Source organism: Pygocentrus nattereri, chromosome 13 (assembly GCF_015220715.1).
Source record: "Pygocentrus nattereri isolate fPygNat1 chromosome 13, fPygNat1.pri, whole genome shotgun sequence".
NCBI classification, from domain to species: domain Eukaryota; kingdom Metazoa; phylum Chordata; class Actinopteri; order Characiformes; family Serrasalmidae; genus Pygocentrus; species Pygocentrus nattereri.
Genome location: NC_051223.1, coordinates 28,504,794 through 28,576,882, shown reverse-complemented (window position 1 = coordinate 28,576,882; position 72,089 = coordinate 28,504,794). Strand labels below are relative to the sequence as shown.

The following is a 72,089-nucleotide window of genomic DNA, read 5'->3' as shown; positions in this document are numbered from 1 at the left end:
CCCCTACGGTCCACATTTGTGTGTCTTTTGCACCAAAAACAGTTGTAATTTATGTAATACATTTCTATTTTCTCCCCGCGACCCTGACGGGGAGAAAATGGATGGATGGATGGATGGATGGATGGATTTCTATTTTCTGACCACTCTTTATTCCTTAGAAGCGAATGGGCTGTTTATGTTACTGTGCAAGTAAGACTAATGTAGGTATATGATCTCCATTCTGACTGGCTGCCATACATTATGATTAATTCAAATAGCAGTCTGGTGTGAAACATGCCTTATAATTTCAATGTGACTAGGCAGGCTAAACCATCCATCCATCCATCCATTTTCCAAGCCGCTTCTCCGTCAGGGTCGCGGGGGGGAGCTGGAGCCTATCCCAGCAGTCTTCGGGCGGAAGGCAGGATACACCCTGGACAGGTCGCCAGTCCATCGCAGGGCAGACACACAGACACAGACAGTCACTCACACACTCACACCTAGGGACAATTTAGCACACCCAATTGGCCTGACTGCATGTCTTTGGACTGTGGGAGGAAACCGGAGAACCCGGAGGAAACCCACGCAGACACGGGGAGAACATGCAAACTCCACACAGAGAGGACCCCGGTCACCCGGCCGGGGAATCGAACCCAGGCCCTCCTTGCTGTGAGGCGACAGCGCTACCCACCACGCCACCGTGCCGCCCAGGCTAAACCACTGTAGGCTAATTAGGTGGATGTATGTAAATACCCCAGTTGAAATCATGAGGTCACAGTCAATAGTAAAATAAGATTAAGCTGTAAGGATGCTATAAGAAATAGCATGATCAGTCTTTAAAGCTATATGGCCATTATTAGCATGAGTCTGCATTTCATACTGTGTATATGCTGAGACTGATGCATTCCACTATAGGTCAGTAATGAGTGGTATGGACTTATCACATGTCTTATGGTCACATGGGTAAGCGTTGTCTGACTAGAGTCTCCTGATGCTCCGTTCTGCTCAGATATGTGCTGATCTGATAGCCCTTCATCAGCTGCCATCCTCCTGCTGAGTTCATAGAACTTCCCACATTCTTGTAAACACATTATGTAATAATCTACAGTTTGAACCTGAGATCTTGCTGTATTTTGCACAGTTGTTCTGATAGACTGAAACACAGACAGAAAGTGAGGATGGGCAGTGCTCTATCTCGTTGCTATGTAATTTCTGACTGAACTAATGCTAATACCTTGTAAAACAGAGCTCGGTGTCTGATTCATCTGATTCATCATGTCCGTGTTAACTTATCGCTCAGATGTCCTCGCTCACGCTCTCACCATTCCATTTAACTAGGATCTTCTATTTCCACACTCTTCCAAGAATCATACAACAGCAGCATGTGAGTGGTTGCTGCAACACATTTGTCTTTGTTAGATGTGAAGTGGCTGGCTGACCTTCAGGCTATGGGGGGACATGAAAGAAATGAACACAGTATAAAATGTCACATTTTATGTAGTTGAATTTAGGCATGTTCTTGTATTATTCTCATAGCAACATCATCTGTGGATTTTGACATTAATCAGACCATAGTTCTGGTTGTCTTTTGGCTGATTTAGCACTGCCAGCTGACTTCTGGGAAAGACACAGGGAAACGATGGTGCCTCTGCAAGTTTTGGCTCAATAATGGCCTACAGTCAGCCACCTCCTGGCTCACATTTTGCTGCATGCACGGGGACCACTTCAGGCGTAGAGAGCAATGTGATTCTGGGCCAGATCCGGCTGCCAAATCTGGGCCGGAAAAAACAATGGAATCATGCCGGATCCAGGCCTGAATGTATTTGCAAGGTGGGAAGTAACTTTTTACTTAGTGAGTGTAGCTAAGTGTTTTTTGATTACTGATATGTATGTATAATTTACACTTTTTATTTTAATTACTTTCTTGATTAAGAAATTGGTGATTGGTGGCTGTAACCGAGCGTCATTTTAAAGCACGTAAATAACTGACAAAGCAAGCTGGCCAGGCTATTGATTCTTAGGACACTTTACACTGTTCCAGTGCTCCACTACTGCTCTTTACTGGCATTGATTCTTAGGAAACTTTACACTGTTCCAGTGCTCCACTACTGCTCTTTACAGGCATTGATTCTTAGGACACTTTACACTGTTCCAGTGTTCCAGAGTTCCACTCCACCTCTGTTCTATTTATTATTAATTTGTTCTCGAAAGTGCAATCTGTATTATTTCTGTGCAATAAATCTTAGATGTACAATATTATATAACGCTATAAGCTGTCCAAGGAATGTGCAACTACAACTGCTACCTCACCTGCCTATTGTCTATTGACTGTTTTAAAATATATAGTTTTATAGTCCTTTTTTCTTTATATTTAAGGTTTTTTCCCTTAAATCTGCACTTTATATATTTTAGCCTTATGTTTAGATATTTTAGCCTTGTTTAAATTGTTTTATATGTAGGAAGTGCCGTTGGATTGCTGCTCAATTTCGTTGTACACTGTGCAATGACAATAAACGCATCTTATCTTATCTTATATTAACACCCAGAGACCCTCTGTGTTGCCCGCCCCCTCTGTTTACATGAAATGGTTCGGTCCAAACCAGGCGCGAACGGTACTGGCTGGCAGTGAACTGCGAGTGAGGAGAGCTGCTGATCGTCTCAGCTCCTGAAAGAAAAACCGAAACAAACTCAGGAGAGAGAAAAGGAAGTGCGACAGTATGTCAGCCAGTTTTTCACGAAGAAAGTGTGGGTGTAGTCCGTGTAGTGTGTGAGTGGTGGAAATTAAGATTGTTAGTTTGGTCCACAGTGTTTCTTCACAGACAATTCCGAGTGTTTACATTTCTCTGCCTCTTCATTTTTAATGTATTCAGTGCAGACAGACTTTCAGCAGCCTGTTCATACTAGTTGAATCCGTGTCCCTGCCGCTGCCTGGTGCCAGACCCAGCAGATGCAGCTTCAGGCTCTGCAGCCCTGTCTTCTCATTAATGTCCACAGCCATACTAATGAACCAGCCCTGCTGCCAACTGAAGAAAAAGGTGAGCGGTATTGTGCTGAATGACATGTCAGTTGGCATGATTGCAGGAGGACCGTGGGAAGGTTTTATTTTTATTATTATGAAAACGACTAATGATAAAATGAATGTAATTTTCAATGAGAAGAATTTAAACAATGTAGGTTAGCTAGCCTAATTATTCTCCCACAACTCATTTTCAGATATAGCTGTGTTTTACAAACTCTTGTGTGGTGTAGTGTTTCTTTTATGTATTGAAGACACACAAGCATATGCCAGCATATTTGCAAATCAGATTAGTGAGTGTCCATTTTACAGCTTTCCATACACTGAGGGACTACCGTGCTAACGTTAGCTCATTTTGAAGCATCAGGTAAGATGCTGTGGCAACCAGCTAAGTAGCCAAGTTAGCGCTAAGGTTTTACACTGATGTTACCACCACATCAAATGTGATCCATTGTGCTATATATTCAAGGGGCCCAAAATCCTTGGTGGTGCCCCTGGTTACATTTAAGCCTCAGAGAAATACACACACACACACACACACACACACACATTTTCTAAGCCGGTGCTGGAGCCTATCCCAGCGGTGATCGGGCGGAAGGCAGGATACACCCTGGACAGGTCACCAGTCCATCACAGGGCCAGAGAAGTACAGATAAGACTTTTGCATTGGTTTGCCAGGCCTGTAACTAACTTCTCAGTCTGCTAAAGTTAACCACACCTATGGTGGACACTCACTCTGCTTTCAGGAACTGTTTATAAATAATAGATGCTGGAAACAAAATGTATGTTTTCAGTTGTAGCATAGATGTGTAAGTTGCTTGTATAAAAATATTAATCTTGCTCAAACACTTGAAATGATTAAAGCTGCACTATGTAAATTATGTGTATTTGGAGGCCTCTCTTGTGTAATGTTGGTTGAGCTTCAGCCCCCCTTTTCCGAGCAGATGTGATAATTGCGAGTGCATTGAGAGTGAATTCAAAGTGAGGATGTAAGTGAATTATGCGGTGGCTGTTTGTAATGAGAGAACAAAGCCATACCTGATCCAGCAAAGGCAGTGAAACATATTTTCCATTTTTAAAGACACATTAACCAATGTATTTGAGTGTTTTAGCTTTTATTTATTTAGTTGTAGTGATGACAAATGAAAGCTAAAATCTAAATGGCTGATATTTCCTGCTGCGTTATTATTTTCACGTTCCAAACCACATACCAGCACAATAAATAACATGCAAAAATAGCACAGCTACCATAATAAGTGCACTCATTAGTGTAGGAGGAGAAGTATTTGTTGATTAACGATCATTTATTGAGGTACATTATTGTTAGCTTTGTGTTTGCCAACTTTATAAGTCATTCTGTGTTTAAGGCACCTCAGTGCAACTGCAGCACCATGTAAGGTGGAATGGAAAATTTAAACGAGAAGCTGACATGAGCTTAAAATCTATGTATGAGTTTATTATTTAAGAGCTTTGGCAGTTTTGGTAGCCACTTTCATTTAGTTTTTTTTATAAAATATCACAGGAATATTCTGAACTCAGGAGATATACAGGTTATACAGATCCAGTTCACTGGTCTAGTTAATCTTCTCCTTGTAGCCTTTTCTGGAGACATATCTAGTGCGTCAGCATAGATGTAAATCTTTTTAGTGGTCATCCTTTTCTGTTTTGCTTGATTTTATCCACCTGCATCCACATGGATGAGACGAGCTCCATCAGGCGATGCAGTCTTCCTAATGATGTAATGAATACAGTGAGTAGTCATCATATCTTCATCAGTATAATGTTGATTTTGCATTTGAGAGCTAAACATCGAGCCGGAGCCACAAAATCTGACCCAACACTTCTGACTTTACAGGGCGACTCACGGCACCATATTTTAGCATGTTTTTTTTTTCTCATTAATGCTGCTACTTTCAACTTTAACAAATAAAAAAACTTATATAGTATAGTTTTAAGATAAAAACAAAATACAGGTTCTGCTCTGTTCTACCTGTCCTAGTTTTTATGGTTTCATATCAGTTTTATTAGGAGGTTTCTGTTACAATGGGATTCATCAGGACTTCTGTTGAACACCCCTAACTGAGAGTGAATATAGCGAATCGGTCTACAACATAATTTTTTCCTTTGTGTCCTGTAATGTACCTCTTGTTACCTTGACCACACAGACTGACCTTGACGGATGAGCTTGTTTCTGGAGCGTATTGAATTGAAAACGGTTCTGCTCACCAATCCGAGGAATGCTCTCATGGACCCAGGAGCTGCAGCATGACAGGAAGGCTTAGGCTGCCTTCTTCTGTAGAATAAAAAATCTCCTTTTGCCAGGCACATTTATGGAGTCAAGTCACCAATGCATTACAGTTCAAACATTGTACTCATCGTAACAGTTGTACACTTATTGATTTGTTTCAAAGAAGTGATGGCCAGAGAATTGCATTAATCAGCTGCTTTGTCATCAGAACGGCTCTGGCTGGTGCCTGAGTTGACACCATGTGTCAAATCTGGCTGTGACAAGTCAGAACAAATAAGTCTCTCATGTCTCAAAGGCACACTTATCACGGCCTTGTTCAACATCATAAACTAAACCTGACTGCCTGCTTTCTGCAAATCAATCTATTTCTTTTTTTTTTTGTCATGAATGTGAAATCATTAGGAGATTGACTAAATGATGAGCAGGAAGCGACAGTGATTAGGGGGGATGAAATTATAATTTTGCTGTCTTTTATTTCTTGTTAAGAAATCCTGTTAATAGATTTTGTTGTAATCACATGGTTAAGAGGCAAGAAAGAAAAGGCAATTGTTACAAAGACTGACTGAAATAGACAGTGTATGGGTAAAGTGTTCATCATGACAGCTGCTCACAATTGTGCAAAATGGTGATGATTTTCTTTTAATTAGAGGAGTCTATTATATTGCACTAGCAATAAGCATCATGTCAAATAGCTTCTTTTGAAACTTTGAAACTGAGTAACAAAGGTTCAAGGCTTTAATTTTATCGCTGCTTCTTTATTCATAATAGTGACACTATCTTTTGAATGTGACATGATGTGAGTCATTGCTTGCAAGACCCTCCCTTGTCTCACTTTCAAGCCGTCATGTGTTTGGATTGTTTGCTGTGCTATAACAACCTGTAGCACAGTTCTATTGCAATCCTCCTGTTTCAAATCTGATAAAGGTTATTATAGTCTGTAAAAAAAAAAAAAAAGTTTTAAGTGGATTGGGTGGATTTTTTTTAATTGGTTTAATTTGTACAGGTCATCATTTCCGCTATGAAATACTTTGGTTCGCATGCAGTTGTATCCAGGCCAACTAACTGGTTTTAGTTTGTTATTAACAGAAATTATGGGAATAAGTTAATAAAAATGAAGTTCTTTTGAGTACAAAGTTATTTTGTTAAAACTGAAAGCAGACTTAATTGACTACAAACTATTAATTGAGTTTTATTTATTTTAAATCTCTTTTAAATTTTAAATTAAAAATTTTAAAAATAATTTAAATATTTAAATAAATAAAATGTAAATACATTTTATGTATTTTAAATCTCTTTATTATCGTGCACTTTTACAATTAATTAGCTTTTCACCTCTACTTTGTCCTCTACTGTCACTTTAGACAGTACAGAGCTCAGTTCACCTGAGGGACGTTTCTGACAGCTCTTCTCAGTTCTCTCAGGCCCTCAACTGACTCTCCACTCTCTCCATCTTTATTGGGCATGCTTAAAAAAAGATTTTTCTTTAAAGAACATTGTTTGTAAATGGGATGTGTAAGTGTTTCAAAAGAGGTTCTATCCCAGTTTAAAGGTTCTTCCTTAAACCATTACAGGTGCAGCCTAATTTCTTTTTTTTCTGTATTCACTAATTTATATTTTGCGAATCTCTAAAAAGTAGAACTGAGGAACAGGGATGAGCTGGGGTGGCGGTGGAAAAACTTTGTCACTGGAAAAAGAAGGTAGAGATGGATGAATTTATGGGGCATTAGATCGGAAGGATGAAGGGTTTCACACTTTATTCATGTTGCTCGTCTTGTTGAATTGTTTTGCTGTTTATTATCGACCAGAATAGGATGAGTTTCTTGAGGATGAGGAGGAGATTTTGCCACTGTTGCCCTTGGCTTGCTCACTTGGGGCCTAGATTTTCTGCAAAGCTGCTTTGTGACCCTGCCAGTTGTTCTATAAATAAGTCTTGAATTGAATTGGAGGTTATTTGAACTTGCAGGTTGGGTTGGAGTAATGTAGAGCGTCTGAGAGGACCTTGTGACCCATTTCACAAGCGCTGTTCTATGGCACTGCACAAACAATCCTTTCTGGCTCCTTTATTTTTAATAGTGTAATATCTACAGTCAGTATTTTCTGTGTAATATCTACAGTCAAGTTTTCTGACTCCATTCTGTGATACAAATGCAAAGTTGTCCCAAATTGCACACACACAGGTCTGCGTGTGTGTGTTTGTGTGTGTGTATGTGCATGGGAGCGATGCTGTGGGACAGGATTACTGTGGGATTAATGTACATTAAAAAATCCTATCTCCCTGTTTTCATGGTAATCCTTCCATCACTCTAAATCCTGCGGTTTCAGCGGGGGCCTTAGTGGATTCTAATCTCAGAGCAAACGACAAGCCTCAAAAATGCCGCTTTCTCAGGTGACTCAGGTGACATGCATCTCATGTCCTGCCAATCCCAAACCACTGTTTTCCTGCAGAGAGAAATACACCCAACAGACGACAACACTCTTAGGTCACTCCTTCTGCCAAGTCAAGAAATGAAAGTGGATTAAAAACAATGAGATCTTGAATGGGACTAGATTAAGCAATTAGAACATAAAGTATAGTTAAACCATGAGATTAAAGTTCATGGAAAGCAAGGCTACACTCATTTTGACTGCACACCAACTTCTCCACAAACAGTCAAATAGTTCATTCATGTAATTGAGAAATTCTTTGTCCGTATATTTGTGTTAGACTTTTTTTCATCGGGAAACTACACAAGATCAAATGCTCCCTTCGTTTGATAAAAGGGCACTGATGTATTGCCTGAAGGATTCTGACTCACATCCAAGGCTGAGCTTGTCCTGTGACTGTAGCAATCCCCTTGGATTTAATTTTTATATATTTTAAATTCTTTATTGTTTTATAGGGAAAAAAATGCTAATTCAGCACTGTCCTCTCAGACCCTCAGGTTTTCCATCTCCATATCACTAAGAAGAAGAGAAGGACATATTGTGGGCAGTTGTCAGGTAGCAGACTAATTCCCAGTACAAGCTTCATACACAGATCTCCAAAATATTAACTTTATGGTACAAGGGGGAAAAATCCTATTTTTTAATGTAAGTTATTGTAAAGTATTTCTGTTGGTCCGTTGTGAAGGACAAATGCATTTAAATGACAGTGGTGAAGTGCTGTTAATTGCTGCCTATTATAATTTATTCATAGTATTTGAAATGTATTCACAACCGGCTTAATTCATAGGAGGTTCTATGAAATGGTTCTTATGAGTTAATATAATTCATATATTATTTATCAAATTTCACAGTAGAATGAAAAAATTTGGTTTTAAACTTCATTGTCTGTTAGAACCTAGCTGAATCTTTCTAGATGGTGGGCCATTATTTTAGCAGGAACTTATACAATATATGTCATACTTATATATTCATCATTTCTATATTCTGGGAAGCTGCTTTGTGACATCAGTTGTAAAAAGCACTATACAAATAAATTTGATTTGATTTAACGAATATTGTACAAGAAAAACATGTCCAAACAGAATGTTCTCAGTGTGCTTCTCCTGGATCTTTTCAAAGTCAGCATCAGCTGAAACTGAGCTAAATAACTGTTGCCCATTAGAGTGTGCAAAACACATTGCCAAACAGAGCAACATCTGGAAGAGAGCCATGTGTATCCAGGATAATCTAGATTTAACTACTACCCTACCGTTACAGTTAAAAGCATGTTTGTTACCTCCAGCACAAAATAAAACAGCAAGTGTTTAGTTGGATCAACAAATTAAAGGCTGAATAATGAAAATAATTTAATAATGAAAATGTGAAGGATAACATGGTACATTACAGATTACGGGTTGTTAGGTAAAGGTCTGTGCAAAAAAAGCATAAAGAGTTTCAAAATGTTACTGTGTTTTCATGCCACTTTCATTGGCTTTTATATGAAAATGGTAAGAATTTCAGTTTGCATTAGATTATCTGCTGTAAAAAGTGTTCCCTAATTACACAGCCATCACATTTATGTGTACAAATGCCCACATTTGCAAGAATTTGCAAGTGGCAACAGTTTCCTCCATACATATGTAGATAGTCGCAGTGTAAATACCAATAATCTTCTCTTAAGCCCAGGGACTAAACCTGTCGCACAAAAAAGAGAGTGCTGAGGTTTGCCACACTCAGCCAAGGTGTCATTCTTTGCCTTTTGATCATAGTTACATAACATTTACATTTACAGCATTTAGCAGATGCTCTTATCCAGAGCGACTTATAAGAAATGCTTTGTCTTTTAGAGAAAGTATCTTTCCTAGTTACCAATAGGTTAGAGAAAAAGACAGACCTGAGCTCAGATACTGCTAGATACAAGTCACTGAGGATACCCAGAAAAAAGGAACAGAGTTGAACACAGAACTCTGTGCCGTGCAATGCAATACAATGCAATACAGTAAACTACAATACAAAATACAATAAAATATAATATATAAGTGCAGAACAATATATTGCAAACAATACTTAACAAATTAAAATAGTGTTTTAAATTTAAATTCGTTTTTAGGCTTGTGATGTCACTGCCACTGTGATGTCACTGCCACTGTCACTGTTATTTTCTTACCTTTAACTTGTAGCAGCATTTTGTCCCTCAAATAAAATAAGAGCAGCTCACAGCATGCTTCATGCTCGTCTTATTTCAAAACCTTGGTTACTGTTTAAAGTGAAAATCACTGGGTTGGAAAGTTGTTATTGTGCAAATAGAAATGCATTATGTACTTTTTTTAATTAGTTCACCACTTTTGTGACCATTTGTAACGTGATTTCAGTGATTTTAAGCAAATTTCCAAAATGTTCATGAAGGAAAACGTGAATAAACACATTTTTTGAAGATGGCGTAATGCTTGCAACGTTTGCTGTAAGACAAGAGTGTCACTCACCATGCATGGCATATACAGTGAAGGGATTCAAACATCTATAGTCAAATGCAAAAGTTTTGGTGGCCCTGTTAAGTTGTTTTTTGTTGAATAATAAGTACACACCCTCTGCACATTTAATGTATTTATTTATTTATTTATTTTCTAAGCCGCTTCTCCCTCAGGGTCGCAGGGGGATGCTGGAGCCTATCCTAGCAGTCATCGGGCGGAAGGCAGGATACACCCTGGACTGGTCACCAGTTCATCGCAGGGCACATATATGTGAATCGACTGTGACAGTCATAACTTTAGCCAAGGTTAGAGACACTGGGCAGAGTGGGGCAGTGGCCCATTTAAGGAGGGCTGAAGTTGCTGTCCCTCTTCACTGTCCCTGTGCAAATGCCACAGGGACAAACTTCTGAGAGGACATAGTGCCAATCAGGCACTTTTCCTACTTTCACTTGAGTCACATTTGTGTCAGAAGTTGCATGGCGCATAACCTCATCATTTGATGGATAGCATCAAAAACACTGCAGAGTGAGTAGGTGCATCTCTGTGGAGAAAGGGAGGAGCTCTTCTGTGCCATAAGTAAGAGATGAAGATGGCAGTACTGGAGGTTAATCTGCAACAGGAGAATAAGACTAACAGGCTAACAGAATGGCTTCTGTAATGTTGGAGCTGGTCTGGGACGGTGCTGTATTTGACATTGTCATCAGTCTGATGACTGCTCACAAGGGGCACAATGCTTTTACAGCAGTGCTACAGGCCTGTGTTGACCGCGGCTCTGCAGCCATGAATAAACCACATCCATGTGCACCTCCTGGTGCTGGTTAGCTCAGATTTAGGACTGTATTTTTGGTACGTATCTTCTTCATGCATGTTTGTGGCATGCACAGTGAACTATTCCTTACTTTGCTTCTAATGTCAAGGAACCAGACAGACAAGCAACCAGATGGACTGAGATCCAGTATCTACCTTTAAAATTCAATACCAACCACTTGTCAATCTGAACACCCTACCAGGACGCCTTTGCCAAAGTGGAGGATATATAATTCTGTTGCTTCCTACAGCCTTTCATAACTATAAACCTATATGAAAGATGCTCCCACTTATATTCACCAACTGGCAGCACCTTGCCTCAATTTTTTTACCCAAATACCAAAGTACTGTGTTCTCTCTTTGTGAAGTAAGAGCTGGGTGAGAAATTATAGTTCTATGTTGTTCCTGAGCATGGAATATAGTGTATATTAAATGAGAATTTCACAGATTTTTCAAATGTTTTGCATAATTCAGACATTCAGAGTGGTTTGAGGGGAAACTGAGGGTAAAGGAACTGATCAACAAAATTCTTGACAATGGTAATAGGAACCAGGAATTTACTATCATTTACTATCCAAAATGTGAATCCACACTTGTTTTCTGTGCTTTTAAATGTAATGTTAAAAAAGATAAAATATTTAAAACAAAAACGCATTTTTACACACTGCATGGAATTCTCTGCCATAAATTGATGTTTTAGGCCAAAGTATAACAATATAACCAAAATAAATGGATTTATACTGTCATACATACAGCTGACAAGAAGTGTTATCAAAGGTTGTGGTTGTGCGTTTAGAAGACCTTTAGGCAGTTTGGTTCTGAATAGTTCAACTATGAATAGTTAATTTATAGTAGTAGTAAAGCTTGAGGAATATTCTCCATTTTTCATTTGGTGACTTCTTATAGGAGTTTGTTTTAGACTAATACAAGCTAGTTTTGCTTTGAATTTATCCACAGAAAGTCTTAGCTTTTTTTACATCACATTATTCTGTTTATTTGGCTTTATTTACAATCACTAAACACCCTGTTAAATTTCAAAGAAACAAATAGATGTTTTCCCTCAAAAAAAGAAAAACAAAACAACAACAACAAAAAAACAGTTCCTAAGGAGAGCTGCCCAGAACACTAGGGTTGTTTTCAGAGTTGTCACAATATTTCTATTAGACGTTAATCTGCACACAGAATATCCAAGGCTTAAGTAAAGGATGAAGAGGAAAGAGTAGGTTAAAAGGTGTGGACTGACATCTGTGGGCTTTAACTGATTAGACTATGCTTTAAATGCTTTGACACCCACACAATCTGTAAATACAATATGTAAAGAGTAAAGTATAGATGATCAGAAACTTTCTGAAGCTCATTTATTTAGCCTCTCAAGAATTTGCCTCCAGTCTGACTGTCAGCACCACCACAGCTGTTTGATCCAGTACCTGTCCAACTCTGTTTGTTTTATTCCCCAGAGCAACAGAATTCTAACATGAAGCCTGATTTGTGTTTGGTCTATTTCATTTCCTGTTGATCTACCTTATATACAAACCCCCCACACAATTGGAAAGCTCCAGCTGTCTCTAGTAATGTTTCACATTTATAAGTTATAGAGTTCATGAAAATATCAAAACTAAATCCATCAATGGGTTATGTATAGTTTACACTAGTTCACAGTTCACCTTTTCATACACTTGATATTTTATAAATGATAAGAATTTGTAAATGTTAGCATTATAAAATAAACACAGAAATGTAAAAAACACACAAACAATCCATATTTGCTTTTCTTGTACTTCCCTGAGGTCCACTTTTGATATTTGTATTGTTTTATGAACCAAAAACTCATCACTGATTATTTTGTCATGATCATTTCCAACCTCTCTTTGTCTTACAGTCAACAGGCTGTTTTTTGTTACTGAGCTTTTGAAGACTGATGTATGTAAATTACCTCTGTTTTGATTTGCTGCTCTGTATTGTGTCTCTTTTAAAAATAATTCATAGCTGAAAGACTTGTTAGTTCAATGTAGATTGACAAGCTGTATGCTGAATATTTGGATTTTTGTACATGTGTATTTTTTTGGCATTATAAAAAGAAAAATTTGTTTCCATATATGGATAAGGCTTCGAATGGTATATTTTGACACTTTAATAATGTTTTACATCAAACTTTGATATGGACCCTTTAATGCCTTATAAATAATCAATTATACATTTACTTTTTCTTATTTCACTCCCTTTCAGCTTTGGTAGTCAGAGATGAAATTAAAATTCCTCCAAATTTGTTCTTCAGAAAATTTTGAGTCCTTGACTGCCGTCACAGTGCAGTAGCTTGCAATTTCTGTCAGTGGGCCTTTGTGAAATGTACACGCAAGAAACCACATGAATTGTCAGTAGTGAGCTCCATTTAGCTCAGCCATGTAGCAATAATATGACATTTCACCAACATACACTATATTGTCAAAAGTATTCGCTCGTCTGCCTTCACAGGCGTATGAACTTGAGTGAGATCCCATTCTTAATCCATAGGATTGAATATGATGTTGGCCCATCCTTTGCAGTTATAACAGCTTCAACTCTTCTGGGAAGGCTTTCCACAAGAGTTAGGAGTGTGTTTATGGAGTTTTTGACCATTCTTTCAGAAGCGTATTTGTGAGGTCAGACACTGATGTTGGACAAGAAGGCCTGGCTCCCAGTCTCTGCTCTAATTCATACCAAAGCTGTTCTATCGGGTTGGGGTCAGGACTCTGTGCAGTCCAGTCAAGTTCTTCCACACCAATCTCACTCATCCATGTCTTTATGGACCTTGCTTTGTGCAGTGGTGCGCAGTCATTTTGGAACAAGAAGGGCCCATCCTCAAACTGTTCCCACAATGTTGGAAGCATGAAATTGTCCAAAATCTCGTGGTCTGCTGAAGGATTAGGAGTTCCTTTCAATGGAACTAAGGGCCGAGCCCAACTCCTGAAAAACAACCCCACACCATAATCCCCCCTCCACCAAACTTAACACTTGGCACAATGCAGTCAGACAAGTACTGTTCTCCTGGCAACCGCCAAACCCTGACTCATCCATTGGATTGCCAGATGGAGAAACATGATTTGTGACTCCAGAGAACACGTCTCCACTCTAGAGTGCAGTGGCTGTGCTTTACACCACTGCATTTGACACTTTGCATTGTGCTTGGTCATGTAAGACTTGGATACAGCTGCTCGTCTATGGAAACCCATTCGATGGAGCTCTCTATGCTGTTCTTGAGCTAATCTGAAGGCCACATGAAGTTTGGAGGTCTATAGCGACTCTGCAGAAAGTTGGCGACCTCTGCACACTTAAGATTAAGTGACCCTTATTAGTCCCACAATGGGGAAATTTCACCTCTGTATTTAAACCATCCATGAAGTGAAATGCCACATACACTCTAGTGAGCACACACACACTAAGGGGCAGTAAGCACTTGCCCGGATCTGCAGCACCCAATCTGCAGCGCCCGGGGAGCAGTTAGGTGTCTTGCTCAAGGACACCTCAGTCATGTGCTGTCAGCTCTGGGGATCGAACTGGCGACCTTCCGGTCACGAGGCTGGTTCTCTAACCTCCAGCCCATGACTGCCCTATGCGCCTCAGCATCCGCTGACCCCGCTCTGTCATTTTACGTGACCTACCACTTTGTGGCTGAGTTGCTGTCATTCCCTTTGCTGTCATTCCCTTTGCTGGCATTTCACTTCCACTTTGTTATAATACCACTGACAGCTGACTGTTTACTAGCGCACAAGTGGCATCATATCACAGCACCACGCTGGAATTTACTGAGCTCCTGAGAGCGACCCATTCTTTCACAAATGTTTGTAGAAGCAGTCTGTATGCCTAGGTGCTTGGTTTTATACACCTGTGGCCATGGAAGTGATTGGAACACCTGAATTCAAAGATTCGGTTGGGTGAGTGAATACTTTTGTCAATGTAGTGTGCCATAATGGGGTTCTAAGACATTTGTGGTGATAATGGCCAATTCACCAGTTTAAAGGATGAATATTTCAGAGCATGAGCTGACCGAAGTCAAGGTGAATATGAGATGGGATGTGGCCATTCTGTGTCATTTAAATCTAGATTCTGCTCCTGATTTAACCTTACTGTCCCTCTCAGTGTGACAGGCGAGCAGCTGTCTCTGTGGCTATATGCGCGCTTTCAGGCGTGAAAAATTGCCTTTAAATCCAGTGTTATGCGTGCTACATATGAGGTGACAGCTTTGGTAACAGGATTGCTGAGCTCTTTAGTGAGGAGTGCTGAGAGACACACAGCAGAGTGGATTATTAGCAGCGTGAGCAGCAGCAGGGACCAAGCAGGGTGTCTGGCATCCTGGGCAATGCCATGAATGTTTTATAATCACATGAAGGGCACAAAGCTTAACATATGGCTGGGCACCAAGAGTGACAATGTGTCCATCTGTTGAAAACAAGTTTCTGAAAGATTACATCATACGATGCAAGATATATATGATGTAGGATAAGAATAAATGATGTGATCGTTAACATCTGGAACTGGTGACTTAAGCTTGTGCTTTCATTGCTGGGCAAATGCCTCTCTCTACTCTACATCATACCTGGGAGACCAAGAGAAAGAGAGGTATCGCGTTGGCGTGACTTCAGTGTAGGCAGGCATATTCACCAGACACGTTTATCTCAGTGTCTGGGCAGTACAGAGAGAGTCTTTTGGTGACAGAGAACATCTTTTCCACTTTTGTATGAGCTGTTTGTCATTTCATCATCTTTTGATGGAAAACCAAATTATCCTTGCTAATTTTTTAATAAAAGATTTTGATGTAGTACTTAAAAGCTGTTAAAGTTTCTCCAGTTCAGACAGTCCATATTAAAGTCCAATTAAACGTCAAAAACGTTTTGAATCGCCCATTTTAAAACATTTTCCCTTTTTTTTCATGATATCACAGAAAGCAATGCGTACCCATTTATCCGTCTGTGTAGCCTACAGCACATTAGCCTTGCTAATTAGCCTACATTAGCCTACATTAACCCTGGTAGTGTTTTAGTCTGGACTGTTTTCTGTATGAGGTGCAATACATGGCATCCAATCAGAGAGCAACTCATTTTCATATATCATTTCATATAATTTCTTAAGGTCTTAAAGGCATAGTAAAAAAATGCCTGGTTATTTCAAAAGGATAAAGATTTATTTTGTAGTGACCTGTATGTTCCTGTCCTACTGACCAATTTGTTCAAATAATCCTTTTATTCCATTTCATGGCACCATGACCTTAGTCTTCACATGATCTTTGTTATATTGAAAACATGCATTTTTTTTCTCCATGTGAGATCCATTTGAATAGATATATGTATCCCTTCCTTGTATACCTCTTTCTTATTGTATGACCCTATTTCTGAAAAAGTTTAAATGCTGTGCAAAGTAAATAAAAACAGAAGGCCCCTGTCCCAACGTGTTTTTGGCATTAAATTTCAAAGGCACTTATGAATCTTAATGTGGGGGTTATTTACACTTTCAAAGGTTTTTTAACACTTACGCATGCATTAGAAGGTTCTTTAGGGAACCAAAAGTAGTTCTTCCATGGAAAATGTATTTTTGACAGTAACTTGTTATGTATGCCAGTGATCTTCATATAGCTGCTAATCTGTTAGTCAGTACTTTTACCTCATATTTAATTGCCTTAAAGTTCAAATGTTGTATTTTGGAAAAAGTGAAGCTTCTTTTTTATGAAAATGTAAGATATTGTCACTCTGATTCTCTCTTTTTGTCCAAGGGTTAAGGAATTCTCTGAAGCCATACTTTTACTGGTTCCTAACAGGTTGTTCCTGTCAAGGCAGATGGTAATTAGCCTTACTAACTCTTAAGGTCAAACATAAATGTCCAATTAGCAGGTCGGGGCCTCATTTTCTCTTAAACACTTCTTGGCATCTCAGTGCTGTGCCATGTTTTGCTGACTGCTGCTGAACATAGAACAAAGATTGTTCTCTCACCATCCTGTCAGTTGTCAGTTGAATTGTCTGCTTTGTATCTCCTACTGTCCATCAGCACTCGAAGCAGACTTGTTAATTTTTTGATGGTTCATTTTCTTTTAATTCATGGTGATCTCAGCTTAACAAAGCTGAAGAAAATGAGTTTTGTGACCTTACAAGTTCTGGTACCCTTACAAGTACCCTAATCATGACTGTATATTTCTGGTGTGATAAGAACTGACGGCTAACTGGTGTTCTGAACTCATTTAGAAACAAACACGGTTTCTTCCAATTGCATTCCATCTGTTTTTTCTCATGGCTTTATCTACACATTGAGCAACCAGTCTTATGACAACAAAGAAAAAAATCTGAAATGGAGCAAAAGGATAAGTCTCAAGGAAGCATTGAATAGCCTCTCATACACAAACAGCTTATACAATGCTAGATTTCAGAACACATAACTCTATAAATCTCCCTTTATCCAGTTGAAGAAACAAAGCCTTTCTGTGTAAGTGAGCCTTGTCTTGCTCTACTTTCCCCATATTCCCAAGTTTACATCATAAAACCGCCACTGTTCTAAATACCCTGGGGTGACCCAGGATACTTTTTATCTACATCCTACTATCTGCAGTAGCTGTCTGCTGCCTTGGAGAGAGCTCTTTAGTGCCAATAGTAATCGAATTGTAATAATCAAAACTAGAACATTTTGGACTCACAGGGCAACACGGCTTTAATCTTCATCACTCTGAGCACTGAGGGATAAAGAGGTATAAAGTTGATGACACCATGAAGGTATGGGCCAGAGTCGTTGAAGCAAGGCTTAGGCGAGAGGTTCAGATCAGTGAGCAGCAGTTTGGTTTCATGCCCAGAAAGAGTACCACAGATGCAATTTTTGCGTTGAGAGTGTTGGTAGAGAAGTACAGAGAAGGTCAGAAGGAGCTACATTGTGTCTTTGTGGATCTAGAGAACGCATATGATAGGGTGCCAAGACAAGAACTGTGGTACTGTATGAGGAAGTCAGGTGTAGCTGAAAAGTATGTAAGGGTGGTGCAGGACATGTATGAGGATAGTGAGACAGTGGTGAGGTGTGCAGTTGGAGTGACAAATGGTTTCAAGGTGAAGGTAGGGTTACATCAGGGATCAGCTTTGAGCCCCTTCTTGTTTGCAATGGTGATGGACAGGTTGACAGATGAGGTCAGGCATGAGGCTCCATGGGCCATGATGTTTGCAGATGGCATTGTAATCTGTGGTGAGAGTAGAGAGCACATGGAAGAGAACCTGGAGAGGTGGAGGTTTGCACTGGAGAGGAGAGGAATGAAGGTCAGTAGAGATAAGATGGAATACATGTGTGTGAATGAGAGGGAGGCAGGTGGAAAGGTGAAGATGCAAGGAGTAGAGGTCGTAAAGGTGGATGACTTCAAATATCTTGGGTCAACCATCCAGAGCAATGGACAGTGTAGAAAAGAGGTGAAGAAGAGGGTGCAGGCAGGATGGAGTGGGTGGAGACGGATGTCAGGGCTGCTGTGTGACAGAAGGACAGCAGCAAGAGTGAAAGGGAAGGTTTACAAGACAGTAGTGCGTCCTGCTATGATGTATGGTTTGGAGACTGTGGCTCTGTCTAAAAGACAGGAGGCTGAGCTGGAGGTGGCGGAGATGAAGATGCTGAGATTTTCGTTGGGAGTGACAAGGATGGACAAGATTAGAAATGAGCAGATCAGAGGGACAGTGAAGGTGGAGTAGTTTGGAGATAAAGCCAGAGAGGCCAGGTTGAGATGGTTTGGACATGTGTTGAGGAGGAATAGTGGATATATTGGTCAAAGAATGTTGGAGATGGAGCTGCCGGGTAGAAGGAGAAGAGGTAGACCTCAGAGAAGGTTTATGGATGTAGTGAAGGTGGACATGGAGAGGAGGCAATGGATAGGGCAAGATGGAGGCAGATGATCCGCTGTGGCGACCCGTAAAGGGAGCAGCCGAAAGAAGAAGACGACTCTGAGCACTGAGGGAGTGGGTCAGTTAGTTTGCATTACCCTGTTAAACACCATCTGTGTGTACACAACTTTATATTAGATTCACTAGATTGAACAAGGGATAAATAAACCAATGTTAAAAGCTAAAAAAAGCCATTCATTTGCAGTTTTTGTGACACCAACACTGTAAAAGGTGCTTTTCATTGTTTCATCCATTTCCTAATAATTGCTACATACTTGAAAGTAAAAGTGCTGAAAGGTGTTCTTCAGAGCGATGCCATAAAATAACTACTTTTGGTTCCCCAAGAACTTTTCAATGTTTCTAAAAAAAAGGTGTGTCTGGATAAAGTTTACAAACCCTTGACATAATGTAAAGATTCTAAGAAGAACCCTTAAATTGGTGCTTGACCAGTGGCTTAGCATCTGAGTATGCAGGATATGAATTTGCATATGGGCTCGTGTTTTGGGGGATGCTGAATCACTTCTGCTTTGTGTTTGTAATTAATGCTTAATTGCCTCCGCTTCTTATCAAAACATAATTCACCATAATTACGATCATGATTAGCAATCTCCACTATCTGGCTTTATGTTTCAGTGTTTTCTACAAATGAATTCCTATATGAATTTGAAGCTCCACAAACTGTGGAGATTTGTTAAAGATACTACATAGCCTGACAGATCATCGGTCTTCTGTTTCTTCTGTTTCCTCTTATTTGAATTTCAATAAACTCAAAGGGCAACCAAGATACTTACCTTTTTAAGTTAAGGCACTGAATAATTTTACAGTGCACTCATTTCCAAACCTCAACAACAAATAATAAAGAAGGTCAAATTTGTGTGGTAAACCTGCATCAGCGAAAAACACACACACACACACACACACACACACACACCTTAAACAAAGACACTATGTTTGCTCAAAGATAAGCCATTCATTGTTTTGGTGAAGTTTCCACCATCCTGACACTGGCTTTTTTGTGGCTATAATAAAAGCCTGTGCACTTGAATTTTGCTGTAGAAGTTTTGGTATAATATTGGAATGAATTCTAACTGGGTTAGAATTCCCTCTAAACTGGCTTTGATTCTCCATATAAGATGATGATAAAGTTAACTTGACTTCATCGCTGAATGAGATGTTTAATTAAGTGAAATGAACATTTTGAAACACTCTTGTTGGTAAGCTGAAATAAACGTCTCATCACTAAATGTACAGTTATTGGGCTTTTGTGCCGGTTTTCTGTTCATTTCACCTTAAGGGTAATTGTCATGCTAAATTTTGTTATTGAAGGATGTTTTATTTAAGAGTGCATTATGATGCATCAGTATGAATGTGGCATGAGATATCAATATCACACTGTTTACATCCACAGCAGTCTCCTTCCACTGCTGTGTTTTGTTGGATGGCCAGCTGGTTAGAGTCCTGTTGTTTGTCCTTTTTGTACTTTTTGAGCTTTCACCTCTATTTCCAATCACTTGTTGAGGAGCGTGTCACTGCTGTTCATTAAAACTCTGGAGAGAGGGAGGGACAGAGAGAGGGATAGGGGGAGAGAGAGAGAGAGAGAGAGAGAGAGAGAGAGAGACTGAGCATGTGCGGCTCCCTAACATATACTGATATGCATGCAGTGGAGACCCACGCTGGAGGTGGGGGTCTGAATAGCTTAGCCGGCGATAAGCTGAGCTGAACTTGAGTTAGCCTAACTGAGGCAGCACGTAGCCTTGCGCGCGCTCTCACCTGCTCCAGCACACGGACCCACTCACCCCACGCGCATGCTGGCACCGGCTAAACTTCCCACTCACCGGAGCCACGGAGAGGGAGAGAGCGAGCAGGGCACTTTACACACTCCCCCCACGCCCCCCTAACCCCAACTCCAACCCACCACCATCACCATCACGACCACCGCCACTTCTGCTTTCCTCTCTTCCCACTGGAAATGACGAGTGATGCTCCAGTCAGCCTGAGCCGGGCTCTCTGATCATCTCCTGTGCTGAAGTCGCGCCTGCCTGCTTCTCGGCGCCATGAGCACCGCGCTGTCCACGCCGCAGCCGGACAGCAGCAGCACTGCCGGCGCGCCCTGGAACCACAGCGGCGCCAGCGCGTACAAAAGCGCCGCGCTACCCGAGCGCGCAACCTCGGTAAGAAGCGCCATCAGTCTCTCGTACCATACTTGCTTGTCATTGGCTGAGACAGGAGTCGCTGATGATGTCCAGTTTGTTGGTAAAATAGTATTACTGTACGGTTAAACGTGCGTATTCAAACAGACGCTCCATCTCTGATGCCTGATATGGTGGTAATGTTCTAACAACAAACTAGATGACCGTAATGAATGAAGCAATAAAAGATGGTTCTTCAAGAGTTCTTTAGTAAAGGCAGTAGTTCTGTTTAAAACCACGAGTTCAATGTACAACCATTTCCTGTTTGAATGGTTCTTTGCATGCTGAAATAGTTCTTCAGACTGATGTAGAACGTGTAAGGTTCTATAAAGAATGATTCTTCTGTTGTTACAAGCTTGACATTGCAATAATAGAAGAACCCCTTTGGTGCTATATGGATCAGTTTTCAAAAAAAGTTCAGTATAGAACCACAGCTCATTCTCCATCAACCTGAAGAACAATTTCACCATACAAAGATCCATTCAAGCATGAAATGGTTCTACACAGATCTCATGGTTCTAAACAGAACCACTGCCATCACTAAAGAACCCTTTGAAGAACAATTTTTTTTGAGAGTGTCGAATTTTCAGATGTCTTACTTAGTTGTGAATGGGTGATGTGCAAGTTGTTAACCTGATGGTATTAATGTTTTACCATCAGATTAAATAAAAGTGAGTGTAGCATGGATTAGTACAGAGATGCGGTATAGTGAGTTTTGAAATGCAGTCTCAATCTTTGATATTTGGCTGATATAGGAGCTTATAACATACTAATGTTTACCGACAAACTAGATATGAGAAAAGGTGGAATGAACTGAGAAAGGTGAGGCATGTCAGACTTTTAAACGGAGACTCAGTCTGATATGATGGTTATCATTGGCTGATGGGGTGCTAATGAGTTGGTAATAACAGTTTTATTGCTTCCTGATGGACTCTTAGTAGTGCAAAGTGTGCAGTTTGTTAGGGACCCTCCATGTAGGGTGCTTATAAAAAGCCTCCAATCGTATACGAGGCTGTAGAGATGAATCTGCAGCTGCAGAGTGAGTTCAGCTACACTGAGAAAAACCAGTGGTTCATGATTAATGTGTGGCATGTGGTTGCACACAAATGAAATATGATCTAGGAAAACAACCGGTCTATTATTATATGCCTGTTTTCCCAGGAATTCATTATAGATTATATTCTGTATTCATGTGCAAACATTTTAATCATGTAAATTCAAAATGTCATTTTTTTCAGCGTGAAGTGATCAACTTTCTCACAGACATCAGCATCAAATCAAGTACTAATTTCAGTTAAACTGCTTCTTATCTATATTTCTGTGCTGAAATATGTTCAAATGTGCTTTCACATTGGGTTCTGTATCTATTTAAAGAAGATCTGATCCCCTTCATTTCTAAGTTGGCTCTCCACTTGGGTAGGGCAGTAGATAAAGTGCTAAAACTATCCACATTTTAATGCATTGCCATTTTACCATTGTCAAAGCTAATAAAATATACACATTTGTAATATTTTAAATCGCTGTCGATATGCACAAAGGAACAGGCCATCACAACATACTTATTAAAAGTAAACCCTTAATGTTTTTGAATAGTAATTATTACATCATTATACTTATCATGAGCTTTTTCTGATGAATTACATTAAGAAAAGCAACCAAAACTACAATGAAGTCACTGGCTGAGAGAATTGCTGTGCAAAGCTTAAGTCTCACTTGTCTCGCCTGTTATCTTTCATATTTAGGTTATAGTTGTTAGAAGAGAGTGCACTGAAATGAAGCCTGTAGTTTGTGAAAATGCATTCAAGCTTATTCTATGCTAAACCCCTGCATGAAACTGCCTTCTGCCAAATAGTCATTACCATATAGTCTGGAGGAGCTGGAATGTGTTCTTCTGGAGACTAACAGAACTGTAGTGGCCGATTGCCTTGTTGCATTCAAAGCTCATGTGCATATTCTCCATTGAATTTAACCATGGAAGTTGTAGGAAAACCCTTTACTGTGCAGACCAGGCACCTTACATGTAAAAGAGAAAACTTGACAAAGTTTCATTTTTTCATTTGCAAAATCTGTGTTTTACCTGAGTTTAAAAGGTCTAGAATTGTAGAGATTAGCTCTTTGCTCCTTCAACGTAGTGTCAGTTTCTTCACTTACATTTGAGTTCTAACCACAAGAAACAGGTTTCTTAGATGTATGCATGTTCCATGACTTGTGTTTTTGATCACTCTTTTGTGGTGTAGAATAGCTCGTCCCATTACTTGTTCGTTGCACATGCATTGCTTAAGAAGAAGCTCAGTGAAACGTCACCACTTCATTTTGCACGCACTGTCCCTCTTGGTTTATGTCGCTCTCTTGCTCTGGGGTGATTACTGTAATGTGCAAGTGTATGAGTAAGGGTGTCAGACTGAGGTCCAGTCAGCTTAATGTTTCTCGTTTGGCAGGCTGCTGACATGCTGTGCATTGGGTCTTAGAAGTGGTTCCTCAGACATCTTCTGAACTGGAGATGTTAACATGCAGCCCTCAAACAACTATTCCTGTAGTAGTAGTAGTAATAATAATGATAATAATAATAATAATAATAATAATAATAATACACTGAAAGAAGATTTTGTCATTCACCCCCCCAAAAATGTACTTAACATGGCAATCTTGCTTTTAAAATGAAGCAAAGCAAAATAATTGCTCAGATGGGTTAGAACAATGTTCTTTATCAATCAAGGTCCTTTTCCAAGGGTAAGACAAAGGGCAGAACTCACTGAGTGATTTTCTTATGGTTCTAATATCAGCCCGATCACAGTCATTGGTGGATTGCTCGCTAGTATTTCAGTCATGTCAGAGATGTATTCAGAAGCATGGAGTTCTAACTGATGACTCATATAACTCCAATGAAAGAGGCAGAGTGGATATGTAAAATGTAATGCATGGTAACTGAATGCCTCTTCCTCTCTTTCAAGTGACATAATTACAAGGAGCCAAAAATATGGTAATACTGTTTTACCAACAAACTATGTAAGAGGAAGTACGCCATGAATCAAGCCTGGTGGCATAACAAGGGTGCTCACTAGCACTGGGGGCTACAAGGTGACCAGCCTCCATAACATCTTTGTTGGTTTTTGATGCTTATGAAATTTTGCAACCATGTTTCATGAATAGCTAGGATAATAGATTTCAACCATTAGCCTTCCCCAGAGCATTAACTTACATGATTTTTTAAATTCTATTGATAGTCATTTTTGTGCCATTTTTTGCATGGGGCCCTGGATCATGGTTGCATCACTGATCAGGTCAAAGATACAGTGATACAGTTTAGAAAAGAGTTTTCAAACAGTTCACCAAACAGTTCCTTCAGATCTTGGCCAGCAGTGATAACAACAAATTGTTAGGCAATTTTAGGTCCGTTTGATGCTTTCCCTTCATTTTAAACTCGTTCACACATAAGCCTATGATAATTAAAGTGCTAAAGCTGTCCTTAACATTTAGATCACTGCTGAATGATCCAAGTGCCCTTGCAATTAATCGAACTGAACTCACTTTACCTGCAATTACAATTACAGCTTGTTAAATTTGGCAAATTGTAATAGTTGTATACGAAATGGTTGTGAACACCGATACATTTGCTTTCTGACTTAATGCAGCATCAGGTTTCATTACATAATTGCTACTGTGGTTTTCTCATAGCATATGTTTCCAGCCTAGTCAATCCTCTTTGTAGCAATCCTCTGACAAATGTTTTCATGAAAATATTGAACGTGATTTAAATATAAAAGCTGATGTGTGAGGACCATGTATTATTCTAAACCAGGTCTCAGCTAAGATAAACCATGTATGTGGAAGAGAGGCTGAAACAGAGAGAGATCACATTCAGAGGAGATAGATTTAGGAGGCAGGATACAGTGGCCTGTGTAAAGCACATTGTTTTTTCTGGATTGATCTGTCAGTGTCATGGCAGTGCATGGCAATGAGCTGACCACTATTCTCCAGCACCTTAGAATTCTATTCTCTTGTCTCAAAAGAACTAAATGAATGTACTGAATTCCAATAGCAAGTCAAATGAATCAGCCAGTGAACATGGCATTTTAATCTCTGTTTGGTAACACTTGGTTGGATGGATGGTCCGTCATAGATGCTTTGTGGGTGTTTTAACATTCAAAAATCTATTTAATGTAAGTAAACTTGAAGTTGCTAGTGAAGAATTCTATTAAATCCATCCCTAACTATGAACCTAAACCTAACTCTAACCCTAAACTCAGAGCAAACCAAACACTTACTCCTAAATCTGAGCCCAACCTTAATGTTGTTAATAACCAGCTATCAGTATCATCAAAAAGTTTGTTAGTAATTTAAATATCTGTAGATCATCTATAGGGGACCATCCAAATAAAGTGTGACCCTCTATTTAGATAGATACACCATACTGTGCAAATCTCACAGACCATTATTTCATTGAACTTCCAGTCAAAGAGTCCATTCTAGCTTGTACTACTTATTCATTTTTTCAGTGTATTCTTGAGGATATTAGATATAAGATAACCCACATGCATAAAAAGGAGAAAGTAAAATAAGTTAAAAAAAAGAGTTTTCAAAACTATATATATATATATATATATATATATATATATATATATATATATATAATATAGAAATATAGGGTTCCTAACAACCATGCAGGACCTGGAGGCCCAGTAAAACTGTCACCATCAGATAAACTGCCGAAAAGAAGAAAATCAAGGTCCATTCTTGCTTCAGATCTGGAAAAATTCACTGGAAAAAATGGTTTTGTCCATCCTTCCACTGCGAGAGGACAACTCATCAATGTGAGAAGCAGAAAATACAAGACTTAACTGAGGTGTGGATACATATCCCTGCAGATTTCTCCAAAAAAGAGAAAGCAAGACTCTCAAATTCTTTGTTAACATGTATGTCCTGATGCTGAAAAATGAATAACTTGTACTTAATGGGCATTTTAAGTGGAAATTAAATAAAAGACGAGTGGTCTCTTACTTTTGCACAGTACTGTACAATTTCAGTTGCAAAAATTGTGCATCTTTAAAACCGGGAACATTCTTTCAAACCGGAAGTTCTTTCAAATAAAAAGTGTTCAAAGTTTGTCATATGTGGTAATGAAAGTGTAATAACACAGGTGATGGAAATATGAGGGAAATATAACAAAGTGGATTCCACTTGTAGAGCTGCTGTCAGAACAAAATCTCATATCTCCAAATAGGTAACTTTACATGAAAATGACTAAACATTCTGTGCTTATAATGGATTGAATGGATAAATATATTGCATGACAACAATGTTATGCTGCTCCAAGTAGGATGCCACCTAAACTTGACATGTTGTTTTGTACATATGCAGTTATTATTATTTGCGTCAGCTTTTACAATTTGAAGAGTTGCTCTTGTTTGATTGAATTTGAACCTAGAACAAAAGGAAAGTTAAAATGATATTTTGTTTCTAAGAATATAAATTGATTCTGGATCCTGAGATGTAAAACTGAGAACGACTGGGGTTTTGTCTGATAAAAAGGCATTGACTGAGAGGCAACAATGCTGAGATCAATGTGCTTTCTTCAGCCAACCTTAGAAAGTGGACAAGAAAGAATGAACAGCTTCAAGGAAAAAAAAATTGCAGAGTGAAATGTTTCATTTTTGAAAAGCATGATTAGGAAGCCCTCTTTCCTTACTGTGACAGGTAAACGTGTGGAAAAGTCAACACTGCGCTTTTTCTTCCCTCTTTATAAATCTGAAGGTGTTTATTAGGAACTAAACTACAGGCACTAACCAGCTTGTTTACTGTGGAACACAGGTAGCTTTATAAAGGGGTGCAGTGCTTTTAGCATGTTTTATGTTTCACTCTATGACAACAGCACACAAAGAATGATCAATGTAGCGGCCTAAAGCCAGGCCTAATTTATTCTAAACCATGTCTCCAATACGTTTAAGCACTGATGACTTTGCCTTGCCCTTGAAGTCCCCTAGAAATTGGTTTGTCCTTTATTTTTCAAATTTACTTTGATAAACCACATCAGAATGCACATTTATGTTTGACAGCCATGCTTACCATTACTTATCTGTACTGGCGCTGTGCATAAAGGCTGAACCCAAAGAGATATGCACTTGTGATAGGATCTCAGTCTATGCAGTTGCATGAAACAAGACAGATTGTTGTTTTCTCAGCACGCGCTAAGGACAGCCCAGTTCTTCACATGTTGTTGTGGTCAATAAAGCACACATCACCCTAAACAGGTGTACATCTATCATAATCAATGTTTGGTTCTTTTTTGCTGTTGGTTAGGAGTTGTTAGGAGTACAATTATACCAGTTTATATTAGGACTCAGCATGGTGGACAGCTGATTGACCCCCACTAGAGCCCTGCCTAGTTTTTTTAATGTATGATTATGTAACCTCAATCCAGAATAGGCACTAATTCACCTTGCTGCAGACAGAGGGCTCCCCCACCTCTCTGATGCTCTACCATAAAGTACCATGAATGAGTGCTGATGTGTCTGATGTCAAAGTCCTCCAAGCTAATTATCATTTAACCATACCTTAAGCCATGCCTTCTTTCTCTCAAGCCTTATTACTCATTTTTCTAGAGTACTACTGGAAAGAAGACATCAAACATGATGAATATTTTACTTGTGAGATTTCATTATTTTATTCTCTGAACAGCAGGAATCTATAGACCACTAAAAAATACAAGTGCCAAAAAGGGTTACCTGGTGTAATGCCATAGAAGAACCACTTTTGTTTCCCTGGAGAGTCATGCGGCAGCACGACTCGTCTTCAATCTGCTCAAGTTCAGCCACGTCACCCCATTGCTGTGCTCCCTTCACTGGCTTCCTGTAGCTGCGCGCATCAGATTTAAAACCCTAATGCTTGCCTACAGAGCCAAAAATGGACCAGCCCCTACCTACTTGATGGCAATGGTAAAATCTCGAACTGTACCATGAGCCCTTCGAGCTTTGAGTACAGCTCGGCTTGACCCGCCATCCTTCAAGGTGCACGGAAGGCAAGCGTCGAGAATGTTCTCTGTACTGGCACCCAGGTGGTGGAATGAACTCCCACTGGCTGTCCGAACAGCAGAGTCTCTTGCTGTCTTCAAACGCAGACTGAAGACTCATCTCTTTACACAGCACTTAAATGAGCATTGAACTATAAGCTGACCTTATTTTATTTATTGTATTGTATCTTATTGTTATTGTATTGCATTGAATGGCACAGAGTTCTGCGTTCAACTCTTTCTTTTTCTCTCGGTGTCCGCAGTGACATTTTTGTTTCTAGCAGTATCTGAGCTCAGGACTGCCTTTTTCTCTAAGCTATTGGTAACTAGCAAAGATACTTTCTCTAGATTGACAAAGCACTTCTTGTAAGTCGCTCTGGATAAGAGCGTCTGCTAAATGCTGTAAATGTAAATGTAAATTAGAGCCTTTCAACTGATCATTCCTTTAAAATCATTTCTGTAAATGAGATGTTTTAAAATTTTACTTCTGTGAAAGGCCTATTATTCAGTAACTGCATGGAATAAATGTAAAAAAAAGGTTGATGGCTTTTGTAAAAGCTTCCCTCAAATTAGCAGAACATGTGTTTTATGGTCATAATACTAAATCCTTACTCTTCCAATTTACTGGGGAAATACAATTCTACATTCATATGCACTCATTATACATTAAATATATTAATAAATAATGTTAGATATAATGATGTTTTAATAAATAATTAAATGGAAACATATTACTCATAACAGTCGTATTTGCTCTTGAATATTGGAACCAGTGAACATCAATAAATACATAATACACAGTTAAGCCATCATGAAAAGGATCAATTAGATCCTCAACCATCAGTGAACAGATTTATTTAAACATGTGAACAAAAGACTGTTTTATTATGTTTGAAGGCTTCTGTTAATACTAACAGGTTCTGTTGATATTCGGTAATGATTTTGAAAGAGTTCAGTTTCCAGTGACCTCAGATGAAGGCATTGCATTCCGCAGGTCTTGAACAATTCTCAATCCACATTTACCAGAGACAAGATGAAGTCCACCTTAACCTGAGACCGAGACATGACTGAAACCAGCCTTGAGACCTAGAATGGACTCAAGTGCTTCAACACTAATGTGACCTAACAAAGTCAATAATTCATAGAATTTAATAGTTTGTGGCATAAACTACTGTTTTGAACAAGAAAACGCACAAATAGGAATCCAAACATTAGTCACGTTGTATCACTACTGTAAACAATAATGAAAAAAATCATAGTATTTCCAAACATGAAAAGCCTTGTGTACCTTTTATGCAATGATAGGAAAAACCTGTTGCACCAACTTTGCATGCTGACATATTTTACTCTGGCCCAACATTTAACAAGCATGTGGCTGATTTAAATGAGTTTGAGGGGACATTGCCTAAATTCCCAGAATGGATCATTGGTGAGACAGTTCAGCAGGGTTAAAACAATAAACTAAGTGATTAAAAACTCACTTTATAGCCATGTGGTTTAACCAAATTGAAACATTTCTTCAGATTTGTGCTCAGGTAAACGCAACCAACATGGATCAGAGCAAACATTAACTTTTCGGATTAAATAAAATGAATGATTAAAACAATGATAATAAATGAAAATAAAGATTCACTTTGACAACACGATATGCTAACTGTGTGGCCAGTTGAGAACGCTTTCTCAAATCATGGGTTTTGGCGTTGCTTGTATATAGGAGTCCATAATCAAAGACATATAACAGTCAGCAGTGACGTTTGAGAATGCTCATATGAATACATTTGCTCTTCACTTTTAAATTCTTGACCTTTCTATTTGTTTGAAAGGCTACACAGCTTCCTTTGAAAGCACATATTTCATATAGTGCTCTTAAAGCATCAGCTGCTTTTTATCTAAACTAGTCTATGAGTAGTTGGGCAGTTTGTTTTGTTCAGCTGAGCTGAAGGGTCAGTTCTTCGCGTGTGCTGTTCTCTGTATCTTCTGTGTTCTGCCTCTAGAGCTGTTACTCAGAGTGTTCACTGCAACTGCTTTCTGTCTGTGCTGGAGGGTTTGTTTGCTAATCAGAACCTCTCCTGCTTGAAGCAAACCTGCTGTAGCACTCCCCCCCCCTTTATCCCTTGTTTGCTACTGATGCATAAACCCCTCACACCACATTGAAGAGTCTCTGTGTTGCTGCTTCCCGGCCTGGGTCTGAGTGTTGGTGACATCCTGTTTGAGTAAGCTGCTCGTCTGTTTTCTGCAGAACCGCCCTCGTCATTACAATGTGTTCCTCTCTGCTCTATCTCTAATCCCTCATCAATAGAGCTAAAAGACAAGCCTTTAATATCACTGACATCTGGGGATTAAACAAGGCATTACTGCAGCCCCTCTGGATTTTCCCCAGTTTGCCGGAAATAATGATTGAAGGCAAATTTCGGTCACTGTTTAGCCTATTTGCCCTTGAGTTGCAAAAGCACTGCTTAATCGTGCAGAAGTAAGCCCTGGTGTTGGGACTCACTTGAAAATCCCAGTTGTGCCATGTGTTGCTTCTGGTTGAGTCCTTGAGGCTGCAACAAGTTAACATTACACTCGGCAGTTTTTGTCTGTCAGGTTTTGTCCAGTTATCTCTTGGATGATGCTTTTGCACTGCACTGTAGTTTTCTGTCATATACTGATTTAAATAATCAATACAGTAATTAATGCATAATAAAAAATCACAACTTGTTGAATATCATATAACTGAAACATGTCTTGTACAACGTAAACTTTATTTTAAAGTTGATGAAGAAAGCTCTTGATTCTATTCCATTGCTCCTACAGTGCTTTCTCTTAATCTAAAAATAGATTTCTCTTACTCCTTTTGTATGGAGCACAGTTAAAACAGTACAACAATATTACATAATGGCCTACAGAGATGGTCAAGAATTGCTTTCATGAAAAGAAAAGTTTATTGTAGCACCAAATAATCTAATTGTATTGTAAATTTATTTGTACTCAACTTAAGCTTTAGCTGTAAATGACTGGTCAATGCCAGAGTTTAGATGTACCAGGGGTCGACAACCCAAATATTGAGAAAAGCCATTTTGTCCTTTCAATAAAAATCAAACCACCTTGGGAGCCACAACATTTTAGGTCCACTTGGCTGTAAATATGTCTCGGTATGTGCCAATTTACTAGTATAGGCTAAAAAACATAATATAAACCAAAACACAAACCTATAACCACTTTTCTCAACTCTCCAGCAAGAAACTTTTCTGGAAAAATAGAATAGTTTTTTTTTGTAAAGTGTGTCTCACTTTTTATGAGGCTGAAGTCAACTTCTCATTTGCCAGCTTCTTGTAGGAATTTTCCAATTCCAACTTAAATGGTGCCTGAGGAGCCAGAATGTAGCTACTGCTGGAACAGGAAAATTCAAATGAGAATCTGACTCCAGCTTCAAGACTTTTTAGCACTTGAAAGTTTCTTTTTGCAGATTAAATGTATAAGTAAACCAGTTGGAGTGCTTATAAACACAAATAAATCCATTTGTCTCTAATGATTGATGTTTGTCTTAAATCTTTCTCTTGCCATTTTGTTGGCTACTAGTTAAGTGTTGCAGTTTTACCAGTAGTCTGTGCACCAACCTTCAGGGTTAAAGGTTGGTACATTAGCAGATATAGGCCACATTGACTCCAATGTCTAAGACCATTTATTGTTATTGCTACATTAACTCCAGAATTTAAGTCTGTTTATTGTTAAAACTGTGTTAGAATCACTAGCAGAGCTTTATTTTACTGCAGTGAGGATTATTTCATTTTTACTATATTGCTGTGGAGCTGCAACAGGGCAATAAAAAGCCACAAGACCCCTGGGTTATACCAATTTGCTTCATGATTAAAAAAATTGTAAGACTTTAACTCTGCTACATAACATTGATGTAATCATGCTATAAACATGTAAGATGGCATGAGTCATCATGACAGATTATGCCAAGTAATGTAACAGTCTCATGTTACTCTTTTCCATTCCTTGTTATAACAGATGCTATAAAGTTTGATGTCATCATGGCCAACTGCAGCATACATGCAAAACGGTGCATATGTGACATAAGATGGTAACAGTAACATGACAATGTTACATTACTGAACAAAATGGTCATGACAACTGCTAACAGCATATAACAGCTGTTTTCACACATGTATGGCATGATTATGTCAAGGTGAAAAGCAGGGTAAAAAGGTAGTAAAGTGTTACAACTAATTTACAAATTGAAGTGATCCGTGGGCCAGAGGCTGTAGTTAGCACAAATATGATTACTTCTGAGAATTTTAAAGCTACTTTGGACATCCATCCATCCATCCATCCATCCATCATCTTCCGCTTCTCCGGGGTTCGGGTCGCGGGGGCAGCATCCTGAGCAATGAAGCCCAGACCTCCCTTTCCCCAGCCACTTCCACTAGCTCCCTGGGAGGGATTCCGAGGCGCTCCCAGGCCAGCTGGGCGATATAGTCACGCCAGCGTGTCCTGGGTCTTCCCCGGGGTCTCCTCCCCGGTGGACTTGCCTGTGACACCTCCCAAGGGAGGCGTCCAGGAGGCATCCTAACAAGATGCCCGAACCACCTCAACTGGCTCCTCTCGACGTGAAGAAGCAGCGGCTCTACTCCGAGTCCCTCTCGGATGACCGAACTTCTCACCCTATCTCTAAGGGAGAGTCCAGCCACCCTGCGGAGGAAACTCATTTCAGCCGCTTGTATTCGCGATCTCGTTCTTTCGGTCATTACCCAAAGCTCATGACCATAGGTGAGGGTGGGAACATAGATCGACCAGTAAATCGAGAGCCTTGCCTTATGGCTCAGCTCTTTCTTTACCACAACAGACCGGTAAAGAGCCCGCATCACTGCTGACCCAGCACCAATCCGCCTGTCAATCTCCCGCTCCCTTGTACCATCACTCGTGAACAAGACCCCGAGATACTTAAACTCCTCCACTTGAGGCAAGAGCTCATCCCCGAACCAGAGAGGGCTCTCCACCCTTTCCCGCGTGAGAACCATGGCCTTGGATTTGGAGGTACTGATCCTCATCCCGGCCGCTTCACACTCGGCTGCAAACCGATCCAGTGAAAGCTGAAGTTCACGGCCTGATGTCCCCAATAGGACCACATCATCTGCGAACAGCAGCGATGTGACCCTGAGGTCACCAAACCGGACACCCTCCATCCCCTGACTGCGCCTAGAAATTCTATCCATAAAAATTATGAATAGAATCGGTGACAAAGGGCAGCCCTGACGGAGTCCAACTCTCACTGGGAAAAAGTCTGACTTACTGCCGGCCATGCGAACCAAGCTCCTGCTTTGTTTGTACAGGGCCTGAATGGCTCGTAGCAAAGAGCCATGTACCCCGTACTCCCGAAGCACCTCCCACAGAATACCCCGGGGAACACAGTCGAATGCCTTCTCCAAATCCACAAAGCACATGTGGACTGGTTGGGCAAACTCCCATGAACCCTCGAGAATCCTGGAGAGGGTAAAGAGTTGGTCCAGTGTTCCACGACCAGGGCGGAACCCGCACTGCTCCTCCTGGATCTGAGGTTCGACTATAAGCCGGACTCTCTTCTCCAGTACCCTTGCATAGACCTTACCAGGGAGGCTGAGGAGTGTGATTCCCCTGTAGTTGGAACACACCCTCCGGTCCCCCTTTTTAAAAAGAGGCACCACCACCCCAGTCTGCCAATCAAGTGGCACCACCCCCGATGTCCACGCAATGTTGAAAAGGCGTGTCAGCCAAGACAGCCCCACAACATCCAGAGCCTTGAGGAACTCGGGACGGATCTCATCCACCCCTGCAGCCCTGCCGCCAAGGAGCTTTTTAACTACCTTAGCGACTTCGGCCTCAGTAATGGACAAGCCTATTCCCGTGTCCCCAGACTCTGCCTCCTCACTGGAGAACGTGTCGGTGGGATTGAGAAGGTCCTCAAAGTATTCCTTCCACCGCCCAATGACGTCTTCAGTCGAAGTCAGCAGCACACCATCTCCACTATATACAGTGCTAGTGGCACACTGCTTTCCCCTTCTGAGTCGCCTGACGGTTTGCCAGAATCTTTTTGGAGCCGACTTAAAGTCACTTTCCAAGGCCTCACCGAACTCTTCCCACACCCGGGTTTTTGCCTTGGCAACGACTGAAGCCGCAGATCGCTTGGCCTGTCAATACCTGCCAGCTGCCTCTGGTGTCCTACAGGCCAACCATGTCCGGTAGGACTCCTTCTTCAGCTTGACGGCATCTCTCACCTGGGGTGTCCACCACCGGGTTCGAGGATTACCGCCCCGACAGGCACCAACTACCTTGCGACCACAGCTACAGTCAGCCGCTTCAACAATGGAGGAGCGGAACATGGCCCATTCTGAGTCAATGTCCCCCACCTCCCCCGATATCTGGTCAAAGTTCTGACGGAGGTGTGAGTTGAAGATCAATCTGACAGGTTCTTCTGCGAGACGTTCCCAGCAAACCCTCACTATACGTTTGGGTTTGCCTGGTCTGACTGGCATCTTCCCCCACCACCTGATCCAACTCACCACCAGGTGGTGATCAGTTGACAGCTCAGCTCCTCTCTTTACCCGAGTGTCCAGTACACATGGCCGCAAGTCCGCTGACACGACTACAAAGTCAATCATTGAACTGCGGCCTAGGGTGTCCTGGTGCCATGTGCACTTATGGACATCCTTGTGTTCAAACATGGTGTTCGTTATGGACAAACTGTGGTTTGCACAGAAGTCCAAAAACTGAACACCACTCGGGTTCAGATCAGAGAGGCCATTCCTCCCAATCACACCCCTCCAGGTCTTACTGTCATTGCCCACGTGAGCGTTGAAGTCCCCCAGTAGGACAATGGAGTCTCCAGGAGGAGCACTTTCAAGCACCCCTTCCAAGGACTCTATGAAGGCTGGGTATTCTGAACTGCTGTTCGGTGCATAAGCACAGACAACAGTCAGGACCCGTTCCCCAACCCGAAGGCGTAGGGAAGCTACCCTCTCGTCCACCGGGGAAAACCCCAACATACAGGCGCCGAGTCGAGGGGCTATGAGAAAGCCCACACCTGCCTGCCGCCTCTCACCATGGGCAACTCCAGAAAAGAAAAAAGTCCAGCCCCTCTCAAGGAGATTGGACCCAGAGCCCAAGCTGTGTGTTGAGGTGAGCCCGACTATATCTAGCCGGTATCTCTCGACCTCGCGCACCAACTCAGGCTCCTTCCCCGCCAGTGAGGTAACGTTCCAAGTTCCAAAAGCCAGTTTCAGCAACCGAGGATCAGAACGCCAAGGCCCACGCCTTCGGACACTGCCCGATCCACAATGCACCGCACCCCTACTACTGCCCCTCCCATCGGTGGTGGGTCGATGGGAGGGGGGACTCATGTAGCTCCTTCGGGCTGGGCCCGGCCGGGCACCATGAGTGAATGCCCGGCCACCAGACGCTCGCTGGCGAGCCCCTCCCCCAGGCCTGGCTCCAGGGTGGGGCCCCGGTAACCCTGATCCGGGCAGGGTACACGAGTCCTGCTTTGTTGTCCTCATAGGGGTGGTTATGGATCACACTTTGTCTGGCCTGTCACCTAGGACCAGTTTGCCATGGGAGACCCTACCAGGAGCTTTTGCTCCAGACAACATAGCTCCTAGGGTCCTTCAAGCACACAAACCTCTCCACCACGATAAGGTGGTGATCCATGGAGAGGACTTTGGACATTTCAAACATTATTCAGCCAGACCTTTGTGTGTGAGAAGAATAGGGGCTGAGGATATATTCAGGGGGTCAAACTCCTGACCTGAAAATACCAGACAAAATGTCCACTTGGAATACAAGATAGGCTTTTTTTTTTTTTTTTTTGTAGATACTGTATGTATATGCAACTTTACCCTCACAAGAAAAACCATTGGGCTTTGAGACAGCTCAGTCTATTACTTCTCTTTTCTGATGGAATTCATGGAAGTAACACTGATGTCTATAGGGAGATCGTAAGTGAAAAGCACATCAAAGCAGAAGGGCAGGAAAATGCTTTCAGTGCTCCTTAGCGTCTGTCCTGTGGGCCCTCAGTCACTCTTCATTTCACAACTCTGACACAGCACTGTCAAAAAGGAGGATGGGTGATACACGAGCTAAAATGTCAAGGTCCACACCTAATGAACGTTGAACAGGCCACGCTATAAAAAAAGAACTAAGGGGGGTTGTTAGACTACAATTTGGGAATATTATTGACCTTAATTGCAAATGTGTTTTATTTTGAGGTAACACAGTCTGTATATCCTGACTCTGTTCTATTTGATTGAATAGAAAAGTGTTGTAGAATTAAATTAAGTACAACAATGTAGTTGTTAAGTGTTGTTTAGTGTATGTGCAGTGATGTAGGTTAAATTTTATATGCTCAGGAGGAAAAGAAACAATCCTGTTTAGTGGGGCATCCCATTTGGAGAAGGGCTACATGTTTCAAATATAATGGTGCTGCTGTAACCAACCTTGCATCTCCAAATTGGTAACTATCATAAGAGAAAGGGGAAAAAATCTTTAAATATATGTTAGTTTAACAAGATGTTTTCTTCCACATCATTTTAGACCATTTCTATTAAGCCATTCACCCTGAAATATAAAGTGCAGCTGGCATTTTCGAACACTGTAAAAATAAACATGACAGCGATGATAAGCAAGCCATATTCTTCCAGCAAATCAAATAAGCACAATCTTGACAAGGCAGATTTTAGTTGTCTTCTTTCTTCATGCATAATACATGCAGCCAATCAGTGGATGGCTCCCTCATAGGACTTGACAAGACTAGCTAAACACTCACACACTCACAAAACTTAAAATAGCATGGATGGGAACGGATTAAGATTTTCATGAACTTTGTGTTATGACATCACTTTGACTTGGGGGTGGCTGGGGTGTGGGGGGGTGGGGTTGGGTGTTAAATAGGGCCATAATGACCTAGTTCACTGACTATGAGAAAGGTCTTATTATAATATACATCCTTGCCGAAGTACACTTTCCTATGATATACACTGAAAAGCTGTCCCACATAGCATCCATCTAGAGAAAACATTATGCTTGGGAATCACTTGTGCTGTCACAGAATTCAAGCATGGAAGTGTTTGGTGCAAAATACTGATGTGATGAGCCCAAATGATTATAGGATATATCACACCTACAGAATTAGTTCAAATTGCGGTCCCATTGTAAAAAAAAAAACGTGTTCATGAGAAATTTGCAGGGATTACATTATGATCTATTTCAACCCAAGACATAAATTTTGTCCCAAATTTTTAAAATCAGTGTGTCACTATCAAAACTTTTTACAAAAAATTTGTCAATGTTTTTTGTATTTTAATGAAAAATATTATATTTTTGTCTGTATGACTGTTCAAAACTGCATTGGCCTGTCTTGTACTGGCTAGCATTTTGAAGTTCTGCTTGAAATTTGTTAAAATTGTCACTACTGAAACAGTCAGTACTATAAGTTTCAGTAGTGTTATGCTTCTTTTGGTAGTGATAATTGGGATGATTAGGACTGACTATCATTTATTTTATTAGCATAAATCAAATTAAGATATAGTCTCATCCAAAGCAAAAAGTCTAAAGTTTAGTCTGAAAGGTGTTCATTTCATTGTGACCTTGAATCAATTCAAGGAAATGATCCATTGAAGACAATGTAAACATGAATGGCTGCTGAATTTACACAAACACTTTCAGGGCAATCACTTCTTTTCCAGATCTATCGAATTATAGTCTGCTCACTACCTGATACATGCTGCTTGGGGACTGAGCATGAAAAACTATGAACTAAGTGGAACTCAGGAGTTTCTGGCTAGACAAAGGACAGAGCAGTTTTTATAGTTTGAATGACCAGAAACACTATAATTGGTAAAAATGAAGCAGGTTAATGATACATACTAGAGCCACCTGTTGACATGCCTGGTTAGATGAGGGGTTAAAGCTACTGGGACCACTGGGCTGTTTGTACTGATGGAGATCAAATAGACTGAAATGTTTGCACCTCTTTGCATTATTTTTATTTTTATTTATATTTTCAAGGTCTCATTTTATGACATGTTCAAGTGACGACTTCAAACACCTCTAAAATGTTCTCTCTGCAGATTTCAATGCATTTTCATACTGGAACATGGTGAAACATGTTCAGAGGGGAAAAAAAGAGGAGGAACATTTCTCTGTTAAGACTCTCTTTAACTTAATTCATGAATATCATGCCTTGATAATAGCAAGACATCGCAGGTGGTTTCCTTCTCTGTTTTCCTGCTTCTTCCAGTAACAGATTATAGCAGTTGAGGGACAAGAATATCTATCTTGTTTGTCTTGAAATGTTAATCTGAGATTATCCTGGTTTTAAAAAGAGGAGGCAGAAAAGAAATAACATGAAACTATGAAGTGCACAAAATTCATTGCAAGGCAGTTGATAAAAACAGAGGAGTTCCTTCTGATGTTAGCCTTAAACATTAGCACGAATATATTCTATTGCATTTGTGATATTGATGCAAAAACAAGATAAAATACAGAATGTACAATTATCATATTCTTTTATGTGATCCTTCCATTTTACCAGTGCAATTGTATCACTTTCAGACATACATACATACACGCTATGAGCTCATTAATTCTGTGCTGCCCTCTTCCTCAGTTAGTAAAATAGCTTGAAAGTGTTCTTGAAATTGTCACAGATTCTTTCTAAAAGAGACTGTGTGTTGTTCTTATAGGCCTCCTTTTTATTTTTTTGCACAAATCTATTTAATTCAAGAATGCAAATTTTGCTGAGGAGATTAGATAAAATCTTGGTTGCATTACATTTTTGCAGCTTTCTGTCCTTTTACGCCTTACGACCCAGGAAATACAATAATTGTTAGATACCATCCTCATTTATTTAATTTCCAGTTGAACTGACTGTAAAGTATAAGTCATTTCTCAGCATCGAGAAAAGAAGCAGAAAACATACTTAAAAAATGCAGAAACCTCAACAATTTAATATAATGTCTTTTTTTTCAGTGGTGTGTCCAAATTATACTTTATTACAGCTTCCATTCTTGTTAGGAGACTTGCTTTCAGCATTTCAAAGAAATTTTTAAGACATCCAATGTTCAGTCTTAGAACTTTATTACATTTACAATCCAAGTAATCCCAAACACATTCAGTGTTTTTGTGGTCTGGGGTGGTGAGTCTATTATTCTGGGAACACCAGCAGCTTCTATGATTGATCTGCAGATTCCTTTTTTCCTTTTCTCAGTAACAGCTTGTTGACAGCTACACATCCTTTCAGACTCATAGTGTTGAATGTCTTCTCACAGTGGAAGGATGGACAGAAACACCTGTGGATTTTTTCAGATCTGAAGAAAAAATTGGAGCTTAATTTTCTCCTCTCTCTCAAAGTTGAAAGCTTTAAGTGGGGTTTATATGATTATCAGTTTTGGTTGTCTACCAGGTCTTGCACAGTTGTTGGGAGTCTGATTTTCCTATATCTTTTAATCAGTTTTTGAACTTATTTTTCTTTGCTTATTTACTTTTGACTTGCTCATTCCTTAGTGTTCCTAAGTGAATTATTTTATATCTTATCTCACCAGAAATATCGTCACTGTCCAAAGAAAAATGTCTCCATTTTTATTTTATTTTTCTACATCATTTGAGCCCAGCAGTTTTTATGATAAATGGTCAATAAAAATGCTCCAAAATAGCTTTGAATAAAATCATTTACATTAACTTATATTTAAAGTAAAGAACATTTTTGGCTTCACGTGTAAACCTCTTTTAAACCATTTTGGATATATTTGTTTTTCTTTGGACAGTCTTGATATGTTTTAACTTCTATAAACTTATAACTTTATATATTAAAGGCCCCTTTTGACAGAAAATTTAATAAATGAAGGGTGGTCTCTGGCTGTGACTGTATATATTTCCCCATGTTACCATCCTAGTAGAGTCTGAATGAGACAGGATCGATAGAGCAGTTCATGCAAGGGTGGATGGGCAGAGGGATAAATTGGTAAAGAAAGCAGGTGGTCCCAGACACTGACACTGATGCTTTGAGCTGTTGTGTTTGCTGCTCTAATTGCAGCCCCTCCTGTAGAGCAAGGCCCCTGAACCTGCCTGGACACAAGTGCTTATTCCCCAAAGTTGCCCTCAATGTCATAAAATGTTTTGTTCACTTTGTGCACAAATCACTGCAACTGTGACCGCAATATATTGTGCACGTTGTAAGTGTGATCCTGAAAGTGTTGTAATGCCAGCTAAACAGGCCTGAGGAACAGTGTTCACGATAAAGTAGTACATGGAAGTGATTAAACCACAAGATTACTGCTGATTTGTACACTGTTTATCCCCACTGACATTTTAAGGACTGTCTTAAATTGATCATTTTATTTCAGGTTACCAAGCAGAGTGTTTAAGGACTCTGCTGACCCTGGTTGACTTGGTCTTACCTGAACTTTGCTTTTCTCTATTCACAGGTGGCCATGGTTCAGGATAGCCAGTATCCATTTCCCACTGTGGATGTTCCAGACCATGCCCACTATACTATCGGTTCTGTCATCTTAGTAATCGGCATCACTGGCATGGTGGGCAACTTCCTGGTCATGTATGCCTTCTGCAAGTAAGTTTTCAGAGATCCTTCCATCTGCTTACCCTTGTATGTCTACACAGATATAAAGATGCCAAAAGACATTCATTGGAGTGATGCCATAGACACACCATACCACTTTTGCTGAACCTTTCAGTTGAGTGGTTTTCATTGACTTTTGCTTTCCTAAACAATCTTTCAGTTGAGTGGTTTCAAAAGAACCATCCACTAAAAGGTTTTTATAGAACCAAAAGTGGTTCCTTTGTGGTATTGCTCCAAAAAAAAAAAAGAAAAAAACATTTTAGCACCCTTTCCATTAAGAATTATGTGTCAAAATAAAGTTCTCTAAAATATAGAAAAATATATTTAAAATGCAAGCACAAAATCAGTAACAATAAAGAGCAGTAAGAATTAAATATCTGCAGACTTATAAAAGAAATTACAGTAATCTGCTTATAAAGGGGTTCTTTTCTTGACCATTTCCATGTTTTAGAACAATAATAAACACATCAGAACTATAAAATAATACATATTAAAAATGTAACAACAAATAAGCCTGGTATTTTAAAGGGTTAAATAAATGAAGGGTGTCTGAGTTTGGCACAGTGTTGTGTTTTATGTTGTTGATCTATTTTATTTTATTTTTTTCAATTTCAATGAAAAAAAAAATTTTTTTTGAATAACTTTGTCCATATCATCAACTTGACTATTTGTTTTTGTTTTCCATTCGTATTTACATCACTCCACCTTTATCAAAAATATATACGTGTGTGTGCGTGTGTGTGTGTGTGTGTGTGTGTGTGTCCGTCCAGACTACATCTGCAATTTGTTAAACTGACTAATCAGAGAAGAGAGACCTTCTAAACCAATATTGAAGACAGAATGAGCACAAAAAAGTGTCAGAGTACTATGGCAGGATATCCACCACTGCATAATAAGGGTGACTGGTAGAGTGGTAATCCTTCTGACCACCCTAGATTAAGGTTCTTAGGCTTCTAATATGAGGTTTATGCTCCTGGTAGATCAGTATATGTTGTAAAAGCCTGGAGAAAGAGAGCACTTTTGCAGTTTAAACTTCTCTAATCCTTGGGCTTCATCAAAGCACTGAGCTCAGGCATACATATTACTCTGTCTTACATCTGAGGAATTGTGCCAATCCTACCCCACATCCTGATACTAATCATAGAATGATTATTCTCTGTCTCTACCTCCCACTTCCTCCAAATAATCTACCTAAAGTGTCCCATAGAAAGAGCTGGAACACCATTGTACAATTTGTAAGTAATGTGTGGTCTCTCTCTTTCTCTCTCTCTCTCTCTCTCTCTCTCTCTCTCTCTCTCACTCACAGGAGTAGAAGCCTGAGAACGCCATCCAACATGTTCATTATTAACCTGGCCATCACCGACTTCCTGATGTGCATCACTCAGACACCTATATTCTTCATCACAAGCATGCACAAGAGATGGATCTTTGGGGAGAAAGGTAATCCAGTAGTCAGCCGGCCTTCTTAATCGGTTTCTCCTTTCATCTCCTTTAATGGTTCAGTTCCAGGCCATCATAGGCTCTCCAGCAGGAGCTAGGATAAAGAGTCTGACGTCTTAGCAGCCCGAAAAGTTGCCCTTGAACATCAAATGATTTATGGAGAGCCATTCATCTGTTTTTTCCTTTTTTTGCCAACAGAGAGGTGAAGGTGATAAAAGACCTTAGATGGTGAGAATGTTTAAAGTTTGATTCAGAGCTTCTTTTGCAACACATACTTGTACGTTGGTTCTACAGATCATCAGACAACACAGATGAAATCAGACACTTGCAGTAAAAGTGAACAAGAAAGACTTTACTAATTAAGCCATAATCCAAGCTTGTAGTCACAAAGAAGGTGTGGGTCAAAACCAAACAACTTAGCCAGAAAGCAAACATAATCATAAGCAAACAATCCAAAGGACGAGGCAAAGGTCAAAGTCCAGAAAACAGTCCAAAAGGTCAGAACACGGAGAGATCACCAAAGGCAGACAATCCAAAGGGAAAAGCAAAATACGTAATCAGAAAACAGGCAAAAAGGTCGTAAACAATCAGGCAGATATACACTCAGTAGGTCGAATAACGATACAATATTTCGCAGTTAGTCTACGCTAAAGCCCAGGCTTTTGAACTATACTAAGTCTATCACATGACCTAAGTCACAGGTGACCCGAATTAGTGTTCAAGAGAGTGAGAGCGGTGATTGGAGCGTGAAGTCAAGTCATGTCAGGACGACCACCACACCCACCACCGAAGGTTTGAACAGGGGCAGACCCAGAGCTGCTGAGGTGCTGGACCGATGAATGACGACCCCGTAGACGGACAGGTCATGAACTAGAGAGCACTTTCCTTGGACCACCCCTAGGGTGAGAAGCAGGCTTGTCAGGGTGTTGACTATGGAAATCTGCGATGAGACCAGGGTCCAGTATATCTTGTGCTGACACCCAACACTGCTCCTCCGGGCTGTATCCCTCCCAGTCCACCAAGTACTGGAGGTTACCTCCATGTCTCAGGGAGTTCATTAGTCTGCGGACAGCGTAGACTGGTGCTCCATCTGTCTCCTCCGGGGAATGTGGTGTGACATCTGACGTGACCTCGTCCAAAGTACCTGCAACGGCAAGTTTCAGGAGAGAAACATAAAATGAGTGAGAGACTCTGAAATCTAATCTATAAGTTACTTCATTTATTCTTTTTAACACCTTAAAATGTCCAATATATTTGGGATGCAATTTCCTACTTTCCTCTGTAACTCTGAAGTCTCTAGTGGATAACCACACTCGGTCTCCAGGTTGAAACATGAGGCTTTCACTCCTGCGACAATCTGCTTATTCCTTGTTTCTCCATAATATAGCTTCAATGTATTGGTGAGTCCCTTCCCAGACTTTCACACTCCTTTGCATCCATGTATCGATGGTGGGAACATCTGTGGAAGCACCTGTCCAAGATGCTAAAGGTGGCTGATACCCTAGAATACACAGGGAAGGAGTTAGCCCCGTAGCTGAACTGGTTAAAAAGTTCTGTGCTATCTCTGCCCATGGTAAGTAATGTGACCAGTCTGAAGGGTTGTTGTGACAGAACAGTCTTAAGAATTTATCCAATTCTTGACTGGTTCTTTCATGTTGTCCATTAGACTGTGGGTGATATCCTGATGTCGAGATTATGGAAACCTCAATGTGCTCAAAGAAAGCATTCCACGCTTGTGAGGTGAATTGGAGCCCTCAATCAGATACAATGTCCTCTGGTATGCCAAAAAGGCAGAAAACGTGCATAAACAAAGCCTATGCAGTCTGAAAAGCACTGGGAATTGAGTTAAAAAGAAAGAACCTAACACCCCAGGAGAAAATGTCAACAATTGTCAGAATAGTGGTGTAACTTTGGGATTCTGGTAGATCAGTTATGAAGTCAACTGCTATATGGGACCAAGATCTCTCAGGGACAGGTAAGGGGATGATTTTGCCTGCAGGTAACATTTTGGGGGTATTACGTTGTGAACTTGTTGAACAGGATGCGACGAAGGTATGTATGTCTTTATGCATAGATTCCAACCAGGATCAATTGGACAGTAGCTGATGTGTATACGACTCCCCAGGGTGACCCGAGGTGAGTGAGAAGTGGGCCCAAGTGATTAGTTGTGTACGAAATTGGTCTGGGACATAGGTCTTCTCTCGGGGGCGCTGTGTTGGTATTGCGACATTAGTTAATGCCTTTGTTATTTCCTCATCTATTTCCCAATGGATAGCAGAAATAGAAACCTCAGGGGGTAAAAATTGTTCGGGTTTGGACTGTTTGTGAGCAAGATTCTCATTCTGGTATAATCTAGAAGGAGCATCTGCTTTAGTGTTCCTAGAACTATAGGTGATACTGAATTTAAAACGGGAGAAGAACAGAGACCACCTAGCTTGGCGGGCATTTAATCTTTTAGCATTGTGGATATATTCTAGGTTCTTGTGATCAGTAATGACTACAAAGGGGTGATTAGCTCCTTCTAGCCAGTGACGCCACTCCTCCGAAGCCAATTTAACAGCTAGTAATTCACGATCTCCAATACTGTAGTTCTTCTCAGCTGGTGTTAACTTATGTGGAAAAAAAAAAAAACGCTACAAGATAAATTTTCAGAGGGGAACCGGTACGTTGTTATAGAACTGCCCCTACACCTGTCTCTGAAGCGTCCATCTCTACTACAAACGGCTCTGAAGGGTGGTTCAGAATTGGGGCCGTAGTGAAGGCTGTCTTCAAGGTTTTAAATGTTTGCTCTGCCTTTTCCATCCAACTTAGTTTCTTAGGAGCACCTTTGAATAGAGAAGTGTTGGGACTCTAAACGGAAGTAGACAGGACTGAAATAGAGGGGTAAGTTATACACCAGCTAATACAAAAGTCTGACCATTTTACTATTTCACACTCTGGCCAAGAAATCGAGGGGTTATGTTTCTCAAGCCAAGGGAGTCCTATAATTAAATAAAATTCTGAATTTTCAAGGACTAAAAAAGGAAGCCGTTCTTGATGGAGAGCGTTAGTCTGTAAATGTACGGGTTTAGTCATCTTGGTAATGTTTCCAGCTCTGAATGGTCCTCTGTCCAAGGACACCACCCATAGTGCAGAGGCAACGACCAGCATTCTCACAATACAAACACAGGTTACTTCTCAGGCGGCGGAGTCTCTCTTCCTCAGATAGGTGTGAAGAATCTCATTGCATGGGTTCTTCTTTGTTTTCAAATGGTTCTTGTGTGGTTCTCACTCTGGTAAGCATCCTTCTTGCAGGTCATAACTTCCAACAACACTTGCTGATGTCTTCCCAGTAACTGTCCTCGTTCCGCCAAAGCATTCTGTAATGCTTCTGGTTCCGCCGTCTGCATTATAGGCGAAGTATTCTGTAACGGCACAGATAAAATCAGACGCTTGCAATAAAAGCGAACAAGAAAGACTTTACCAATGAAGACGTAAAGAAAGTGTAGGTCAAAACCAAACAACTTAGCTAGAAAGCAAACATAACCATAAACAAACAATACAAAGGGTGAGGCAAAAGATCAAAGTCCAGAAAACAGTCCAAAACATCAGTCAGAACATGGAGAGATCACCAAAGGCAGACAATCCAAAGGGAAAAGCAAAATACGTAATCAGAAAGCAGGTAAAAAGGTCACAAACCATCAGGCAGATATACAATTAAAATGCTCAGTATTCAGTTCAGTATTGTTGAATAACAATACAATACTTCGCAGTTTGTCTACGCTAAAGCCCGGGCTCATAAACTATACTATAGCTAAGTCACAGGTGACCAATTTAGTATTCAGGAGAGTGAGAGCGGTGATTGGAGCGTGAAGTTAGGTCAGAGGTTGCAGGAGTCATGTGATCTCCCAAAGGAGTCTGGGAGATGGAGTCCGAGTGAGTGTCAGATCCTGAGGGGTACGTGACAATCTTGGTCTTGGTCATCACTAATATATACACTGTACATCCAGAAGTATGCAGATTCTAATTTTTATTCTAATTCCCCTTTTAATTAGAGAATTCAGTTACTTTAATGTGCTCCCATTGCTGACACAAGCATACAACTTCACAGACACAGCTTATAAAATCTCCATAGAAAAGCATTCCTGATAGAATTAGATGCCCTGGAGAAGCTGCACATGAGTCTACGTTCACCATGCCTAGTGCTAGGCATTTGCTAGAGGGAAGCAGGAGAAAAAGAAGAAGTAGAAGAAGGAGAAGCAGAAGAAGGAGATGCAGAAGAAGAAGCTGAAGGTAAAGAAGAAGAAGAAGGAGGAGGAGAAGATGTTTTCATTGTTTCAATCTCTGGCAATAAACAGAATGATAACTCCCACAAAAGCAAGGTTATTTTCTCTATTTCTGATTAAAAAAAGGTCCTGTATTTTTTTCCTCTGAAGATAAAGACGTATCTTGCCAATTTAACAAACAAACATAATTACAATGTCAAATTCTGGCAAATGCTTAAAAAATGTAATCCTTCATCCATGAGAGTTGAATGTTAAATTAAATTGAAATATTCTGTGCGTGGTTCAGCTGCCCCAAAAGTGACCTGTAGAACCTTTCTTACATATTCTGCAAATTGCCAGTGTGACTTCTCTAAATATTAACCTAAATGTTTGTTTATTTATGTATTTATTTGTTTATTGTATGTTTACAAAACCTCTTGCTATTTGACATGTAATCTTGTATCTCTGCATTACAGAGGGATCATGTTTTATGATAATATGGATGTTACCAGTGCGCCACTGTAACTTCATGCAAAGTTGCTGTTCATTCAAACTTCCAAAAACGCTGACATATCATTGCTATACTGGCACAGTTTTTTAAGATTTTAAACAATACTGGTTATATCATTCATTAGGCATAAGGGTATTTTCATGTTCCATGGTTGCACTCAGAACTCTATAATGCCATTAACAGCCATCATACTAGAATGCATCATTATAATATGCTCAGTGGCATTAATACTACGGGAAATCCTCCTACATTTAAAGGATTCAGTTAATGTTTGTCCCTGGAGATTTGCTTTGTCAAAACCAGTAAACCTCTATTAAATGGTGATGTCTGGTAAAACATAGGATACTAAAAGCTAGTAGAACAGCTTATATGTGCACTCAGTCAGTTAGAAAGGAAAGCTTGAATGAATTTTTGAAGCAATTCATACAGATTATACATATTTTACAGCACTTTGAGTTGTATCAAATGATCGTTCTGTTCTAAACAAACATCATATTTGATTAGACTGGATCAATTGAGAGGCCTTTGATCGCTGAGAATCCTCTGTTAGTTTTTAAACCTTTAAATGTTTCCTGTTTGAAGTGAGGTACTTGCTGGATGATTGAATAAGTGCAAGTCCATTTGAATTTACTTCCAGGTCAATAGGAAACAGCTAAAATGCTCTCTCTCTCTCTCTCTCTCTCTCTCTCTCTCTCTCTCTCTCTCTCTCTCTCTCTCTCTCTCTCTCTCTCTCTCTCTCTCTTGTCCCCTCATATCTGATTTCCTCTCATTCTTTCCTTTACTACTTATCTTTATAATTGGAATAATTTTTTGAATTATTGTTTTATTCCACCATGATATATTTTCATGAATGTAGAGGCTGTTTTTGATATAAATGTGAAAGTGAAACTGATACCCATGAACTCACAGAGGAAGCAAAATATAATTTACAGACACACCTGTACTGCAACATTCAGGGTGTAGAGTGCTTCTTCCACCACAGACATTTGACAAGAATGGATGTGTTTTACAGTATGAAGGAAGTTTTAACAATCACCCAGTCACTAATGCATTTAAACAGTGATGGACAGTAATTACATTAGATTAAGTACATGTACTTAATCTTACATTGTTGCCCTATGTAAGATTGGGAGATTTGGAGACCTCTCTGGTCAAAATTGTAACTGCACACAATATGTGGAAGAACATTTTGTGATGTCAGTTGTTCTCATCACTTCCTTGAGCAGATGAATGTGATGATTGCGAGCACGTAGAAAGAGAACTCACTGAAAACTTGGTAATGGATTTGTTTTGCAAGGTTGTAAGTGAATTTTTTCATATTGTCACCATGTTTTCATCACTATAATGTTGATTTCGCATTGGCGACTTAAACATCAACAAACCTACTTTTTGAGCCTGTGTGTGTAACATGCTAATATTTAAAGACATACGACATGGTCCGAAAAACTCCATTGACTCACAACAGCGCATGAACACAATATTTTGCCATGGTTTTTTAAACTCCTGACTCTGGCACTGGCACTTTTTTTTTCAAGTATCTGTAATTTTATAAAGCATTTCCACTTTTGACATTTTACATCATTCCACTACATTTCACAGCAGTATATCCTACTTTTTACTTCATTACTTTAGCAAGATACTGTGAAGTATAAATATGATTTTCCATAAGTTATGAAAGAATATGATTCACATAAATAAATTACACCAATCACAGAACTACTTTTGCTAAATTCCATCCCTAAATACTTAGCTTAACATCTGTAACTCAGACCATCTCTCAGAATCAGAGAAAATGTTGCAGCATTGTGGATGTATTTTTCAACCAGATACTCACTATCTCACAAGTTTGGATGGGGGATGAAATTTTACCTTTTTCCTTAACAGAAGAGAAGAAAAATTAGATCGTTAAAATATTCGACAGTAATTTTACATTTGATGCATACATTACATTTCTTCTCAAGTTAATTTCTTAGCAAATACTTTTGTAGTTTAACCCAAGTAAATGCATGAATAGTAAACTTCTGCTTTTACCTGAGCAATGTTTGCCAAGGGCATTTCTACTTTCATTCAAGTGCTACATTTGTGTACAAACCCAATTCCAAAAATGTTGTCAGTTGGTGTCTTCAGTCTCCAAATGTTATTTAAAGGAAAGGTGATGTAACACTGTAGTAAACATGCTCATGACCCACTTTTGGAACATGTTGCAGGCATCATATTTGGAATGAGCATATATTCACAAAACACAAAGTTTAGATAGATAGATAGATAGATAGATAGATAGATAGATAGATAGATAGATAGATAGATAGATAGATAGATAGATAGATAGATAGATAGATAATTTCATTAATAATTAATTAAGAGGGAAAGTCATCAATTACAGCAGCACTAATTACAGTAAAGAGCAAAACAATACAGCAAAAATATTGCTGTATGCTATTATGCAGATGCATAAATAGAAGAAGTAAAAATATATAATAAAATATAATAAAACAACCTTAAATTAGAAAATGCAGGACAAAAAGAAGTAAAATGTCATAAATATTATACAGGTGACAGTGCAGTGGTACACATCACATCCAGTGAATTGCAGTGATAAATATAAGGTAAAACATTTTTTAATTGTTGTTTTTTTTTTCTACAAAGAAATTCACATACTGTCTTAGTTTTTTTGGAATTGGGTTGAGGTGCTACTTTGTCCATTGTATTTAACTGACTAAAGGAAAAGCTTGCTTTTGAATGTGGTTGCTGTGGACTATAAAAGCTGTTGGAAAATTAAATAAAAAAAATACCCCATACTCATCTTTACTGAGCTGTGTTAAATACAGAAATGTCCAATTTCACTCAGTCCTAAGCAGAGCTGTCATTAAGTTAAATGCTTTTTCAGGCATGCGCAGAAACCAGTGAGTACTTATTGAGGCCAGATACACAGTTACACAGTTTTTCTGTTCCTAATCCAGGGACTACATATAATCACTGCATATATAATCTATCACACAGATCAGGGAAGATGGATACTAAATATTTATAGTAGCTGATAGTAAGGCTTTATTTTTTCTGCTGAAACACATTGTCACACCAAAATGTTGCACGAAAACATTTGACAGCATTTTTGGTCTGTGCACTTTAGTATAGGGTGAAAACTGCTCAGAGGAAATCTCTCACTGCCTGCAGTACTTTCCTAATCAACTACCATCCTGGACCCACAGCCCACTGCAGCTGTACATCTGTACGATTATATACACATGACATTTACAAAGGAACAAATCCTATGATACATAAATCAGGGGTTTATAGCTCTTCTTTTCATTCTTTCTTTTTCGCAACACTGCCATTGTAATTCCTAGTCACTTAGCTGAGAGACATCAGAGACCATCATTTCTTGTCAAAACAGTAATTACGTTATTCAGTTTTGAAGAGATATTTCTGTCAAAGTCAAAGGAAAATTTGTGAAAATGAGTTTCCAAAACTGGAGTTCAAATATACTAGAAGATATACAGTAATAGGGGACTCCTAACAGCCGCAGAAGACCTGAGAGATCAGCAAAACTTTCACCATCAGATAAATAGCACTTAAAGCTTTCTTCTTTTTTCAAGAAAGAGGAGAAAATCAAGCTCCACTCTTGCATCAGATCTGGAAAAATCCACAGGTGTTTCTGTCCATCCTTCTACTGAGAGAAGACAACTCAACACTATGAGTCTGAAAGGATGTGTAGCTGTAAAATAGCCATTACTGAGAGAAGAAAATCCCTGCAGATTTATTTAAAAAAGAGACTGAACCCTAGCGACCCTAGTGGTGTTGTTTCTCATTCAGTCAATTGGGATTTTTATCAGTGCTCTGTAAAGCTTGTCCAGCCTTGGTTTTTGTCATGCAATATGGAGTGTTGTCAAGAGCTGGCCAGTGCCTAGAGACAGTGACTAGAGAAAAATTTTAACTTCCCTGTGTGAAGAGTTACAATTATGTGAAGAAGTAAGTACCCACTATGAAATGTTTCACTTTTGGTGACATATGTGGACATCATTGTTTGATCGTCATCTATATCCCACAAGGTCTGCAGGCCAAGACAGGCCTGTGGCACAATCCTATTCGGTCGGCAAAATTATTTTAATTTTCTGTTTTTATTAGCCTGTATCACCCTGTGCTGAACTACAGTCCCCAGCATACACTGCAGTATAGTGTGAGTTCCGACCCTCATCCCCCAAAACAATCTGTGGGCCAGTGGTTACACAAAAAAAGATGCCTGGTGTCTAGTTTAAGCAAATAGGCAGTTAGCTAAAACTTTTTTTGTTCAGTATTATCTTTGAATAAGTGTTTGTAGTTTATCTTCTGTTGCGATGCTGTGAAGGTGAAGGAAGTAACTCTTCGGTGACACCCGTATATTGCATAAAAAGAAGTTTATTTGCATTTAGAGATCGAAGTCAGGATCAAGCTTTTGCGAACCAGCTTGGAGAGAAACGTGCCAAATGTTCTCTCCCAGTCTCTTCAGGAGCAGAAATTTATACCCCGGTTGTTTTGGTCTTTAAGGTATAGTTCACTTCTGGTTTCTATTATAATAGCTTCAGCTTATTCTAAAGTGAGGGGCCCATCTCTCTCCTGGGACCCCAGAGCCCCAAACTCGGGCTCCATCGACGCACACAGAGCCTTTTCTTTTCAGCCAGAGCTCCGTTGAAACATATGGAGCCTTCTGATAGTACTTTCAGACAGCAATCAGCTACATGTATATTAGAGCCCAATATCATATATAACATTTTATCAAGCCTGATGCACTTCATATTCAATTCCTATTTTGCTGTTGCAATTTTGGCATACTTTAGATAAATAATTTCCTGTTTGGATCATGGCAAAATGTTCAGTCAAAATTAAATAAAAACACAGGAGGCCCATGGATTTGCTGAGATTTTTTAATATGGCTAGTTTAGTGGTTGCGTTTGCCATTTATTTAAAAATTAATAATAACAGATGTATTTTTCTGTTGAAAAAGTAAGTACACCCCTGGCTTCAGTGAGTAATGTTGCCCCTTTTGACAGAAACTTTATGCAGGTGTTTCTTATCACTGCCACAGTTTGCAACATCAAAGTTTTTACCCACTTCTTAATACAGAATTCTTGCATACAGCCCATTTCAAATCCCACAGCAGTACAAAGGGATTCAGATCTGGACTTACACTAGGCCATTCCACAACCTCCATCTCTTCATTTTGAGCTGTTGCTTTGTGGGTTTACTTGTAGTTTGGTGTATTTATCCTGTTGGAAGGTCCATTTCTTCAGCTTCAACCTTTTACAGATGCTGTCACATTCTCCACAAGTTCTCTTTTGTATGAAAGACAATTTATAGTCGATTATATGCTATGAGTTGGACAGGCCCTGAGGCAGTAAAGCAGCCCCAGATTGTAACATTCCAACCACTTTGTTTTAAAGTTGGTAAGAGGTTTTGTTGATCAAATGCTGTCTTTGGTTTTTGCCAAACATGGCTTCTGGTATTTTGGCCAAACAATACTGTCTTTGACTCGTCTGTCCAGAAGTCCTGGTCCTTGTCTGGATATTCCTTAGCAAATTTTAGTCTTGCCCTGGTGTTGTTTTTAGAAAACAAATGCTTCTACCTATCCAAACCATTGAAAATTACTCAGATATAATCATTTGTCATGTTAACTAATTCCTTTATACAGCTAACACAGATCAGCTTGTCATCCAGCCAAAAACTGGATTCACTCATGTTCACTCATAAGGTTACCTTATTCTGTGCTGTCTGGCTGCATTATGATTAGACTCATGAGTGACCTGTAGTGAGTTTTAATATACGGAAAAAGGCACATCAGTAACTATTTTATTTTTTTGTTTTACCACCTCAGTAGAGTCACTATGTACTACTTCTCATTCAGTGCTGTGTGCTACTTCTCATTCAGTTGCGGGCAGAGCATATGTCGGTCAATAGAACTGTACAGTCTGGTTGTGAAAGTAAAAATCCCATTCATTATTGCTATAGGGAGTTTTTTTTTTAACTGCCCAATGCAAACTTCACCACAAGCTACTAGATTGTGAGGCACTGGTATATAATCTGATAGAAGTTAAAAATATCTGATCTGTTTTATTGTTATTGCCCCATTCCTCGTAAAGAAATACACTGTCCACTGTCTTAAAGCCAATCAGAGGATTGTAGTTTCCTGGCAATCTTAACTATATGACGTTTTTATCTAGGGATGATAAGTTGAGTGCTCTTAAAGGGTAAGAATCAGAGTCAGGCCTTGTAGTAAAGTGCAGTTTGCTTAAATGACAGTTGTTATCTTACCAGGGTCCGTGAGAAAGAGGGGACTACAATACAATACAATACTACAACTACAATAAACTACACTGCTCAAAAAAAATAAAGGGAACACTTAAACAACACAATATAACTCCAAGTAAATCAAACTTCTGTGAAATCAAACTGTCCACTTAGGAAGCAACACTGATTGACAATCAATTTCACTGCTGTTGTGCAAATGGAACAGACAACAGGTGGAAATTCTGGCAATTAGCAAGACACACTCAATAAAGGAGTGGTTCTGCAGGTGGGGACCACAGACCACTTCTCAGTACCTTTATGCTTTCTGGCTGATGTTTTGGTCACTTTTGAATGTTGGCGGTGCTTTCACACTCGTGGTAGCATGAGACGGACTCTACAACCCACACAAGTGGCTCAGGTAGTGCAGCTCATCAATGCGAGCTGTGGCAAGAAGGTTTGCTGTGTCTGTCACCGTAGTGTCCAGAGGCTGGTGGCACTACCAGGAGACAGGCCAGTACACCAGGAGACGTGGAGGAGGCCGTAGGAGGGCAACAACCCAGCAGCAGGACCACTACCTCTGCCTTTGTGCAAGGAGGAACAGGAGGAGCACTGCCAGAGCCCTGCAAAATGACCTCCAGCAGGCCACAAATGTGCATGTGTCTGCACAAACGGTTAGAAACCGACTCCATGAGGATGATATGAGGATGGTATTAGGGCCCGACGTCCACAGATGGGAGTTGTGCTCACAGCCCAACACTGTTCCGGATGCTTGGCATTTGCCAGAGAACACCAGGATTAGCAAATTCGCCACTGGCGCCCTGTGCTCTTCACAGATGAAAGCAAGTTCACACTGAGCACATGTGACAGACGTGACAGGGTCTGGAGATGCCGGGGAGAGCGATCTGCTGCCTGCAACATCCTTCAGCATGACCGGTTTGGCAGTGGGTCAGTAATGGTGTGGGGTGGCATTTCTTTGGAGGGCCGCACAGCCCTCCATGTGCTCGCCAGAGGTAGCCTGACTGCCATTAGGTACCCGAGATGAGATCCTCAGACCCCTTGTGAGACCATATGCTGGTGCGGTTGGCCCTGGGTTCCTCCTAATGCAGGACAATGATAGACCTCATGTGGCTGGAGTGTGTCAGCAGTTCCTGCAAGATGAAGGCATTGAAGCTATGGACTGGCCCGCCCGTTCCCCAGACCTGAATCCAATTGAGCACATCTGGGACATCATGTCTTGCTCCATCCAACAACGCCACATTGCACCACAGACTGTCCAGGAGTTGGCAGATGCTTTAGTCCAGGTCTGGGAGGAGATCCCTCGGGAGACCATCATCCACCTCATCAGGAGCATGCCCAGGCATTGTAGGGAGGTCATACAGGCACGTGGAGGCCACACACAATACTGAGCCTCATTTTGACTTGTTTTAAGGACATTACATCAAAGTTGGATCAGCCTGTAGTGTGTTTTTCTACTTTAATTTTGTGTGTGACTCTAAATCCAGGCCTCCATTGGTTAATAAATTTGATTTCCATTGATGATTTTTGTGTGATTTTGTTGTCAGCACATTCAACTTTGTACTGAACAAAGTATTCAATGAAAATATTTCATTCATTTAGATCTAGGATGTGTTATTTGAGTGTTCCCTTTATTTTTTTGAGCATTGTACATACAGATCAAGTCATCATGACATGCTGCTGCATGAAACTAAAAAAACATATAGATGACATTATCATTCTAATTACTTTGCACAACAAATTGGAATACGTAAAACTATATTTTCAATCTCAGATTTGCCTTCAATTTGTTTCAGGAATGACAGGGAGACCTTGCACATAAAGACAGGGAAATACTTTTGCGAGTTTCTGTCACTGGCATCTAGAAACAGAAATTGTTATAAAACAGTGGAAATAATTGAAATGAAATTAAATAAAATAGCTGGGTTTAAAACTCTCTCACTGTTCTACCCTCTGTCCCCTAGGAGGCTTCTGTAGAGTCAAGCACAAATAACAAATATCCCCTTTCCTTAGGATGATCACACATTAATACACTTTGTATACTTCTCAAGTAAAATTTTGGTAATTATATTTGTCTTTTTAGACCACTTTACTGAGTGAAATAAATGAAATCAAGTAGGTCATATTCTTTTATTTCAATTCATTTATTTCATATCTTTCAAGATATCATTTTTTATAGTAAGGCTCACTGTTACATGACTGCTAAGCAACTTACTAGCGAATAAGTAAAAAAAAGAACCATGAAACCAGAAAGACAAAATGCTGAATGTGCATAAAATTCTAATATAAACAATGGTAAAACACTATTAAACATATATAATGTTACAAAAAAACAGCTTACAGAAAGTATTTTTCCCACCCAAATAAATGTTCATAATATAATGATTAATCTCATAGTTGGTTGGTCCGATTGAGTACTTAAAACTCTTTATATAAGGATTTTTGAAAATGGCCATGAAGAAAATAAATAAGATTTTCACTTCCAGAACCAGAGCTGCCAAAAAAAGTGTCTGGTCAGCCTTCAGCTCTAATGAACTGGAATTTCAACAGGAACTGGAGTCTCTCTTGTCTTCACTGCATCTCTCTCTCTCTCTCTCTCTCTCTCTCTCTCTGTAGGCTGTGAGTTGTATGCGTTTTGTGGTGCTCTGTTTGGGATGTGCTCCATGATTACACTTATGGTCATTGCAGTGGATCGATACTTCGTAATCACTCGCCCTCTGGCCTCCATCGGCAAGATGTCACACAAGCGCGCCCTCATCATCCTCGTTATTGCCTGGCTGTACACCATGTGCTGGAGTCTACCTCCCTTCTTTGGATGGAGTGAGTAATCTGTCTCTCCCTCACACACATATGCCATGCATGCTTTGATTCCTGCAGCATTTCACAGCTCAATCCTCAGAGACTCTCAGACAATCCACATTTTTATTCTTTCCTATCTTGCAGCAGGGGGTCCCTGTGGGTTGAAAACATTGCTGTGTTGTATACGCTTTGTTCCAGGTGCTTACGTTCCTGAGGGACTGTTGACGTCCTGCACATGGGACTACATGACCTTCACTCCATCTGTACGCGCCTACACAATGCTGCTCTTCGTCTTCGTCTTCTTTATCCCCCTGTTTGTCATTATGTACTGCTACTTCTGCATCTTCCGTGCCATTCGGAACACGACCAGGTCAGCTCAGGTTGACTCGCTGTTAGCAGACACAGATATACTCATCTAGAGGATCACAGGATTTACTTAAATCTTTGAATTAAATAAAGAAGTAAAATGTGTCATTCAATTTACATTTACACTAACTTTATGAGGCTAGTGCACTGGATGAACAGAAGTGTACTACTTAAGAATTGTATATCGCTGTTGTCAGAACAAAACCTTGTATCTGCAAAATGGTAACTTTACAGGAGAAGGAAAAAACATACTTTACTTTTAATGTAAGTCAATGGAACCAGACAGTTTTCCAAGTAATTTTGGGCCATTTCTTTTGGTCCAAGCATCATGAAATTTACAAAAAATATAAAGGGTAACAGGCATTTTCACATTATGTCAAAAACTGAAAAACAGCAAAAATGGAGATACGAGGTTTTCTTCCAACAGCAGCAATATGTAAATAGATATGTGTAAGAATTATCTCTGGTAGGTGTCAGTGATATTTAAAAATATATGAAATTCTCAATACACTATTCAGAAAATTGTATACCTCTCATTTTCCATTCATGTAAATGGAATAGTTTTTGAAGTTTTCTTGAAAGTTTAGCAAACTAACAGTACTGTGCAAAGGTTTTAAGTACCTGAGAAAATTATATTTAAAAAGCTAGATTTATCTGACCAGACAGCGTTCATTTGTAGTAATTTAAGCAGTATTTAAGTAGTAATTTTAGTACTCTTTGTTTAGTAACTCCAAACCTCGCCACGGTGCAGCCCAGTATTCATTGTAGGTATCATCCAGTAGCTCATTTGGCTAATCAGTGCTTCATTCTGTTAAATCAAGTATGCTGGTGATGGAAAATACATGCACTGGCTGGAGGCGTTCTTCACACATACAGAACTGTGTTCTATATATTCACACATACAAATCGATTTGTTGATTAGTAGAAATACTTTATTTTTATTAAATAAATAAATAAATAAATAAATACAAACATACATAACCATGCCCTGAAGAAAAGATTGACATATTAATATTATTTGTACTATTTATGTAATTTATTGGATCTATGTGTGTGTGTGTGTGTGTGTGTGTGTGTGTGTGTGTGTGTGTGGGGGTGGATGTGTGACAGTGCTGTGGGGAAAATCAGTGCAGAAGGGGGAACTACCAAAGACTCAATCAAAAAGTTCCACCGAATGAAGAGTGAGTGGAAGATGGCGAAGGTGGCTCTCATTGTCATCCTGCTGTATGTTATCTCCTGGTCTCCATACTCCTGTGTGGCTCTGACTGCTTTTGCAGGGTGAGAATGAACACACGCATGTATCATATAGGGCTTAATCTAAATAGTGAGTTTTCCACATGACCTCTCAAACTCTGTACTGTATATTCTCAATAGAGACACATAATAGTTCTTTCTCTTAGTTTTGAATAGAATTCTGAATTCTCAATAGTCAGTACTTTTAATGGAAGCCGAATGCTTGCAGTAACTAAGAGACCATTATAAGTGTCATAAAAATTTGTTATTGTCTCTTAAAATGAATGAATGGCTCTGGATACGTTGACACAGAATACATGTATAAATAAATAGGATTACATTATAAATGCATTATATGTAGCCCAGAAAGATACAGCTATTTGCTCCAGTCTAATGTGGCTGCATTTAGCACAGGCATTATGTATCATCTATACATTAATTGAATTCAGCTTAACTCATCACATCACTGTCATCTCAGCTTGGCAGCTCATAGCATAAAGCAATCAGTAGAATACCAGTTGCCTCTAAAAGAAAACTGTATAAATGATCTGTTTATTGTCTTTAAAATATTTAGGCCCTCAGAAAATGAACATAAAGAGGATTGTCCAGATTGGCCCATAGAAGCCTAAGAATACAAATTTTTATTATCAAAGAGGCTTCCAAATGCCACAATACCACAAATACCATAATCCCTTTCTGCAGCTTCTCAGAAACACTCTGAAGTGGAACAAAGGGTTTGTTCCACTTCAAGCATCTCTAAATTGAATGCTATAAATTTAGGACGAAGTTTTTAGTGCTACGTGGATTTACTCACTGTGGGTCAAACACAGACATCAACAGGTGTCTTGTTGCATTTTAATCTCAATAAAAACACTGTAGTTCATGAATTCTCTCAGCAACAGAGGACCTCATAACAGCAGATTTATTGCAGTAGATTAACCCTGTTTAATAATGAGATATATTTTAAAATTACAAAGGAAAACTTCATGTAACTGTCATTCAATGGCCAAACATTCTTTAAATTTTGGTGTCATTATACAGCCGTATACTGACAAAAACATATTTTACTGAACTGAATAGTTTGACACCTGTGACTGTAACATGAAAGGTCTATTCTGTAGGAGTCACAAGATGAACCATGGGTGTTTTTAATTCATGTTATTTTTATGCAAGATATTAATGTAGGCCTGTTTCTCTGTCTAGCAGCCATAAATGCTGCCACTGTAGACTTCTTAACCACCCCATTTTACTTAATTTCCGGTGTTTTCCATTTAATTTCTCAACATGAGGCCTCAAGATCAGGGATGCACTTACAAGTAGGGGGACCATGGAGGGGCTATAGCCTACATGCAATGTTAGCACCTACAGATGCTAACATCTGTACATCTTACATTCACGGCATTTTGACTGACGCTCTTATCCAGAGCGACTTACAGTTTGATCATTTTATAAAGGTAGGTGAAGGCAGTGTTGGGAGTCTTGCCCAAGGATTCTTATTGGTATAGTTTAGGGTGTTTACCCAGGTGGGGAACACCTGTCTACAGCATAGAAGGCAGAGGTGTTACCCAGTACACTAACCAACCACTATCTTGTTCTTTACAATATTAAATATGATAATAAACCTATAGTATCATCTGATACCAATGACATTCTGGCATTTCTTCTGCTGCTGACTGTCAGAGACTCCTTTTTGGCTCAGCTCAGTGTACATGTGGTACATTGTCACTTGCACAGTCAACATCTGTTTTAGTATGTGATGACAGAGCAAAGTGACTGGTATGGGAAACTTAATGGAAAATATTATCAGCAATATCAGGTATCATTTTTCAACAACCATCCAGCTATCCCACAAAAATGCCAGAAATGTGGGTGGTCCAATGCTTAGGATATAATAGGCCCTGGAATTTAAGAGGTTAAAAAAGCCACCCAACAATATAGGCATTAATTTATTAACAGTCAGAGAAGAGTGAACACAAACTGGCCACTGAAACAGATTATATAATCATCTCCTAATGTCTACACCATTTTTTGCATGATACTCCATCATATATATATATATATATATATATATATATATATATATATATATAATGAGGGAGAGAGTGCATTTTGCCTGTTTGTACATAACATACATGCTTCCTAGGGCATCCTTTTTGTGCCTTGAACCTGGCATAAAATGTATAGTACATCTGGCCTTGTCTTCTTCTAGCCTTGCTTATTTATGATAGAGGTCCTTTTCAGCCATGTTACATCACTAACTCACCCTGCTATTCTGTCTCTGACTACCACTGGTGGTTCAGTAAACATATGCATGACTCACCTTATGAAAGAGAGCAATTTCACCCACTTTCCTATCTCTGCAGTATAATGAAGTTGTGAGAGGTTGTATTTATACTGTTTGACCCTGATGGAGAAGCGGCTTAGAAAATGGATGGATGGATGGATGGATGTTTGATAGCCTTGTATTTTGTATAATGCTGTAAAGGTATGTAACGTGGTTATGTTATTCTCTCTCTCTCTTGCTTAGTTATGCCGACATGCTTACACCCTACATGAATTCTGTTCCTGCTGTGATAGCCAAGGCTTCAGCTATTCACAACCCCATCATTTATGCCATCACACACCCCAAATACAGGTACTGTGCCTCACTGCTGCCAAAATAAAGCTGCTGAGTGAAGCAGGTTTAGGCCTTGATCTATAGACCAAGTTATGTTATTATGGTAAGTGAACAGCTGCTGACAGCTGCGATCCAGCCACACTCCTGCATCAAGCTTTGTTTCTTCATGAGTGAGTTCTCTTGAGTGCAGTGAAAGGGTTTGAATAATCAGGGCAGGAGCTCAATAAGGCAGGGAGGTGTGTCAAGGATGCAGAGTTAATAACTAATAACCCAGTTCACACACACAGTTTTCAATCCAAAAATGAAACATGGGGCCTCGAGCAAGAAACAAAAGCAATCTCAGCTCAGCTGAACTGCAAACAACAAGGCTATTAAGATTGCTCACATGAGAGAACACAAACATATACAGATCTAAGAGACATGTAGAGACAGAAAACTGTAAACAATCCAGTTTTATTGATCACTTAGATGTGGTCAGGTGTTTTATAAGTAAAATCATTATTTATGTGACCTTTGTGGTTTTATAATACCCTTGATGCTAGCCCACAAATCACAAAGAATGTTTGTTTTACTGCACAATAAATAATCTCTAACCTCCAAATTACCCACCAACTATACCTAATGTGAATACAAGACTGTGCCTTTATTTACTTAAAAACGCCCAAAAAAATTGGAAAGTATTTTTATGAAGAAAATACATATACTATTCATTTATTAAGCAAACCTCAGTAGTTTTATCTATAAAACTATACACAGTACTGTGCAAGATCAGTCAAAAAATCACTGTTAAATTATTTATTTAATTTCTAATTTAATGTAATAATTTTTCAGGAAATATTTCTAAAGAGCTTAATTATAAAATAAAGTCAAAGGACAATACATGAAAAAAATACATGAAAAAACATGACTTTTTTTACCTGCCTGGTAGACTGCCAAATCTGTCACCATCAGATAAACAGCACTTAAAGCTTTCATCTTTGAGTGAGAGGAGAAAATCAAGCTCCACTCTTGCTTTAGATCAAAAAAAAAAAAAATCCACAAGTTTCCGCCCATCCTTCCACTGTGAGAAGACAACTCAACACTATGGGTCTGAAAGGAGCCTGTTGGTCTTTTCAAAACAATGGAGTATACTGCACCCCAGAAGTCCAGACCGCAACATCAATGTGAATTGAATGTGTTTGAGATTACTTGGGTCATAAATGCAACCAACTTCTTAGACTGAACTTTGTAAACTATCCCTCCCCTTTAAAACCCAGAAAGCAAGTCACATGAAAAGTATGGATTCTGTAATAATGCTGTTAGCAATGGCAAAAATGGCATGTTAAAAAGCACATTAAAACTGAAAAAAAAAAATTTAGTTATAATATATAATAGGGCAGCACAGTGGCGTGGTGGGTAGCGCTGTCGCCTCACAGCAAGGAGGGCCTAGGTTCGATTCCCCTGCCGGGTGACCGGGGTCCTCTCTGTGTGGAGTTTGCATGTTCTCCCCGTGTCTGCGTGGGTTTCCTCCGGGTTCTCCGGTTTCCTCCCACAGTCCAAAGACATGCAGTCAGGCCAATTGGACATGCTACATTGCCAATAGGTGTGAGTGTGTGAGTGACTGTCTGTGTCTGTCTGTCTGCCCTGCGATGGACTGGTGACCTGTCCAGGGTGTATCCTGCCTTTCACCCGAAGACTGCTGGGATAGGCTCCAGCAGTCCCTACCCTGACGGAGAAGCGGCTTAGAAAATGGATGGATGGATGGATGGATGGATAAAATATATAATATATACATAATATTTATTTAGCTTTTGTTTTTTCCTGATGCTGAAAAATGAATAACGTACTTACTAATGTACTGGAACAGCATGGTTTCATCATTTTAGCCAATAAAATGAGTTCTAAAGGTTATATATCACTATATTGTTAGCAGAAATTTGTGAAGCATTTTCAGTGATGCTAGCTGGTGGTTATGTGATATGTGGCAGAACAATCTTTGCAATTCATGCGCTTGATTTAAAAGTGAAATGAAGCCACAGGGATCAAGTAGATGATTTGACTTATTCTGAAGTACTGGACCACTGTTAAATGATCAATAACAAGTACACATCATACATATGCAATGTATGACACAGTCATACATAGAGTGCTTCTCTACAAAGACAGAAGTGCAAATATATATGATTAACTGCCTCCTCTCAGGCTGTGCTGGTCTATACCTTTCACATTTATATTCATTTAAAGTAATATGCTGCTGATTTGGGCATTTCATTTCCTTGTATTACTTCCATTTTCTATTTTTATTTTTCTTTCCATTTTTTCTCTCTCTCTTTTTTTATTATATTCTTCCACTCCTTCATATACTCCTCCTGCCATCTGCCTCTACTTCCCCGCTCCTGTCTTCCAGGTCTGCTTTAGCCAAGTACATCCCGTGTCTAGGAGTACTGTTGTGTGTGCCTCGTAGAGACAGGTTCACTAGCAGCAGCTTCATGTCCACACGCCGCTCCACCATCACCAGCCAGTCATCTGAGATCAGACACACCAGCAAGACCCGCCTATCCTCTGTGTCCGACAGCGAGTCTGTACGAATGCATCTTTAACCATTCACACCATGAATATAATTCAATTCAATGTTATTTATATACTGCTTTTTCTACTATGTTGTTGCAAGACAGATTTTTTCTTGAAGTCAAATTCTAATTAACGAGTCTAGGACGACAGTGGGAGGCAAAACACCCTAAGAGTACAAGCTGGTAACCTTAAGATGAATCAGAGTTTGTTCAGTTGGGCACAGCTTGTATAATTTCCATAGAAATGCATTGCCAGTAGAGAGGCAGTCACTGGAACAGCCAGACATGTGCCTAAAGTCAACAGGCCCAATAATAAGCATCATCTAGAGGGGTATAAAGACCCCAAGCATTGGGCTGTAGAGTAGTAGAACTAGTAGTGTTCTCTGGCCTGATGGATGGGATGAGTTGGAGTGATTCAGAACCTCACTAATGCTCTCTTGTAATGTCCTTGTGAATGCACTCAAATCCTCACAGCAGTGTTCCAACATCTGGTGTAAAGCCTTGTCAGATGAGGCTGTAAATGCAACAAACGGAGACAGACTCCCTATTAATAACCAGATACAATATGTCCTATGTCTAAAACATCTAAGTCACATATAAATCAAATTTAAATTAAAGGGTCAAAACAGCAACACAGCCTGTTTAATTCTAAGGGATAAAGAAAGTTTGAAAAATGGGCATGTAAAAATTTATTACAGTTATTACAGTATTATGAGTTGCGTTTTATGTATTATAGTTTTTGAGCATAAAACTACAGAAATGCCAGTTGCCAATGAACAAACAATAAACAAATAATGAGGAATTCATAGTAGTTACTGAACAATAAGTGTTAAGAATAGTAACTACATAATAAGCCTACATTTCTGCAGGTTGTTATCCTCACTGCCATGTGTAAGTATTTCTGTGAATGTCTGTGTTTCTCAGGGTCTGACAGATACAGAAGCAGACCTGTCCAGTGCAACATCACGTTCTGCCAGTCGTCAGGTGTCATATGATATCCGTAAGGAGCTGACAGACTATAGGCAGAGCAGCTCGCTGAAGGTAAAGGCCAAGGGCCAAAACTCGGGTGGCTTTGACAGAAACTGCAGCCAGAGCCCTTTGGAGCCAGGTCTAAACCGTACCACCTGTGCTTACATCAGTGTAAGTGAGAATCCACATTATAATGCATGCCACAAAACACATATCTCACTCAGTTAATCAGCTTTTGTGAAGTTAGGTGACACACAATTAGGTGAATTAATTACAGGGTTTCCAGGGAAGGAAAAACTCAATTAGGCCTTGTAGAATTGTGATATAAATGGCATTGATCCTTCAGAAATTACATTAAATGTTGCAAGTATGAGCTTTTTAGCTGTCATGGTATCTGCAAGCAAGTGTCTCCCTATCTATCTTGCTTATCAAATAATGACATGTTTTAAAATTAAACCTCCTTTTATCCTCTGTTCTGCTCCCTCTCATTCCCTCAGCATTTTTTGCTGTGTGGAAAGAACCCCCTGAGGTTCTACTGGTGCTGCAGGTTTTATTCCTTTGTTGATTGATGAAAAAGCTTTTCCATGTGTACAATATAATCACTGGTGTTAATCTTGTAAAGACCCTAATTTGCCTCAGTTTAGTTTTGTACAAGAAAATTAAGGCCAGTTATTTCGCTTTGTTAATAAACTAAAGAAATCAATAGCAACTGCACCTCTGTTTACCTGCTTCAAAGATCAATGAGGTTTAATTTTGCTTCCTAAGGCTTTACAAGCTTAAAGCCCCATCCACAGACTTTGTATTTTGTATAGGTTTCAAAAGAGTGAATATTAGATGGCAAAAGAAATAATAAAGCCTTGTTGAAATTAAATTAAAGTATTGATTTTGGTCCCTTTCTGCCCTAAAGAGTCCTGAATGTAATGTAATAGATTTTAATGAGGCCACATCATAATAAGCAGGTTGATTTAGGTCACATGTTTATGGATCATTGTGTAGTTCAAGTCTGAACAGGACCAGAATGAATAGAGCTCTCTTCCTGTGCGATTAAGGCTAGGCTATAATTCTCTTGGCCTAATCTGTTGCTCTTTGAGATAATCCCCATAAACAGCCTCACGTCCAGAGGGCCTGGCTCAGGGGGAGTGTGACCAGTGTGTCCACTGAGTGGCACTCTTCTCAGGCCTTCCACCATTCATGCTCACCTGCCCACATGCTAAACAAAGCATGAGTTACTATTTTAGCATGGCACAAGTTAGAGGGAGGGGTGGCTGGGTTCAGATACAAAGAGGATTTCTATGGTATCAGTAGTATATTCTGTGCTCCTTGCTCCTTGTAATAATATAATTATCATGGTGTCTGTCTCTTAATCACAGACTGTGGCAGATAAAGATGACATCTCCATGACCGACGTTAGCCAGTCCAATCATCTGTCACCCACTGTAAGTGCACCACTATCGATTTTGTGCCTGCGTAGCTCAAGCGATCACATACTGTCACAATCATTAATCTGTGTTGCTCAGTTGTCTGTGTCAGTTTCCATCATGTAGTAATAAAGATCGACTTGGCAAAGAGCAACAGCTGGATTTAATTTCAATGGAAATGCAGGCTTTGCTACTACAATTACATATTAATGAAATAATGAATTCACAAAATATTTCTAACATATGAGCAAGTCAGAGGGCAAGCCTGATAGGATATAATGCTTTAATTTAAAGGATCTGTATAGGTTGCATGTAGTAGTGCTAGTTATACAATCAAATCCATTCAGAAAAGCTCGTATAACTGTCATTTTCAAGATTGAGTTACATAATATATTCTCCTATGGAAAAAATCTTAACAAATCTTAGTATACTTATTTTTGAAAAAAAAATTTATCTTATACAGATCAGATTGTTCTAGATTACTATTTGCTAAATTATGATTGACAGCCCTCTCAGCTAGTTACATTTGTCTTCCCCCGCCAGGCAAATCAAGAACTCCTCAGAAAAAACCTGCAGTGAGAACGGCACTGACTGTTAATTAAATTAGACTAAGAAATTGTGGAAATGTGTAACAGAGAAACTTATAATGCTTGACACACTCATCAAGCTCATCTAGAAGTTACTTTTATTGCCTTTCTAAACCAAAAGAGTTTAATTAATTTATCTGGAAGACCAGATTTATAGAATAATGCCAAAACTATAAACATTTAGACTTATACTGGCCCTAAGGTAAGCTAACCTTTATCTGGCTTACCTTATTTCCTGAAATCATTTTAGTATAATTTTAGAGAAAAATGTCATGTTAAGTAACTAGTGAACTTTTCTTAATTACGTTGTTGACAGTTAACTTGATAAATCAGTCAGATTAAACAGGACAGTACAGCATTGACATTATTGACTGAAACATTGGTCCTCATTCACCAACCATTCTTAAGAAGAAATTTCTTCTTCGAGCACAAAGATATTGTGTACTGTATTGTTTCAGTAAAGTTTTCTGAAAGACTTTGTACAAAAGATGAGTCTTCCTTAGCATCTGGCATGATCTGACTAGCTGTAGTGTTAACTTTGGCATTAGTTCATCTGAACGGTGGCTTCTGCGCTGTAGACTGGGGTTCAATCCCCTGACTGGGCAAGCACACTACACTATACCAATAAGAGTCCTTGGGCAAGACTCCTAACACTACCTGTATAAAAATGGTCAAATTGTAAGTCGCTCTGGATGAGAGCAAATGTCATTTAAATGAACAGGTAGCTTCCATTACTAAAACCTGCTCAAATGACTAAACAGTTTCCCTTGTTTGATTAATGTAAACATGGTTTTATTCACTTTATATTGGCCGACATTTATATATTGTTAGGTCTGCCTGCATGTCTGCACTGAACATCTTAAAAGCCAATTAATGTTTTGATGAAAAATGTTTTAGATGTGCTTCCAAATTTTCTTTTGCATATTCTTCAGTCATTTAGCATGAGTGCTACAGGTGCTACCAGGTAGTCTTTACTGAAAGTTTGATGGACACAACAATAATAACATAAGGAGGCAGGACTTTCAGTTTTGCAAATAGTCAATTTAGGAAATCATTATTTTAGCTGTATTTCAGAAGAAATCAGATAAATAAATGTTATATTAGACAATAGTGTGTATTCCTCAATACTGAGAACTGACAATGCCAAGTTCCCAAGTCTAAGACTGAACATCATTTGTATCTTGGAGGCCAGCCCTCAATGTTGCAGCTCAGAGAAGCTGTTTCTGCAAGTCCTCTAAGGGCACTCAGAAGTTTTTACTGCATCCACTGCAGAAATTACTGTGCCCACTGAGGGAGAAAATGTGCTTGTTTTTTTAAGGCCTAACATTGGCTTAACAAATGATGTCCTTTGTCCTTTCTGCTGTACCTTGGCAGCGATTTCTTCTCACAGCAGTCCTGCTTCAGCCTGAGCTTATCTCATTATGTTCAGCTTTTTCTCTTCTTCTTTTCGCTTTCGTCCGGATATTATCAGGCTGAGGCTACGTCAATATTAAATGTAAAATTAGGTCAGGAAAGTTCAGTTGCACAAGGTAAGCGTGTAATAATGTTTAATTCACTGTTATTATTTACGCCCTCTCTCTCTCAGCCTCATGTGATCTCAGAGCAGGCCGAGCATAAGAACCTCTCAGCTCTGATTCCATCCATCGTTGTAACCTCTGAGTCCAGTCATGCCCTGAAGTCAGACGGGGCCAGTGGGCACCCTTCTAAATGCCTCCCCGGTGCCTCCACAGTGACCTCTGTCACCATGGAACCCTTTGGGTTGGACAACAGGAAAATCTCCCAGCCAGACAGTATAACTAACACGGCTGTTCCTCTGGACAGAAGCTGAGCAAGCCCCAGGTCCTCTGACCTCTCCGTCCTTCTTCTCGTTACATGTTCTCCACATGAAGCAACCAGCATCCACTTTTTATTTCATGACATCACCTCACTGTGCAGTTGTTTTTTATACATTATGTCTAAGTAGAGATATTAGTCCAGGTGGCCACATGTTTGTGTGTGTTATTGGGAAGTAAAACACTTGCAAACAAAGCAGCAAAATTGTTGACCATCCTCAAACTTTCAGTCTGATGGGTTGCTTCACACTGGAATGACGCCCCTATTTGATGGCATCACAAGAGCCAGCAAAATCAGACACTACACTACACATTGAAGTGTCAGTGAGGTGCTGTCTGTTCACAATCTGGTCTTTATTTCGACAAGCTCTGCTAATCTGTGCTCTGCAGGAGATTAAGTTATGAAGTGAAGGAAGACATCTTGGGAATGCTGTCACTCTGTTACACAGACTCACTGTTGGACCTATTTTATATTTTAAAAACATGAACGTGAGCATATTTGCATTTTATTTTGTTGAATTTGCATAATTCCACATAAAACATTATACTATATGGTACTGAGCAAAGGTCAGACCCATCATTTATTGAATGAATATATTACATTTATTATATAATTTATTACAGCTTCCACTCTTCCCCTTCCTGGAGCTTGATTTTCTCCTGTCTTTCAAAAATGAAAGTGTTAATTACTGTTAATCTGAGGTCGATAATTTTGATGATTGTTATAATGTTTTATTATTTTTTTGAACTCTAGTTTTGAAAACTCCAAACAAAAACTTTAACAAAACTGTTTTCTTGCTTTTTCCTCAACCTTTCCCTTCTTTCTGCCATTCTTTATTCATGTTCATTATCTGATATCAAACCTCCTGAGAACTTGTACTTAATGGCCATTTAAACTCTAAATTAAGGAAGAGAAAGGTGGTCTCTGACTTTTGCACTGCACTCTATTTAGTTTTGCATATACAACTTTTGAAGTTTGCCCATTAAATGACACACACACACACACACACACACACACACACACACATATATATATATATATATATATATATATATATATATATATATATATATTTATATATATATATATAGATACATATGTGTGTGTGTGTGTGTCATTTAATAGGCAAACTTCAAAAGTTGTATATATTTATATATATGTGCACTATATATATATATATATTTGTACACAAAGTACAAATATGTTTCCTATTTTACTATTGTCTGTTTTACTTTTTTGTGAAATATTCTTATTTTAGATGATTCTAAAGTAAGTTATGGTGCAAAAACCTGTTTCTCACAGGTTTCCACTAAATATAGAAATATGTCTAGTTTCTAATTTCAAAAGCCCTAATATAAATGCAGGGTCAACAAAGGTCACGTTCTTGGGTTATTTTGTGACTTATAAATGAGTATTTTACATATTCTACAATATTCTTTAGCATAAAGCCATTTATATACTTGATATATGCTTGACAGCTAATGCTCTAATAGCATCAGTTACTTGTGTTCCTCTGCCTGAGAGTTCAGCTGCAGCTCTGTTCTTTGTCAGGTCATACCATAAAATGGAAACAATAGGACAATAAGTGTTGTGCAAAACTGCATCACTATATAAGCAGTAGATTAGACAGCACTTTTGGGGTCTCATTCTATGTCTTGTAGAAAGCTATTGTAGGAAGTCATTTTTGTGGCATATCTTACTTTAGAAGCATTCATTTCACACAGACACACACACAAAAAAATATGTTAAAAGCTGAAGAACTAAAATTTTTTAGCTAGATACTATTGAAGATTCACACACTTCACTCTATGGGCATTTTTCCCACTACACAAAGTGTCAGAACTGTTTTTTTCCACTGGCCATTGGTCCAGTAATGAAGGTTTAAATTTCTGTATTTTTGATACCTGCTCAAGATAGATAACAACAGTACCTAATCACACTCGAAGGTGTTTCTCCTATCTTTAGTAACACTTTCAGCTGGTCAACAAAAATGTAGCTAGTTCTGTACTCTTCTAGGTAAAGATAAAGTCACTTAGCCCTATTATATGATCAATAAGAGCACCACAATGTAAACTAGAATGGTATATTGATGTATCAACTGCTATTTTTCAAGTTTTTACCTTCCAAAGAGTTCACTGAGGTGACGTAAGCCAGTTAGGAAGCTAATGCTAATGCTATTAGAATGTCTGCTAGCCTCCACAGAGCACATTTGCTCATTTTCTCACATAACAGAGATAAATATAAGCTTTGCTTGACTCTTTTTGTGAATGTGCAAGTGCAGAAAAGTGCACTAAATTATTTAATGCCAGCACAAGATAGCTAATTAGCCAAATTTGATGATTTATTCATAAAATGGCCAAAATGATGATTACATTATCAGTTGTAGACCAGCTGTCTCTTAAGTAGGTGCAGAATTTATGAGAACCAGGACCATAAATTCCATTGGGTCCCCTTTGGGTCACTTTTTGTTTTCTGAATGTGCAGTAGAAGAGCGCCCTACGTTTCAGCCACTGAACTATTGCTATACCATCTTAATCCCAATGAACATAGAAAGCCGCATACAGTGCATCATTCAAACATGGTACAATACTTTCACCTCAGCTTTATTCTTTTATTCTCATTTCTGGATGACCAGCCTGCACACGATAAATCAAAACCATTTAAAAAAAAACATTGTTCTTTTCATTTGATTTGATTTTAAATGTCACATTTTGTATGTTGTAATTTTCATCTGTGGATCACTGAACGATTTGAAATAAGTAGATCTCCATGTAGTGTGAATGTTTATGCGCAAATAATCATTTAAATATGTCATTATGTACCTCAACCACATTATGCTTCTCTAATTTTTAGTGAATACCTATTTTCACCACCAACATTAGCGGTAGAGTGTGCTTTTGTGTAGGTAATAATATAATCCAGAATGATTTATCAATAGTTTGCGATGTTTGCGATCCCCCACATCAGATATTAATTGTTTATTTACTGTAGTCTAAATTGCTGGTTCTGAAGCTAACACTGTAAACTTCGGATGAAGGATTTGCTTTTCTACTGGATTTTTGGAGATACTTTAGTGGGATTAGCACAGCCGCATCATGGGTGTCTGAAGGATTAAGAGAGAATGCTTTTAACAAGATTAGTTTTGTGGAAAGCCTGAGCCATTTGATGGTTTGTATTTTCACTAGAAAGCCATGCAGCTCTTAAAGCCCAATGTTCTCTTCTCACATGCTTTACTGGATGCCGGGCTTCAACAGGAGTCAAGTGCACTGTCAGTCGTAGTTACATCTATTAACTACCACTTCATTTTGAAATGTGAGAATACACCTTGTTTTCAGAAGCAAATCTGGTAGCACTTCACATGAACCCTGCTGTATAACATTGCCATAACAATGCCTTAAATATGTCATAAAGTTGGTAGCCATGCTTGATGTCACGTTGGTTACCTAGAATTCACTTAGCAAAAATTAGCATGTGGCATAAACTGTCAGCACATCATATATTACGGCAGCACCATAACATGACACTGGTGCATTACTGATCGAAATATGTCATTACAGCACATGCTATCTGCCATGAGATGTTTATAGCCTAGATGCATCAATGTGATTTAGCAGTGTTCAACTAAAGTTCAAGTAAACTTTCATCAAAGCAATTTTCATTGGGTCCATTATTTCATAGCCTGCTGAGGTATTCTCTTTATTGGTTGCCCTTGACTCACATAATGTAGCACTGACTCTTTTGTTGGCACATACTTTATATAAAGCCTTTCATTGTTATCAATTAGGTCATTCATGTGCTCTTCTGATTTGAACCTGAAGTGCGTGACCCACTAGAACTGATCCAGATTGCTTAATCAAGTGCTGTTTATAAAGAGGTCAGTTATCAAGCAGAGAGCATCGCTCTAGCCAAGAAAATTCTTGCCTGCTGTTCTGAAGTTCCTTACACCAAGTGTCTACCATTTGTTGTTTTCTCTTGACTGTAGCCTTCCTTCTCATCCATCTCTTCCCTTTTTAAATATATATCTGTATGTTTCATTGATGTGCTTTTGATCTGAGTATCAGACGTTGCCCTTTTAGGAAGTGAAATGTTACTTTAGGCCCTTAAGTTTAACACACAAGCCAAGATTCCCCCATGCATACTAACAGCTTTCGGTCGATTATGTGAGTGGAATGCTTTAAAAGCACATCCTCTGCTGGTATTGCTGCAGAAACCAAGCCACATCCACCCTTAAATCCCACTGGAAATAAAGCTGACTTTTCCACCTCACTTCACGCTAACTATGACGAAGATCGGCCACACTAAAATGGATCTTTATTGCCAGTGAGAGCCCTGTGGTGCAGTGGCATGTCCCTGTGGGTGTATTTGTCATGTGTAAAGTGAGGCTTGTGTTTGGCTTTGGAGTGGCTCTCCAGGCCTGGGCTACTAGGTAAAAAAGAAAGGGAGAGCCTTTAGTCTTCAGCATACACACTGAAGTGGTTCTACTAGTCCAATCAGGCCACCGGTTCAGCTCCCTCCAGCACGGAAATAACATGTCCCTGCAGCACTCTAACCATGGTAAAAAAATGATTTGAAGCTGTCCTATATTCCCAGCCCTGATTCTAATTGAGCATTCTTTGTGTGAGCATGCACACATCTGCGGGTTAAGTGTTATAAATAAGGTGCTAATGA

At 39.4% G+C, this 72,089-nt stretch overlaps 1 protein-coding gene and 1 long non-coding RNA gene across 2 annotated transcripts; both read left to right on the top strand.

The window, feature by feature from the left end:
* Positions 1 to 2,589: 2,589 nt before the first annotated feature.
* LOC108429295 lies at positions 2,590 to 5,815 on the top strand. Its single transcript, XR_001857994.2, has 3 exons — positions 2,590 to 2,694; positions 2,850 to 3,014; positions 5,161 to 5,815. It is a non-coding gene; the product is annotated as an uncharacterized LOC108429295 (long non-coding RNA).
* A 14,650-nt stretch (positions 5,816 to 20,465) lies between these two features.
* On the top strand, positions 20,466 to 68,424 carry opn4b (opsin 4b). Its single transcript, XM_017702833.2, has 11 exons — positions 20,466 to 20,963; positions 40,428 to 40,570; positions 41,886 to 42,019; positions 55,667 to 55,870; positions 56,048 to 56,219; positions 57,326 to 57,493; positions 59,976 to 60,083; positions 62,452 to 62,626; positions 63,539 to 63,754; positions 64,954 to 65,019; positions 67,174 to 68,424. The coding sequence occupies exons 1-11, from the start codon at positions 20,847 to 20,849 to the stop codon at positions 67,414 to 67,416; spliced, it is 1,746 nt and encodes a 581-aa protein (XP_017558322.1). The 5' UTR covers positions 20,466 to 20,846; the 3' UTR covers positions 67,417 to 68,424.
* Positions 68,425 to 72,089: the final 3,665 nt, after the last annotated feature.

Bases quoted from the DNA above. Each gene is read 5' to 3' on its own strand.
- opn4b (XM_017702833.2), top strand. From the start codon at position 20,847: ATGAGCACCGCGCTGTCCACGCCGCAGCCGGACAGCAGCAGCACTGCC. The intron at 20,964-40,427 runs GTAAGAAGCGCC...CTCTATTCACAG, and splicing joins TACCCGAGCGCGCAACCTCG to GTGGCCATGGTTCAGGATAG. The intron at 65,020-67,173 runs GTAAGTGCACCA...TCTCTCTCTCAG, and splicing joins CCAATCATCTGTCACCCACT to CCTCATGTGATCTCAGAGCA.